We start from the raw sequence: 72,089 nt of genomic DNA on the forward strand, positions 1-72,089 counted from the left end.
ATAAGTTCTGCTTCCACTTACACAGAGACTGGGGCCCACAAGCTTTTTGCAACTTTTTTCTGTGGAGCACAAACTTGTACCTCACTTTTACTTATTTATGTCAGACCTGCCTCTGTGCCTCCTCACTGCCTCTATTTCAGCAGATTGTGCAACCCTGGTTATGGATGAGTAAAAACATAGGGATTATTATATTGAAACAAACAAAAAAATTGTGGGATTTGGATCTGGCCCATAAGAATTATTTCAAAATACTCTGTTCCAAGAGGTAGTGTGCCCACAGACAAAGGGCTTGACAGCTTGAGTGTGTTTCACTGTAAGGCTGATCCATTATAGCCCAGGGCAAGATATGATCATGGCCACACCTTATTTGACAGACTTTAATTCTGTAGGGTAGGGAAATTAATATTTTGACCAAACCCTCGTATCATTTTGGATAGTTGTTTACTTCAAATATTTTCTCATGGATCCTGGAATGTAGGGGGAATTCAGTAAATTGATCAAGAATTATTTTCCAGACTGAAGTTCTTTTGCCTTAGTCTTGTTCTAATTCTGGATATCCGTGTATTTCAAGTTACAGACAGATTATATAAATTTGAGATCCAGATTTAGTAAGTCTCTTGCTTGTATTGATTTTTGCATGAATTTGAAATGTAAATTCAATGTCTTTCTGGTCCAAACACGAGAAGTCATGATTCTACTTAACTGAAGGAGGAACCATATTTGGCAGCATCTAGGAAAGATAATGCATTCCAGGTAATCATTTCATGCTTCATTGGCTCTTTCCAGTAAGATAATGAATAAAGGTGCAAGCTTTCTTTTTCCTGAAGCTGATTAATTATCTCCACAAAATTTACTTTATTCATGTAGTGATCATCTGAGGTTAAACAAATCCCTGAGTATTCAATGTAGTTGTAGTCCATTAAGAACAGATCTACTATGCATCCATCCACCCTTTAAAAAAAAAATATGGTATTTTTGTCAGCAACATTTGGGCTAGAAGCAATTAATCTTGTATTACAAGGCAAGATGAAACTGAGGAGAACCAAAAAAAAATGACTTCACTAACATAGGCTAAGACAAGATCAGTTAGATAGGAACTAATAATCTCTGCACATTTTTACATTAGTGTCCCACTCCTGATACAATGCTGTAGATACCTGAGACCAGATCTACAAGGTCATGTAAGTTTGTAATTGGTATTGATTTAAATGGAAGCAGGAAAATCTACATAAATTTCTGGATGGGAACTTTGGACTTTAAATTATTTTCCTGTGACTGATATAAAAATGGAGTCCAGGTCCAGCCACTCATTGCAACTTGTTGATGTCACTTGGCCTGATGATCACCCCTGTCTTTTTTTTTCAGGATGAGCTCTGTAATGTCTGAATATCTTGGAGAGACAATTAGCACAAAAGATTAGCTTCAGACTAAAACACTCTTCCCAAATAAAAAATATTTTAAAAGCTGCTCCATTTAATACAAACAAATATCTACATGATATGCACTCATAAAAAATAGATTATTCTTCATTGTGGCCAAAGGAGTGCATTGGTATTATGACTAGCTAAATCTTATATATAATATATTCTTTACAGTCATAATGCAGCAGAAAATTTAAAGGAGAAACTGTGGTAAAGGACTTGCAGTCCTAAAAATCCTTAGGCATTCTGAAGTTATATCAGTTATTAATTTGACTGCCAAAATTTTTGCTATGGTTTTTATATCTGGATTGTCCTTATTACATATTACATGCAGCTCTTATAGACCTTTCTTGTGTAAATCATCAGTTAAAATTTCAGCATCTTTTGAAGTCTGAAAGAATCTTGCAGATGGGGTGTGCGAGCTTAAATGGACATAGTTGAGTGAAAATCCAGAGAAGGAACTCCTGAGTCTTAGGGTTTTTTTAAATTCAGTTGATGCAGACATTAAAAGAACACACCCTTTGGCTAGATCTGCAAAGATGCTCAGGCTGAACTTATAAATCTCACAGCAATTCCAGGAATACAAATCTAAAATCCTGTATTAGTTCCTTCATCTGAGGAAATGGTCTCTAGTTGCACCAGGGGAGGTTTAGGCGGGATATTAGGGAAAATTTCTTCACAGAAAGGGCTGAAAAGCATAGGAATGGGCCGCTCAGAGAGGTATGGAATCACCAAACCTGGAAGTGTTCAAAATGCTGTGCATATGGCACTTGAGGATGATGATTGAACTTCTTGCTCTTAAAGGTCTTTTCCAATGTTAATTGTTCTATGATTCTGTGAAGGATGAGCAGAAGGCTGTTTGTATTAGTGACTCTGTGTCTCCACAGAGAGAGTCAGGGAATACACCTGGGTCAGTAAAAATTGCCTGGTGGAAACATTTATGTTCCTCTGTTGGCTGTGATGCTGCTGTGTTAGCACTGATACCTAATGTTAAATTAGGCAAGATGCATCTGTGCTTCTTTCAGAGACATCTGCTATACAGACATCCAGATTCCCCCAATCCAAACTTTGATGACTCTGTACAAACTCTACTGGTTTGTAAAAACCATAAACTAAAACTATCCTAGGTTTGAGTTTTGGCCAATGGAAATGATAACAGGGTGACTCCACCCAGCAGAAGTTCAAACTACACTGTTAAGTGGCTGTGGATCAAAGAGGGATATCCTCATCTGAGTGTCAGAAATTTGGAAGGATGAATCTGGCCTGAATTATGATGTTTGTAATAAGCTAATGGCTAACAATTCTGCCTAGAGAGGTAGTTAAATCCCCTTGAAACCCAACAACAGTGTAAAATTATGACCAACTTCCCACAATAAGATGGTCCTTATTATAAACTTATTAAATTGGTTTTTTTGTATCTTACTTCTATGCTGACATGTCTTACATGGATGATCTGCATATGTGTGGTAGAAAGAGAGTGTCTGAGGACATGACTCTCCATGGAACTCAGCATCCACCTATATATTTCTGTTGAAAGTCACAATCTGTACTGTGGAAATGGTGAATTTCTGGCAAGTGAGGGAGTGGAGGTGGGTGGAACACACACTCTGAACCTCATATACCAGTACAAAAAGATAATGACATAAACATAATTTAAAGTTTTTTAAATTTTGGAATATGTTACCTAGATATTATTATATCAGTACAAACCACCACTGAATTCTTTAATCTCCAGATAAAATCCAAAGATGACATTTAGACCTAATTGAAATTATCAATAATATTATCAGAGATCTAAGATTTTGTATGGTGGGTTTTCCAAATGCTCAGCACCACTCAGATTATGGCCTGTGTATCGAGTTGTCAACAGACGAAGGCATTCTCTCCCAAATACATTCATGATGTTTTTTAAGTGAAATTAGGTTTTAATTTAAAGTATTTTCCTTTGAATTTGAAATAACAGCCATTGATTTTTCTTCTTTTAGGCTTTGATAGAGAAAAATCAGTAGACAAAGGCTGTGTACAATTAACTACAAGTGAAGGGCTAGTTGACCTCAGCTGAGCCATTGATGAGGGTGAGGCTAATGGGGAAAAATTGATCTCTTCATAATTTGTCAAGTGAAGTGTGGTTAGCTAAAAAATCTCATTATCAACACTGTTCTTGGGAATAATAAAAAATATCTGTTAGTCAATTTTATTATGCTCTTCCTAGGTAGAAGGTAGTTGTCAGTCACTATATAGCCCAATGATTCTGACATGTAGGTGTCACACAAAGTGATCAGTGATGTCATTCTCAAGTTTCTAGCAAAGGAATAAGTAAATCCATTTTCTCAAAATAAAGAGATGCAATTCAATAGAGGGCAATAAGGATTGCTCTTCAGGGGAGACCTATGAATTAATTTGGGAACTCACATGTTCTTTGGCCTCTCACAAAGTACAATGGGCTTTTACTTTCTTTTTTGGCCATAAAACATCTATCATAGGACTCATTAAAAAGTCCTATTAATTATGTTTCTGTTAGTTGTGTCCCTCATGCACTTGGGAAAAGTGTGAAGTGTCTTTTAACTGAAGGCACTCTTCGTTTATACGTGTAATACTTTCTTGCCTGGGGAAACAAATGATGTCTCCATAGGGTGCCTAGCCCAGCATGGAAGCACGATCTCTATGTAAACCTGATATGTAGGACACCACTGGAGAGTGTGCCTTGGATATCAAATGCAAAACCTCTGTTGATTGAACCCTCCTGGAGACAGCTACAGAAAAAAATATTCTCTGTAGATCAAATGAAAGCAAACAGTAAGTCTTGGATGGAGGTAACACTTCTGTATGGCAGAACATGATGGCTGGGGCTGAGCTGAAGGCTGTCCATGCTGTTCAGTGGTCCCTGGCCACCACTTTTGTCCTGACCAACTATTGTTATTACTAACAATTATATGGTCAGAGCTTTTAGAACATTCTCCTCATGGTATGGGTTTCGCTGTCATGTTTTGGAAAGTAAGAGAGTTTAATGACATGGGGATGGCCAGCCCTGATTAGATGCCCTGCAGGAACAGTCTTATGCTAGCAACAGGAGTAACACATACAGCCTTTTCAACAGAAAAAAAGATATTGTTGTCCATACTGTTCTGGGTTAGGACTTCACTTATTACATCTGAATTCCCATCCTAACTCAGCTGCTGCCTTTTGGCTTTGGTCACATCCCTTCAACAGCCTTTATCAGTTGACTTCCCTTGCATATTTTTGATAACTGAAACAAATGTATTTCACAGATCTATGAGAAATATATATTTTATATCTATAGCTATCTATTTGTATATATGCACATATGCATGAAGAAATTAGGTATGTGATTAGGTATGATAATTGGAATAGTCTGTAATTTTCAGTGTAATTATTATTTTGTCCAGTCATTTATTACAAGCAATAACTCTTTTCTTTTTTATGTACAGCTGTGCCCATGGATCAGATGCAAACACCATTCGTGCTTAACAGTCTTGTTCTTTGGAAGCATTGTACAAGTTGAGGCTTTTAATACCTTTGAAGAGGCCAAAATAAATTATTTTTTTTAATAATTGAAAATATTTAGTGAAGATTTCTTATGAACATACGTAAGCCTATGGGTACACCTCTGAGCTCTTCAAATCACAGGTAGCTTTAGATATTTGACTTCTTTAACTTGGGTAAGCCTGATCATTTGTGTCACATGGCTTTCTTTCTAAGTTGTATTTGTAAAATTAACTAAAAAGGGACAGGTGTCATTTGTGGAACAGGGTGGTTTGCAATAAATTGTGTTCTGTACGTATTTTATAACTATTCATGTTAGTTTCATTATGCCAATATTATTTTAAATAACATCTGTTAAGCTAAGTCAGTGATTATCTAAAAGAACTTTCACAGATGCCCTTTTTTCACTGCTCAAATGAGTGGGGTGAAGTAATGAGAATTCCTGCAGAAAGGATGGCATTGCTTCTTGTTCTGTTCACAAAGTGTCCACCAATACTCCCTAAGGGGACTGGTAAAGTTGCTTAAACTCTCTCAAAAGGCAGTAAAAGGGATCTCACTTTTAAAACATAGCCTAGGGAAATACAGCAGCACATAAATTCCTTTGGAAATTGCTTGTCAGGTTCATTTGGAATGGTAAAAGCCAGAATGAGCTTCCAGCTAATAATTATTTCTGAGTGGGAGGGTTGTCGGAACTCTGGGGAAAAACAAAAGATTTGAGCGCTAGTAGTGAATTTGTTTCTGGAATGCTTTGCAAAACATTTGTGATTTTTTTTTAACCCCACCCACAACTTTTAAAGTCTGCTGCAGCACTGGGGACATTATCATTGAGTTGCCAGGGTCCTGGATCAGGCCTGTAGACTCCTCACAGTCAACAAGGGAAAAAAGATCTGATTTTTCAGTTAAAAAGTTGTGTGACCTGTTACAACTGGCTGTTTAAGCATTACGTGTATGCAAATGCCATTAAGAAGCAATGCTATGTAATTATCAATATGCAAGACTTAGTGAGCTGGTATTAAAAAAACCCCCAAAATAAACACACTTAACGATTTGGGAGTAATAAATGCGGCTAAATGCTTCTTTAATGGGCACTGATTCCCTTTTGGTGCCCAGTGAACTCAGTAGACAGTCACAGTGATTTCTCTGGGCTTTGATGGGTGGGATTCATCAGCCTAAATGTAGACATGTGCATCTGACCTATAGCTTACCTTCACTTTGTAGTCAGGGATGGTAAGGAAGCTATTTGTTTATGGTTGGGGTAGAAAGCAGCTTGATTTAAGATGCATTTCATCTCATCCTAATTTAGATGTTTGAAAGAGATTTTGTGAATTCTTTCCTAAAACTAATCATTTGTCTCCATTGGCTCTAAATGGAGCCAGAGTGACCAGTTGAGATGGAGATGAATCCCCCTCTCACTGAGTGGAAAGGTCAGCATCTGCTGTTTACACAAGCTGCTTTTTGCATGAGTTGTGCTACAAACCCACCAGCATGAGATTCTTCTCCTTACACAAAGTGCCTCTTAGTGCCCCAACAGCATATATAAGGCAAACTAATGCAAATGAATATTTTTCTCCTGTCAAAATTGTGCCATTCTGTGGTAAATGATTCTTGGAACACACAGAGATACTTGAAAACTGAAGCTCAGCTGAAAAACTAAAGCAATTTTTGAAAGTGTGGAAATAATTAAGCACTGAAAAAAAATTGTGATTTTCCATTTCAAAGTGACATTTCAGTTGGAAAAGTGGCAAACTTTGGTCATTTGAATTTACTTCAAATCGATGAGTAAAGCACCGACATAAAGTCTATTCCTTATTTGAAATATCTTTTAAATTTTTGTAAAACATATTTTATGATCTTGTATTTTGTATTTTTTTTACTCCATGAACAAACAAAAAAAGGGCCCCCGAAATCAGATCTTCTTTTTCCTCAGCACAAAGTAATTGGTGTTACACCCTAACAGGATGCTTTGTCTAAAGTTCATGTATTTGTAAAACCTGTGATGTGTTTGCTTTATCTCCGTATTTCAGCACTTGTGTAGTCTTTGCCTAGGGGCAGGTTTTCATCAAAATTTCTTGAAGTGCTGTAGCAAGGGACCACAGACACAAATGCCTTTTAATGTTACTGTCCTCAGCAGGCTGCTATAGAGCTGGAGCAAACCCACACATGTCAATGAGTTACCTGAAGTCAAAACTTGTGCAGCAGTTTGGGACATTAAGTATGGAGATTTGCAGATACCCACTTGGTTCAAGTGGGGACAGCAAATAGCAGCACATCCACTGCAGCTAACAGAGCCATACTCTGGTAACACTTTCTGCTTCTCACTTAGTGGCAGCACAGTTCAGCCTTTTCCGCTCCTTATGCCAGGGCCTCCCCCTGATCACGCTGTTGGCAGCCAGGGGAAGCTCCTTATTCTGGAGAGAGGATGAGGTCTCCCCTGCTTGCCTTCTGTTCAGCATTGCTCTGTGGTGCATGCAATGACTCTAATGTATTCACGCAAGCAAACTTCCCAGGGAAGCCCATATATCCTTGAAGTCAGGAATTCTTGGTTTATTTTGGGTTTTTTTCCTTCTTATTTTTTCCTCTCTTTTCCTTTCTAGAAATAGATTCATTCTCTGGTAGGCTGAGAACAGCCACTGACCGTGTTCCTGTGCTGTTGAAAAATTGCCGTTAGAAGTGTTTGCTGACATCTAATCAAGGCAGGGATGAGGGATTTCTTAAAAACAGTACTGATGCGTGTCAGCTTGCTTTGCTTGGTCAGTTGTTGTCACCTCAGCTTTAAAGAATTTTAATTACAGTAGCTGTTATGAACACATTCCCTTAGGGAAATATCATTTTCTTATATTTGAATTGATTTGTGTGAGCACACTTTCCTTTCTCCTTAGAGCAACTTGTCTCATGGTTTGAAAGCTGAGCTATCCAAACTCTTCCAAATTTGTGAGCAGATGCTACTGGTGGGACTCCCCTGTGTGCCAGTCATTTTTTTTCCCCAAAAGGGTGTGTGCACACAGGCAGGCTGTGGGCTCGCAGCTGTGCACGAGGAGGCTGAATCCAGCCTCAGGAGCAGGCAGCCAGAAGGGAAAAATCTCTTAGTGAGTTGTCATCATTGCTCTTAGACAATCCCCAGTGACCTCAGGGTGTCTGCTTCATGCTAGAAATTTTGGAGTGGAAGATTTTATGTAAAAGTGCATAAAATGAAATCTCCTGTTTGCCTGAATTCCTACTGAAAACAGGAATTTCATCTCCAAGTTCTCTGTGGCACTTCTGAACTGTTTTTGAAAGTTACTATAATCACCGATATATTTGCAATACATCAGAGCTGTGTCCCTGTGGTAGTTACATCAAGTTGTATTGGTAGAAAGTTAATACGAGGGTGCGTTGATTTAAGCATTTGGATATTTTCCATACACTTCAAGCCATTTGGCAATAGTGTTTACTTGGAACCAGAAAGAATGGAAACTTGCTTGATATGGGAATGTGATTTTTCATTTTAAATGCCTTTCTTCACATTTCTCTCGGATCTCAGTTGCAGATAACTGCCCTCAAAGGATGGCTTTCCAACAGCTTCATATTCTTTATCTGTAGAAGTTGCAGTAGCTCTTTGGTTCTTAAGCCAATGACAATAACAGTCTGATTAATTTCTCTTCTACTTTGTACCTTCTATAATGCTCCTGTTACCATGATCAGTACTTTTATCTCAGGGGACAGATGAATTTCTTGTATTTATGACTGTTTACTCTGCATGGCTTTTTTTTTTTTAGAGAACAGAGAATTGCATTTCCAGTTTATTCACCTTCTCATACCTTCAAAGCTGTAAGCCATGTTCTATCAACCATAAATGCACTTGATTCCTTGGAGTACATGCTCTGAATTTACAACGGTGTGGTACAGAAAAGTCTTTTGAGACATTAATTTCATATTTCAGTTTATTCTACTTGAATTATGAGCCAAGTAATAAATCTACATTATTTATCTGCACTGGTGATTCCCAGCCAATTGTGTAGGTTACACTTTGAGGCAGCTGTCTTCGATGCTGTGTCTATTAAAAGATATTACAAAGTTTTTCCTTTCCCTGATTGTAGAGTTTATGTTGTTTGAGAGGTCTTGTTAAGACTTTCAATTGTATGTATTCCTACAGTGTCTTCAAAATTGTGTAAGCAACTTGTCCTTATCCCATCAGTGTGTACTTTCTCAAGACAGATTAAAATTTCATTAGAAGTTTGACTTTTTGAGACCTGAATCTTCTTCAGAAGGTAGAAGCACCATAAATATGGGATTATGAGTGTCTAAGCACAGATTATAGCAGGTCTTACTATAAAGATTTAGGATTTTGGGCAGTTTTTCCATCAGTCTCCATCAGAAAGATTAGACATGAAGAAATGGCTGGCAAATTAACAGTAGCTAAGGGGAAGAACTCGTGGGGAAATGGAAAAAGACAGTTTAGAGGCCGTTCAAATTAGATCAGTTGTTCTTGATTAAATCTCCCATATAAGACCTAGGAAGTCTCAGTAGTTCTCTGACCTCTGAGGATGGTCATTGTAGGATAGGTAAATTATAGGCCAGTTAGGCGATCATCTATTACCAGGAAGATACTGGTGAAACTAACAGAGCTAGAAACCTAACAGTACGATAAGCACCATGTCAGTATAACTTGAGAAGATCAAATTATATCCAACAAAAATAATTTGCATGTATAATTAGGAAAAAAACAGTGACCAGGAGAGGAGAAACTATGTAACTTGACTCTAATGAAAATTGATCTTGTCTAACAGGACACTCTTAGTAGCAAATGAGGTTTATAAATCTGCCATAAAGTGAGAGCAAAACTACTAGGGATAAAAAATAGATTAAGGGATTAAGGGTCCATTCTCAAAGTGAAAGAAAGACTGCTTGCTCTAGGGATTCTCCTGCCTTGGAGTGTATGAAATAGTTTCATTAATCACCTTGCAAGGTGAAAGGGGGAGAAGAGCTGTAATATCTGCAGACTCTACCAACGAGGAAGGGGATTGCAAGGGGGAGACTGAAAGCAAGATTAAAAAGATTCATGTGTGTCTTGACATGCTAAATAAAAAGTCTCAGGGAAATATAGGACACAACTCCTCAGTGAGGAGAGGTGCAGAGCACTATCCTGTGGAATAATTAATTGCATACACATAAGAAAGAGAGCGCTCTTGGCAAAGCAGAAGTTCAACAGATGCCACTGAAGCCCTAACTAAATGTGAGTGAAGAAACTCATGCTGTGAAAAGTAAGCCACATACTAGAGTATATGGCAGACGTACTCTAAGTTTTACTCCTTCTGCTTTACTCAGCATTCATAAGACCTTGTTCTGTTCCCAGTTTTGAGCAGTGCACAGTAACAGATGGACCAACTGGAGGGAGTCCAGCAGAGTGAGTGCTGGTAATCCACAGATGTAGAAAACATGACCTTTAAGGTGAGATTGGAGGAATTTGTTTTGCTTAGCCTAAAGATGAAAATACTGAGTAGGACGTGGTAACAGTGCTCTTTAGGACTGCCAGCAAAAGGAAAGAAATGATCAGTTCCCTGTGTCCACAGACATGACAGGAAATAATAGCTTAAAATGTAGCATGGGTTATTGAGGTAAGACATTAGATAAAAGCATGTCACTCTAATGATAGAACAAGTCTCTGTCTGGAATGATTTAGATATAGCAGATCCTGACTTTGGACCAGGGCTGGATAAGACAAAATTCTCAGCCAGAGATATGTTCCTTTGTGGTGAAAGCATTACTGCAGCAAATGAGGCATGAAGCACCTCTCTGTCCCAGAAGTCACACACTTGAAATGAGGCACAAAATAAAATGTGAACTAAAAAGTTGAAAGTCACTGGAATCGTTGATGGCAAGGGTCCTTTCAAAGCCCACTTTCTCTGACTTTAGAGTGGGTTTTTACATAACTGGATTAGGAGTGCTTATCAAACCTGATTTTCTTTTATAACAAGGTAACCTGCTTGATCAAGAGAATCCAGTTGATGGAATCCCTTTGGATTTCAGTAAATCTTTCTATATGTCTCTCACAGGATCCTTCTGGACAGCACTCAGCTGTATAAACACATCATGCCATGGGTGAGCTACTGGCTCATGGCTCAGGCATAAAGTGTAACATCAGACTGGTGACCTGTCAGTACTGGGGCTCCACAGGGCTCCATCCTCAGCCCTGTGCTCTGCAGCAGCTTCATTGATTACCTGAATGCAGGACTGGAAGAGACACTGAGCAATTTTGCTGACAATATAAATTTGGGAGGAGCTGTTGACTCCCTTGAGGACAGAGAGGCCCTGCATAAAGACCTTAACAAATTAGAGGGTTGGGCAATCACCAATGAAAAGAAGCTCAACAAGGGAAAGTGGTGGATTCTGCACCTGGATGTACAGACAGACTGGGGAATGTTGGAAAGAGGTGCCACAGAAAAGGACCTGGGAGTCTTGGCTGTAGCAAGTTGAACACGAGCCAGCAGTGCCCTGGCAGCCAGGAGGGCCATCCCTGTCCTGGGGGGCACCAGGCCCAGCACCACCAGCCAGGCAAGGCAGGGGATTGTCCTGCTTTGCTCTGCACTGGGACAGCCTCACTGCCTGTGCTGGGGGCAGCTCTGGGTGCCACAAGATAAGAAAGGTATTAAGCTGTAAGAGAGCATCCAAAGGAGGGCTATAAAGATGGTGAAGGTCCTTAAGGGGGAAGCCATATGAGGAGTGGCTCAGGACACTTGGTTTGTTCAGCCTGGAGGAGACTGAGGGGAGACCTCACTGCAGTTACAACTTCCTTGAGAGGGGAAGGGGAGGGGCAGACATGGATCTCTCCTCTGTGGTGATCAGTGACAGCACTTGAGGCAATGTCCTGAAGTTGTGTCTTAGGCTGATGTTAGGAGAAGGTTTTTCACCCAGAGAGTGGCTGGGCACTGGAACAGGATCCCCAGGACAGTGGTGACAGCACCAAACCTGACAAGATTGAAGTTGTGTTTGGACGATGCTCTTAGGCACATGGTAGGATGCTTGGGGTGTCCTGTGCAGGGCCAGGAGCTGGACTGGATGATCCTTGTGGATACCTTCCACAAGGTATCAGCATATTTTGTGATTCTGTGATACTGTGAAAAGTGCCATACAAAATAAATAAAATAAATAAAACCATTGTGACCATAGAATATACAGACACAGTTTGTTTTCTGGCTGCACATTCTCTTTTACTGAGGAAAAAGGACTGGACTGGAATATTTCTTGCTTCTCCCACCTTTAGATTGTGCTAATTAGGCTCTTTTATGCATTCTAGAAATTTTAATTTTGCTTACCAGATTCAAACCCCAATGATTAGATTTTGACAGTTTTGATATTTTTCTTTTCAGAATATGTGTGCAGATGCAATGTTTTTAAGAATCATATTTTTCAGAGAACATTGAGTGTCACCTTTTACAAAACACTCCTACTTTGCACACAACTAAATCTTGCCTGTTTCAGCCCAAGGATGAGAAATGTAATCCTTAGAATTTTGTAAGAAAGGCTAAGAGAGAATATAAACTAATATAATGTTATTGTTATATATATATAATATGCCATACCTATTATGATGGTATAAACATTCTGTCCTTAATGCAAATTTTATTAATTTTCTTAGCTTTTGTTTAAAGAAAGTTATTTATTCAGACTTCTAAATATACTGATTTCTGTAGGGTTGTGCTGGATGACAACCTAAATTACAGCAAATACTTTAAAGCTGCATATAGCAAAGAAAAAGTAAGCCACAACAAAAGTATCCTGTTTGTCAAAATATTACTTTATGCTAGGCAGCAAAGACAAGCACAGTGACTGATAGATGATTCTCCCTTATAAAATTAGGATGTATTTTAATAGATTAATTTTTTGTAAATACTTTTGCATAAGGGGAGAATGGTACATGCACAAGCGGATTGTAATAAAACTGCTCTTGAAAATGCCTGGAAATACAAAGATAGGTCTGTTAATGAGCAGGAATTCAGCATAAGAAGAAACCAGGTAACAGTGACTCATTAGCAAGTCAAATATTTTCTTTAAGTTTATGACTTTTTCTGTTGCATATGTCTTTCCATATGCCCATTTCTCTGTTCCCCAGACATGGCCTAAGTTATATAAGGTTCATATGAAAAAACCATTCAGTCCTATATTCATATAAATCAAACTAAATAGCTTTTCTAATGCTTTAAATGAACTGCTGGTAATCTGTTTGTAGTCACTCATAAGGGTTTAACATGGATCTGTAAGTGTTCAGCTTGTTCTTACATCTGTTTCTGCAATTTAGGGAGAACATCTTCTTGTGCTGTATGTGAAAGTCATTTTCTATAAACAGAATGAGCTCTCTATTATGGGGCAATCATTTGGAGAAGGAAGGAGAAAAGACATAATGGCTATTAGGTAGTTTCATGGTGTATTCATGAGGAGTCAGTCTCTCATTTCCAAGGTTATAACTCAGAACAGCATTAACACACCTAAGACAACTCAGATTTGATTCACTAAATTGCTCATTTTTTCACAGTTAAAATCAAGTTGTTTTGTCCCACAGCCTCCAAGGGCAGTATGTATACAATTAAGAGTTGGTTTATGAGAAAATATCACTGGTCCTAGACTATTTTATTTTCCCAATGGGTTCTTCAAAATGTGATGTTCCATGGTGTCTCTGAAACCTATAAGCTGTAACTCCACTATATACTCATTTGCTACTTAAAAATTGAATTTTTCAGACCATTCCTACTGTGGTGTAGATGTTACTTTTACTCAGCCAGCAGGCTGAATGAACAAGTAAAATGGGCTTCTACTAATATGAACAGCTTTAATTGAAAAACTGTCACTATTAGAGCAGATTATATTTCTTTATGCAAAAAGATGTCTTTTTCATTTCCTCTTTCTCTAGAAGCACGAAAAAACATCTGTCCAGCAGGCAAGTGATTATGAAATCACTTTTAAAGAACTCTCCTAATAAAAAATGTATTTACACTTGGCAAATATAAAGTCCTGAATCTTTTTTATTCTATACATTTTTTGAATGCTGCACAATGAAGTGAGTAGCACAAGCAATGGTCCGGAGTCCAGCTTCTGACTGCTTCTGTGTGCTCTTTTGCCATTGATGCCAACATACTGCATCGATTTTGAAACAGCAGAATTCATTCTCTCTAAAATTAGATGTTGGTGCAAATCCTGGGGATACAATCTGAGAAAGGAGTGGTAGCTGTTATCAGTGCTGGTGTGGGATCATCTTCTTGTGTGCTCCTTGATCAACTAAACACAGAGACTATGGTCTACAGACCTGAGTTTTGTTATGCTGGTAAAAAATCTGAGCTGATTTAACAGGAACTGAATTTAAGTTCCAGTTGCAGTAACTCACATAAGAAGAATACTTGCAGGCACAAGTCTATAATATCAGCTGTTTTCTTGAAGAATTCTATTTATTTTGTGCTCAGCCCATTTCCCTTTTTTTTTTTTTCATGCCAAGGATATAATGCAGACTCCCATAGCTTAATAGTTTTCCCCTAACAGCCATCTGAGGACACAGATGATTTTGAACATCTCTGGAATTTTAGCACACAAGTTAGATGGATTTGTTACAATGTTCAGCAGTAAAATAGCTAACAATGCCCCATTGAAATAGAGGTAGTTAGGTTTCAGGCTTAACATTTTTTTGGAAAGTAAGGGAAAAGTCATATCCTCAGAGCTGTAATTTCAGGTGTTTATCTTTGCAATGTCCCATATTTCACTCTCATGTTTTCACAGTCATGACGATTACTGGTTTCATAATAATACAAAAGTAAGCTGAAACTCCTCTATAGGAATGTATAGCAGAGCATGGCTAATTTTGTGGATGGGGCTCTGCAGAGCGTCGCTTAGGCTGGGAACAGATGTACTTTTTCAGCCCAGCTCTGCCTGTGAGGAGATTACTGTGCGTCAGTGCTGACTTGCTCTTATTTTCTAGTAGAACTGATTGTGTGAGGGCTTCTTCACCCATTTCAGTAACACAAAGTCATATTAGCTTAACTAATGGGAATAGGTCATGGTTAACCCAGTTTATTTTGTTGTTGTTGGGGTTTGTTTGTTTGTTTGTTTGTTTGTTTGTTTGGGTTTTTTTCATTTTTAAAAACAAAATAGGTCAAGGAATGACAGGAACTGACTTGTGGAAGCTGTGACTTTTGCTATGGAAGAGACACAGAAGATCAAACTGATTTCCAGGGTGTGCATCGGTATAAAACTTTTCAACAATTTTGCATGTGAAAAAGGGAGAGCTCCCTATCTGCTTCCTTAGATGCTCTGTCTGCAGCAGGAACGAGAAGTGAAATTTCACTAAAATGTAGCCCCTGCTTGAAACCTCGGGACAGGCACAGATCATCCACCTTTTTCATCAGAGAAGACATGCTGAGCACAGTGCTGAGGAGAAGTGAACCATTTCATTCATTTGAATGCTTCAGGACAAATGTTGAGATTACAATGATAAAATTAGGGTAGTGAAAGACTTTAAATGAAAATAACAGAAAAATGTTAACAAATGAAGTGATGAAAAAAAGTGATACGGCAAGTGAAGATATGCTCTAACAATAAACAAAACATACAGTTGCTCAAGCCAAAAAACATGCTTTACTAGAGTTAGAATCCTAATAGCAATTGTAGAGTATTCTCAGTATCCTTAAATATAAATACACAGGAAAGTTTGGTCATATTCTTTAGATATTCCTTTGGTAGGTGCAGTGAAATGATATGGTTAGGAAAACAGTCCACATCAAAAATTCTTGAAATAGAGAATGACAGTTGAATACTTTATTTAAAGTGCTATACTTCCTGACACTTGAGAAACAGACCAACACAGCACACAATCTACTTCACAAGCAGTTTTGGATAGTAAAACAAAGCAAAGTAATTCCAGACTAGATTTTTTTCAATCTGCTGAAAAATGGTATTTGTGAGAGACTGAAAAATCATCTAACCAGGTAGAGTTCCCTTTCAGCCTTTAGCTGAAAAGAATAGAGAAAATTAAACCTGGGGAAATGCTTTGCCCTGATATTTTGTAACAGAATATCTCCTTGAGGAAAGGACGATTTTTTTCTCCTACATTTTAAAAAGAATTATGTGACAGTTATAAATATGAAGCTCAAATTCATTCTGCATCCATGGCGCAGCTCAGTCCTGTCGCTGTGCAAACCCAGTGCACTTTAGACATGAGTTCCCTGGGTGTCCCAGGAACTCCTCGTCCAGCTGCACAGATTAGATAATAGACTGATCTGAATGAGTGGAGAGACTCAAGACAAGGTGAACTTAACCCCTACCCTGCTTCATCACAAAGCATCTGATTAGCTGGCACAGGAAGTCTCCAGGTGGGAATTTCAGCCAGTCTTTTCTCAGCAGCTCCAACTATGCTTGGAGCAATCTCTATGTTCAAATGTGCTGATTAACACTGAAAGTGGAGAATTTGACCATTCCTGAAGCTTCTTGAGGTGATTCCTGGTGCAGAATTGATCAAATTGGACATCGATAAGAGATTTCAAACAGCCAGTGAAAACACCTTCAGTGGGTGCAGAAATGGTCAAGTGGTCTCTTGCCTATGGTAAAGACAGGCAGGTAAGAGATGTTTTTATGTAGTAAGACTAGAGGTTGAGTAGGTGTAAGAACTGAGTATCAGAACAGAGGTTTGGAGACTCTCACTCTGAGTAGCTGAAGGTGACATTGCAAGGACCCTCAAAATTGCATCGCCATCCAGGCATTGACTAACCATCCTGTTCAAGATGTTTGGTTCCCCGTGCAACCATTACCTTGTTCCAATAGATACAACAGTTTCAGATTCTTTTAAAGGTTCTGTCTGTGAATTTTCAATAATTCCTCATTTCTAAGTCCATTAAATAGTGTGGGGGGGAAAGAAATAAAAAAGCTAGGCAACAGAGATGAAGCATCTTGATGTGTTTCAAATCCTTTTTTTTTCATTTTGTTAGTTTTCTCCCTTTTCCCAAAAACAAGCAATTGTAGAACCACAAATGAAATGAAATCCCAATCATATGGGAATTTTTAAAATTAGGTTCTAATTCCCCATCTCCTGTTTCTGTTCCTGCGGTTTGTGCTCTCAATTGATTAACACACCTCCCCTGAAACTTTCAGATCTTTCTGTTAAATAGCTGGGCTTAAATAGAGTAAATTCTACATGCAAAGCTGGACATTTTATCATAGGTTTTGTGCTTTTGTGCCCAATGTCATTCTGTTCACTAAAGGGTGAATAACTGTATCCATATGCCACTTTTAGAAGGTCAAGAGGAAGGTCAAGGGCTTCCTCCAGGAAGCCATATATTCACAAACCAGGTATTCATAAACATTGCTGTCTTCTGGAACTTTTGCCTCACCATAACCCATCCTAATCACGGTAATTGCAGCACTTGAGAAAATATCCCACAGATGTGACCCATTCCATTGTGAGTTTGTTCTACACATACAGCATATTACATTTAATAGAGTTGTATAATATAATTTAACCAGCTGTTGATTATATTTGGTTATATTGAGCACTGGAGAAAAATAATCTGTTTCACAGGATGCAGCAGAGGAAATGAGAGAAGGAAGCAGCTAAAATTTGTAGATGCCTTCCAAAAACTGGGCAGGCTCAACCCACCTTCTCTGGGGTCCAACACCTTGGCTTCCCAGTACAAATGCCAGGCAAGGTAACTGCTTGGGATGTGCTGACTGCTGCTTTTTACTGACTACAAATAGAGCTCTGTCTTCCTGCAGGATCTCTTTCGTGAGCTCTTGTTGCCAACATCTCCTATTTAGGGAGACAGGGAACTGACAGCAGGATACTGGGCAAATGTTTGACCTAGTTGAATTACTCCTAGGGGTTCAAGAATTGTTAAGAGAAAAAGCACATTATCAAGTACAGCAAACCTTTTCAGTCCTACAGAGTCAGCACACAGAAAAAAGCCATATGGACTTTTCAGCTCATGGTGATCTTTCAGCTCATGGTGATCTGGAAGGACCTTAGGTAATTATGTTTATAAAATATTCCGGGCTTTTTCTCAGCTTAAATTGCTTAAAAACCATTTGGGCATAGGAGACAAAGACTTCAGTAAGACAGGAAATACAAACAAAAGCCTCTTCAGCCTTTAAAATATGCCTCCAAAATAACAATAAACTGAGGCAGCAAAAGAAACCCAGCTTTTAGGCTACAATTCACTCTGCTCTTACCCAAAAGTAACTAAAGTAAAAATCAAAGTCAGATCACATGTAACTACCTTTTTCTTCCCATGTGCTTTGGTTTTATTTAATTCTTACTCAGAAAGCTGCTGTGAAGAAAGTGAGAGAACAACTTGTGATTTACACCAGGTAATTATAGCTGCTGCCCCACTGTTCTCTGCACAGTATTCCTCATGCCCTGTGTGGATGAGGAGGGATTCCTTTCTTCCTTGCATTCCTATCCCTGACCTGGCTGTATATCAATGACTGATATTATCTGTGCACAGCTTTCTATTTACATTTATATCCTCTAAACCAATGAAAACCTTGAACAATGCCAAGTGCACACAATAATCAGCATGTAAAGCTTGTCGTGTGTCCCAGGATCTTTGGATGAAAAGCTTTCTATATGCATCATTGCTATTAGTTTTTCCTGCATCATTTGTCAAGATAAATACATAGTGTTGTTTAGCACAATGTACTGGAAACTTCTGACTTGCAAATTAATCTGAAATGTAGAACCATATAAAAACATTTTATGCATCTAACACTGATGATTTAATTTTTGCTCTTGAGAAACAGTCGAAAAGGAAAGTTAGCAATACATATACACAAGTTAAAAGAACACATGTAATGAATTAGAAATCATTGCCTTCAGTTAGACATCGATTGTCACTATGGAGCAGTGACTTTGATGGGAATTAAATTAGATTAACACAGCCAACACAAAATGCTTCTATTGCTGATAAAAAGAAAATATCAGGACCTTTCAGAATGCAAAAGCAGATTCAGCCATAAAAAAAATATTGTAGAAATCTAATTCTAGTACTTTTCATGGAGCTGAGCATTTAATGTCTGCACACATGTAAAGATACCCTTGAGGAGAAAAAGCAGGAGGGGGTACTTTATGTTTATGCTTTGGGTTGTCTCTGTGGAAGGAAACTGAAGAAGTTATGAAGTTGATTAAACTTAAGCTGTGGTTGGCAGTTATGCACAGAGCAGGAATGAAGGTTGATGCTTCAAGGTCTTTCTGGTAGCAGAGATGATATTTTAAATAATTTTTATATATTCCACTTTACTTGGAAGTGTCACACCGTAATATGTTACACTCTCTCATGCCGTGTTAAGACATTTTCAGGAGATCCACATGAGATAATATGGAAAGAAATCTGAGACACATTATTGTGAGGAATGGCCCTTTAGGCTCTGTGAGACAAAGTAGATTTGCATTCTGGGAATTTCTGCAAACTCTTTGCTGTGTTCTTTATTCTATCCCTGTGAACAAATAAGCTGGGAAACAGCTTTTTTCCCCTTAAGTCCTGCTGCTTTCAGCTGTCACAGAGATTCTCCACCCTTTTTCCAGCCTTGGCTCCTGACCATAAACAATGAGCCCTTTGGGCAGTGCAAACTGATTGCGGACCCTAACTATAGGTAGGGAAAAAAAGAGCAAAAGCCCTTGTGCAGTGCCAGTCACTGTCCCTGACTCTGGCCAGGTGGTCTCTTGGTGGCCTGCTGTCTGCACTGGATGAGAAGCACCTGCTGTCCCTGTAATGGGGTATTTGTTCTGCATACAGACTAAACATAAAGCAGGAACAACGTCCCTGGGAGACCCCCAGAGCCACACCCAGTGAAAACTAGCTGAAGAGCTGCTGTTTGGGCTTGCTTATCCTTTTTGGGTCAAGCTCTCTGGGGAGATGCACAGGACGTCTGCTGAGCCTGGGCTGGGTGGTGTAAGTGTGGGAACACTTTCCCTCAGTCCCCACGGCTGAACATGCCCATTAGCACAGCAAGCCCACACAAAGACTGGACCTGACCTCAGGGGCCCTTGTTTAATTTCTCCTTTTTCCTTCCTCTCTCTCAGGGGTTTATTTTCTCATAAATGCTCTGACTGCTGGGGTCAGTAGATAGTCTTACAATTACACAGACTTTGTTCCTCATTTTAAACAATTGCCAGCCCTTTAGGAGCCAGATTTGTCAATATAAATCATTGGAGTTAAAAGTTCATGAAATGGTGGGGAGATCTTTTGTGTGTGTGTTTCTAAGGGAAGGATTTTGCCTCTAAAGGGGAACAAGTAGGAGGATGTGAAAACTGGAGAGGAGACACCTGGCAAGTCTCCTGCCAAGCTTGCAGCAAACCTGCCAAGTCCTGTTCCCTAAGACAGGGAGCAGCTCAATTGTTAACCTCAGCAAGGTACCCCAGATGTAAACATTCATTTCACTGGTTCTATTCTTGTGCTCCCATGACTTTATTATTATCAGGATGTAATAGTTGTTTGGATCTCAATAAATCCATAGAATGAGTAGTAAATTTTGCAGGGGACTATTTTGAATTAACTTTAATTATTTGAAACCAGTTTATATTGTAACATAGAGGTCTAGGCCACTCCCTGCATAAAATGACTCATTAAAATAGGTGCCTCAAGCCAGGAAAATGGTCCTCGAGTCAGCCTTCAGTGAGCATACAGCTTGGGTAGATAGTTTTGAGCAGATCCCTCATTTTTATATGACTAAAGTTAAGATATATATTTCACACAGTAGTAATTTCCTATAATTATCCATTCAACCTCTTTCATTGCTGACATGGAAAGAGTATAAAATGGTAGGATGTTTATCCCTTCCTTCTATCTTTTTTTTTTCCCCCATGTAGTGCTAATGAGGAATATGATCCAATGGTGGTGGTAACTTTTGAATACAGTGGTTGCTGGAGTAAGATAAGCAAACTCACTTTTCATAGCCAGCCAGATACATCAGCTAGGAGGAATAGAAGCAATTTATATTCCTTAGATAAAAAATATTCTGTTAAAAACACTTCTGAAAGATATTTATATGAAACTTCTCGCTGACAGAATCCTAGTCAAAAGTCTATTCATCTTTCCCTAAGAGAGGTATCTAAGATAGGGCAGATGAATCACCTTCTGGAGGTGCCTGTCTCTGAAGACTTCTATTCAGACATTTTTCTTTGTCTGTGTTGGGTGAGGTAAAGCTCTGGCAACTGCTGATTTTAACCCCAGTAATGAAAGTGGCTGGTGACAAACTAGAAAGAAGAGAGAAAGTAAAAGTTGCTTTGTTGCAGGTGACATGAAAATGCCAGAATAAACTTAGAAATAATTAAAAATTAAATCCTACCACCTGGGAAATTATTCAAGGAGAGGTCATAGGTTTTCAGCTTCCTGAAGAGATAAAGCTCACTATTCTGGGAAATCTAACATTAGTAAGAGTTTTAAATGCCAGAAAAAAAGATGTCCTTGAAGAACTCCATAAAAAATACTAAAAAAGAAAAAAAAAAAAAAAAAAAAAAAAAAGAGAAAAAAAAGAAAAAGAAACACTTCAGATTAGATTCTCATTTACACTAAAATTTTTTTTTAGATTTACAGTATGGACTAACTTTGCAGTAGGTGAAATTCCACCTATGTCCCACTAATTACTAAAATGATGTCAATTATTTATTTTGAGACTGGGCTTTCCTACTTCCCAAAAAAGAGACTGAAAATATGAATTGAATCTATGAATGAGCAAGTATTTATGAAGACTCACAAGAACTCAAATATATTCAGAAATTACAGCCGTCTTTTGTTACTAAATACAAACAAAGCATTTTGTTTGTATTTAGTACAATGTAGTATAGTCTGTTCAACCTAAGCTGTCATCATGTAAGTGTTCCTCATATGGAAACAAATGATTGTAGGTTCCAAATATTTTTATAATTATCTTCAAAAAATATAATATTCAACAATATCCAAGATAATGTTTCAATTCTGTGAATTTCTACCCAAGAAGCCTCAGAGACCACAAAGAAATAATGGGACACAGGATGAGAAATGAACACAGTTCAGCACTGATTTATTGCGTCCTATTTTTAACCTGGCTTCCTAAGAAATCAATGCCTATGCCTTCGTGCTGTGTATGTGTGCAGGTATTAAATTGGGCTTACTGGACAATTTCAACTACACCTGTGTGGAAAGGAATCTCAACCACAGTAAGGCTGAGAGTAATCTCATGTAACTTGGGATGGCTGAAAGTGTGGATATGTCCCTTTGAACCAAATATCCCAGGCTCCCTTCACAGGCAGTGGAAGTGAATCATCATTGTGTATGGTGATCTATGTAATCTATTTTAGACATTTATTGGAGGAAGGGACAAATTTTGCTGTAGAAAGAGGGATGCTGTAAACATGACAAAAAACAAGCACTGAGGCTTCCTCCTAGCATCTGTTTTCTGTGAGGGTTCTCCAAGGTTTAATAAGAGCTGGGCTCATACTACATTATTTAAACTGGTGACATTTTGTGGTTAAATTGGGTTACAAAACCACTTTAATCTTAGAGATAAGCAATTTCAATAATTAAACAACTCCCTTGTGATGTGGAAGAGGTGGTGTGATCCAGGTGAAATGCCAGAGGGGTTGATGTAGTGGTTCCAACTCTGCTGTGCAACATCCTGGAGCAGGGTTGCAGGTCCTTTATGGTCTGTTCAGATCCCTGTCTCCTCCTGGAGCTGCAAAAATAGTCCCAAATCCCCACTCCAGGGATGCAGAGCCACTCATAGTCTCTCTGGTTCCCAAGTCCTCCTCCAATATTCTTTATGAGGGTGGAGAATATCTTTCTGTTAATATCTACTGAGGTTTTCTGATTTGCTGTCAGAAAATGGATATTTCACTGTTGTTAGTGCTCATAACCTGCTGATTCTGAACATGGTCGCCATTCTTGACTATCAAAAGGTTGTTGCAAGGTTTGGCTGTTTCCTTGAATCCAGTAAAATTATTGAAATTCCCTTCTGTTCTGAGGTACAGGAGGTTGTTCAGCCCTTTATGTTATTTCATACACTTCTGTCTAAACAAAAGTTTGGTTAAAGTTTGTCCATTCCTATGAAAACATAAATTTGGTTAAAGTCCTATCTTCACAGTTCTGCTGACTGGATTTTACTCTTGCTATCTGCTACATGATGTCATGCTGATTTTTTTCTCTCACTCCTGCACTCACCTGACCACCTTGCTCTCTTCCAGCCCTGCTTGTTTTTCATCAGGCTTCATTACCCCAGGTGGTCAGGGAACTATTTGCCCAAGTAGGACAGCTTTAAAAGTAAGGCCTAACTGTTTTTTGTAGGATACTGGAGGAAAGAGAAAGAGCTATTTTCTTTATAAACATTTCTTGCAGCCATTTATACAAAAAAAGCTGCCAACATGACTCTACAGGAAGATACAGAGGTAATCTTGTTAATGCTTTAAAATGGTCTTCAATCATACCTGAAACATCTTTTCTCAAAGACACTTGAATAAAGCTCATGACATTTTGACTCAAAAGCCTACATTATGATGTAGTAATAAAGGTGCACAGGAGCTCAGTTAAAATCTGTCTCACTGAAATCTATCAATGCAGTAGCTCTTAGGAAGATAGGAGAGGAGTTATTTTCATTGGAACTACCCCAGAATACAACCTCTTCCTAAAGAGCTATTTACCATAATTTATTAATTATCTAGACTATGACGTGAGATGTGATAGATTGGTAGAACGGAAGAAACCTTAGGTGTTTCTATAGCAAAACTAACTGGCATTCTGAAAAATATGTTTTGCTCAGGCTGTGTGAAGAAGTTCTTTGGCCTGGGTGAATGACAGCTGGGAGAAGGATTTGCATTCCCTGATCATGCTTCAATTCTAGGCCTGTGCAGAATTGTATTAAGCCAATGATTACAATCAAAGCTAATGGCTTTTGGACTTTACATGATTATCTGTAAGAGTCAAGGAGGAATTTTTCCCCTGCTGCCAAGTTTTTAGTCCTTTTTCATTTTGGTTTTTTTCCCCCCTCATAAGTAACAGAAATAAGCAGCAGCTGGGTATTGGATAGGCCGCTGATTTGGTACAGGGAATTCTCACAGGTGTCTGAGTGGTTTTTTTTCTCACACACTCAGAGTCATATTTGTTTTGAGATGTGAGTTGAGAAGGAAATTTGTCCTAGATTATTCTGAAAGGGCCTTTTTGCTTTTCACTTTCTTCTTCACCTGCAGATATATCTTTTTAGTTGACACACAATCAGTTTTCTTCTTTCATGTGGACCTTGTCCACCTTGATTCCCACACTTTCATACCTCTCAGGTTGTTGAGGACTAAAACATTCATTACAATTAATTATGTAGACTATTGAGATAAAATATAAATTTCTCAGGGAGAACTGAAAACAGGTTAGGTGGCCTAATTGTTCCCTTTGGCTTTGTTTTCTGTGGAACCGTAGACTCTACAGAATGTCTGCATATTGGGAGGGGATAAATTCAATCCATGCTCAGATTTAGTGGGGAACAATGGCTAATCAGATCTACTGATCTGCAGGAAAGCAATCCAAGTACTTCAGAATCTTGCTATTAAACCAGGCAGGGACTGAATTATACCAAATGTTGTAAATGAAGACATTTCTTTTGACTCAGTGAATTTTGGATGAGCTCCCAGGTCTCAAAACCCCACAGTGCTATTGCATTATCCTGATCTTTGAAATAGGTAAAATTTTTTAATTATGCCATTTTTGTTCCACATTGCAATTTCTGCTGGAGAACTAGTCTGGAAGAGAAAAATGATTAGAAAAGCTTCTTAATGATGTTACCTCTAGACCTTGTTTATTTCTACTGAATCAAAATCCTACAATAGTATGCTCTCAATAGTGTAGCAGGTTCTTGTGCTTGGTGTTCCATTTCATTGAATATATGCTAAAATCACTATTTTTTTTCTAATGAAAATATTTTAACTACACATACTCAAAACATTACTGGAATAGTTTTCCAAATGAATAAATTGTATCTTCTTCCTCATTGAACTTCAAATTTGAATTTGTATGTTTCTGCAATTTCCTGCCCTTTGTTTCAATGACCCTCTTTCAACCTATCTTATTCACCATAATTATTTGCCTTATCTGCCAGTGAGAACTCATCTTCTTATTCTCAACTGTAATTACTTCATTGAGCATTAAAGTGAAAAGGCCATTTTCCTCTTGTTGTTCATCTTTTTCAGATGTCAAGTTATTTACAAAGCCTTTGCATTAGTAATGTTGTGATGAGAATTTTGGTAAATTATATGTGAGAGAATTAGGCCCATTATAATCTTGAATTCTCATTTGTCCTGAAACATTTTTTTCTCTTCTCAGTTTTCTAGGCTTTGCAGGAAAGTTTTATTACCGTTTCAGTGTTCTGCCTATGACATTCTGCTTAATGATACCAGGAGATGTGACCCAGCCAATGGTACATTTTTCTGACAAGCTACTAGGATTTCAAGTGTTTTGATCTCTTTCTTTTTTAAAGACATGAAACTAAATTAATATGAATGTGGCTGTAACTTCTATCACTCTTAACAGGACTTAAATCTTTGATTCCCCCCAATAATAAACAAAAAATGGTTTCTTTGAAGATACTCTTCAGAGAACTGTCTGAAATTTGCTCAGTTGTATCAATTTTATAAATTTACATTTACTCAGTGAAAAAAGCTTGAATTTTGGTCTCATATCTGTTAATTTTGGATGCCTATTTCTGTCAGTCGGAAAGCTAAAAGGTTATGGAAAAATCTGTTTTCTGTTATTTTAGACACTGTGATTTTAGTCACTAGATTTATCCCACTTAATTTTAAGCATGTTGTAGACGTCTGCCTTATCTCTCTGACTGCTAAGGAGGAGCAGCTGACACGTCAGGTATGAACCTGATCTCAGGTGAGAGAAATTGCTCTCTGGAGAAATTGCTTTATGCTGACCATAAAGAGAGCCTACAGCTGGAAGTATCCCTTCTTCCCAGCTCTGCTGTGTGCTTGCATCTAGGTGGGATGAGTTTGTGTACAATGTAGGAAAAATCCTTATGTACCCTTTTATTTACTCTTTATCTAGGATTATGAGAAAGATCTTAGGAATTTCCTCTGGAAAACCTAATTGACTTGTAGGAATAGTTATGTCCAGAGCACTGAAAAAGGTCCAAAAAGACAAGTTACATTAAAAAAATTACTTTTACTTTTTTTTAGCAAATATATATATGTGTATATATATATATATATATATATATATATATATATATATGAAATTCATCTACAGGCAACTAAATGAAAATTATGTGCCTCTGGTAATTTCAGTTGTCACTGTAATTGTCCAGTGCCACAAGAGATTTTTAACAGAGTCTTTACCCATAGGTTGAACCTTAAATTATGGATCTTAGAGTGTTAAAAGACACTTGGTATAGAATAAAAGACACGTGCAAGAATTAAGTATACACACTAAATTTTGTTAAATCAAATGTGGTAATATTGTGTTTTGGTGCTTAAGATACTTCCTATCTGTTTTTGACATTTCTTTGATGACCAAAGAAGTTCTTGCCATCATCAGATTTTCTAACCTGGCAGTGGAAGGCTTCCAGCTACACCTCAAGAAAAATATAATTAAATGGCATGAGGGCAATTGTTTTTTTCTAAAATAAAACCATAAAATCACAGAATACTTTTGACAGTAAAAAATTTAAATAATTGCGTCCAAAGATCTTGGTAGTTCAGAAGCAGAGCTGTAGCTCTGCTTTGTAGTGAGCCTAGGAACTGTCCTGCAGCAGTCCTTATTTCCATTCCTCACTTCTACAGGGCTAGGAAAGCCCAGTCTCTTAAAAATGCACAGTACCTCAGAAAAGGGGCATTTTCTTTCTCCAATCATACTGTAGTGTTCATTTGTTAGGTTATGTAACTGCAGAGCTGCATTTTAGAGCTTTAGTCAACAGCATAGAATCACTTAGATTAAGTAAAGAGAATGATTTTGAAAGCTCTTTGTAATTCCCTAAAGACAAAAGAGCATGGACATTAAGGATGAGACCTACCCAATGGAAAGTCTTTGCCAAACTTCAGCAGGTTTACCAGTACTCTTTGGTCTGAGTTTTCATACCGCATCTTGTGATGCAAGGTCAGACTAAATGTGTACCTCAACAAACACACACACAAATTATAATGTGGCACCTGCCCCATGGTGGGCTGATCTTCAGAGAAATGTGCTAAGCTGCTGCCACTTTTTAGCATTTTCACAATTTTCATTCCATCTGTCCCCCTGCTGGTTTTTTTCACTGCAGTATCAACTCAGCAACATTTCCTGGAGCAATGTTTTTCTGACGTTCCAATGTTCCATCACAGTCACAAGCACGCATCGAGATGTGTCGAACTAGCAAAAAATCATCAGGCAGCACAGCTGCTGGATTTTCCTGATACGTCTGGAATGTTGCAGAGTAACAAGAGACTTGGAAAGTTGCTTCCATAAATCAGCTTTTGCAACTAAGGCACATGGTTTTTGGTATTCTTTTTTTCCTTGATTCTTTACTTTGCAGCTCGCTGTGCTGTGCAATCACTTGCTCCAAGGAAATCAATTAGTGCAATCAGCTTGGACTTTCTTTGTTCTGATGATGGATGGGTTGTTTTGAAACTGAGAATTAAACACATGGAAAGAGTGGCCTGTTTTATATGAGAACTATGGGGAATCAAATCTCGGAATGTTTTTCCATTTTAATTTAAACCTAAAATTTTGAAACAAACTGTAATCATAATTCTTTTATCTTTTGAACCAAAAAATATCCAAATATGGTGATTTGGACAAGTGACTGATAAAATAGATACCTTTTTCTTTTGGCAAAAGTTCACAGTATTTTCAAATTCATAAAGAAAGACTATACAATGTTTCCTGATTGAAACAATAGAGGCTCCTAAGAATGTCCTTACAATTGCATAAATGCATAGCCATGCTAAACAGAGTACTAAGTTCTATACTCAGTAATGCACTTCAGAGTTTGAAAATCCAGTCTTAAACTTGAAAAATTATTAGGATTTTGCTCTTTTTCAATGGCAACTTTTTGTGTTAAATGAACATAATTTGATCTTGAAGGCACTGTATTCAAGTGAAAAGGTTTAACCTCTACATAGTACTGATTTCAAACCATGTAATAAATGTTTAAGAGGAAATAGTAAGCTTTTATTCCAGAAATAGAAAATTGGCTCGTCTGTGGTATTGGCTTGGAATTGACACTTGAGATTTTTAATCTACAGCTCACAGCTTGTTTAATTTATACATTAGTGTAATGTTTGAGTGCCTTGCCACCACCAAGGGTTGGTAACTGAGTATAGGTAACATACCTATACTCAGAAAGGGAAAAAAAGAACATTCTCACACTTACAAACTGATTGCTTTCATCATGTTTAATTACTTGTCTTAGCACTTGCATAAGGAATTGTATTTGGTGTTTAACTGGTTGGGTAGCTTACACCAACAGTGAGAAAGGACTGCAAAAAAGGGAAGGTGCAGCAGCTGCTTGAAATGGAAATATTTAATTCTCTTGTGATAATAAAATAAAGCTCAGCATGTTATTAATTTTTTGAAAAAAGCAGAGTATCCTCTTCTGGAATACTTGTGCCATCTGCTTGGGAGTCCCTGTGCTGCTTTCAGGCTGTATTTTGGAGATGAGACTGAAAAGTTTAAGTGGTCAGGTGTTTGAAGGGAGAGTTATTGTACAAGAATAATTTGTACCTTTTGAACATACAAGCTTTTATTACATACATCCATGTCTGTTTAGGTCATGGAGTAATGTGACATTTCCTCAATATCCTGAAATACCTGTGGCTGAAGTCCATTTTATGTATGTGGATTGTTTGTACATGGACATACATACACAGACATAGTCAAAAGCCTTACTGTTATTGCAAATAATAAAATCAATTTCAATGTTACAATGGTATAATATCCTAAGCAAAATTAATCTTTTCTATTTTTCTTTAAATAGTTCAAAAGACTGAAGAATTCTCTTCCTCATTTCCCCCATGGAGACAGAGTGAAAATCCTCTTGAGCCATCAGTGAGAGAAAAGAGCTTTCTCAGGAATTTGAAATCCTTTTCTGGCCTCCCTTTGGCTGAATCTGGGCTACAAAACATAATGGGGCATTAAGACATGAGAACTGCCAGTCAGGACGTCCTTGCCATATATTCCCTGGAGTGCAAAGGAATACTGGGTGCAATGTTTTATTTTAAATCAGGTTATCTAGAGTGTCACTGAAACTTTTGAGTACAGAAGTATTAACCTCATCTAGATGTGGCCTCAGCTGCAGCTATTAATTCTGTTAAGTCAGAAATAACTGAAACTTGTTACAATATGATATTTTCAGAAATGTTGAAATTAGCTTGATGATTGGCAGAAAGACTTCATAACAGAAAACAAAATGTAACTGAAACTGATCTGGAGAACATATTATGCCTCTATCTATGTAAAATGTTCCTTTATGTCAATATTACAGCATTTTGGTGGAGACTTCTGTGGAATCTTCCACTGCTGCTGCGTATGATTTACTTTTCTTTTACATGCATGAAAATAGTGTTGCTCAAGGGCAGGAAATTTGGCATAATTTTATAAACAAGCATTATAAACACAGAAAAAAGAGATAGGTCATTTAATACCAAATTTAGCTGCTCATTTAGGGAGATAAAAAAGAGTAAGTGCTTATCCATTAAAATCCTACTCTGTTGTCTCAATCATTTGGGAGAAAGAAGTACAAGAAAACCATTGACTTTGTTGTTTCCTTTGGGAGAAGCACAGATGTGGAAGAACAATTTTTAACACCTAAGTGAGGCAGCTTATGAGCTGTGTCTAAGTTCTTTCAAAGCCTTCCAAAATATGGAGTACATTTCAACCCAATTCACATAATAACTCAGGCTATGATTCAACATAGCTTTTAAAAATGTAAGTAGTTCCTCATCTGTTTAAATTATATTTGTGCTATTCACTGTATTCCTCTGGGGTCTTATTTCAGGTTTCACTTGTCTCATAATTCTTATATATATATATATTTATAAAAACTATGAGTTTTATTTCAGCTCATTACAACTTTCTGTGTGGAAGCTTTGTTTTTGAAAGATGTGATGGCAAAAGGCAATGACAGCATAAGATTTTTCTCACCTTTCTCTACCACCTGGATTTGTCTGTGGTTTGGAAGGGCTGCCATTCATTCAGGAGACTGATGTGGCCTGATACAGTCTCAGGGCTTGTTGGATTTTGCCCTGTTTACTGAGGTTGTGGAATGTTAGCAAACAATGCCATTTTTTCCATGGTGCTTTTGAGAGCTGTGTGTTCCCACTAGGAAAAGAAGCTCTGAAAGTTCATCAGGGTGTCAAAAAAGCCAACTTTGCTCTTGTTCTTGCATGTGGTCTTAACTTCAGAGTCTCTGGTAGTCTCAAAGATGTTAATTTTTTATGTACAGGTTTTTAGCCAGCTTTCTATTCTGCTGTAGGAATTGTGACAGATCTAAATCATTGTAGAGAGAGATTGAAATCTGAAATATTCCTAAAGTGTTTATACCATTCCCCCCTGCCCTTCAGCCAGGGTTGACTGCAACAAAATGCAGTAAAAAGTGATTTTGCAAAAAAATTAGAATCTCTGCATACTTTTTGGATAAAAAGAAAAAGGTAGGTAGACCCAGTCTTTTCCAGGCACACGCTGGGCACCCACTGCCTTGTTTTAGAGCTGTGCCCTTCCCAAAAGTCTGAGAGTCACACAGAATCACAGAATCACAGAAATTCTAGGTTGGAAGAGACCTTTAAGATCATCGAGTCCAACCCATGTTCTAACACCTCAACTAGATCATGGCACCAAGTGCCACATCCAGTCTTTTTTTAAACTCTTCGAGGGATGGTGACTACCACCTCCCTTGGTAGATGATTCCAGTATTTGACCACTCTTTCTGTAAAATACTTCCTCCTTAATTCTAGCCTGTATCTCCCTTGGCGCAGCTTGAGACTGTGTCCTCTTGTTCTGTCTGTTGTTGCCCGGAGAAAGAGGCCGACCCCCAGCTCACCACAGCCACCCTTCAGGAAGTTGAAGAGAGTGATAAGGTCACCCCTGAGTCTCCTTTTCTCCAGGCTGAGCACCCCCAGCTCCCTCAGTCGCTCTTTGTATGGCTTGTGTTCCAAGCCCCTCACCAGCCTCGTTGCTCTCCTTTGGACACGCTCAAGCATCTCAACGTCCCTCCTAAAGTGAGGGGCCCAGAACTGGACGCAATACTCCAGGTGAGGCCTCACCAGTGCCGAGTACAGGGGAAGAATGACCTCCCTGCTCCTGCTGGCCACACCGTTCCTGATACTGGCCAGGAGCCATTGGCCTTCTTGGCCACCTGGGCACACTGCTGGCTCATGTTCAGCCGACTGTCAACCAGCACCCCCAGGTCCCTTTCCACCTGAACACTGTCCAGCCACACCATTCCTAGCTTATATCGTTGCAGGGGGTTATTGTGGCCAAAGTGCAGGACTTGGCACTTGGACTTATTGAACTTCATCCCATTAGATTCTGCCCATCCATCCAACCGTTCCAAGTCCCTCTGCAAAGCCCTCTGTCCCTCTAACAGATCAACACACGTTCCCAGCTTAGTGTCATCTGCAAATTTGCTAATAAAGGACTCTAAACCCTCATCCATGTCATCAATAAAAATATTAAACAGAACTGGCCCCAGCACAGACCCCTGAGGGACACCACTGGTGACTGGCCCCTGGCCCCAGCTGGATGCAGCACCATTCACCACCACTCTCTGGGCCCGGCCATGCAGCCAGTTCTGAACCCAGCAAAGAGTGCTCCTGTCCAAGCCACGGCCTGCGAGTTTGTCTAGGAGTATGCTATGGGAGACAGTGTCAAAGGCCTTGCTGAAATCCAAGTAAACAACATCTACAGCCTTCCCTGCATCCACTAGGCGGGTTACCTGGTCATAAAAGGTGACCAGGTTGGTCAAACATGACCTACCCCTCCTAAATCCATGCTGGCTGGGTCTGATACCCTGGCCATCTTGTAAATTTTGCACGATGGCGCTTAATATAAATTGTTCCATTATTTTGCCAGGTACTGAGGTGAGGCTGACTGGTCTATAATTACCAGGATCTTCCTTTGCACCTTTTTTGTGAATGGGTATCACATTGGCCAGCTTCCAGTCATCCAGAACCTCACCAGTGAGCCATGACTGTTGGTAAATGATGGAGAGTGGCTTTGCAAGCTCGTTTGCCAGCTCTCTCATTACCCTGGGGTGGATCCCGTCTGGTCCCATAGATTTATGAATATCCAAGCATTTCAATAGTTCTATGACTGCCTCCTCTTGGATAATGGGGGAACCATTCTGCTCCCTGTCACCATCAACCAGCCCAGGCGGGCAGGTGTCTTGAGGGCAAGTCATCTTCCCACTAAAAACTGAGGCAAAATAGGCATTAAGCACTTCTGCATTTTCCTCATCTTCAGATATTAAGTTCCCTCCTTTGTCCAATAATGAAGAAAGGCTGGTCTTACCTTTCCTTCTACCATTAATGTATTTGTAAAAACATTTTTTATTATCCTTTACAGAAGTTGCCATTCTAAGTTCAAACTGAGCTTTGGCCTCCCTAATTTTTTGTCTTCATGCTCTAGCAGTCTTCTTGAATACTTCCTTAGAGACCTGACCCTTCTTCCAACGCTGTGCTCCTGTCCTATCAACTACCTGACCCAGTACCCTGAAGTCCATTTTAATTGCCCTGGCACTCCTCTTCTCAATCTCATCACTGCCAGCCTGGAGTATCAGCAGTGGGTAATAATCAGAGGGCTGAATCAGCCCAGGAAGTCTCTCAGTGATATTTTGTACCCGGGCCCCAGGGAGGCAACAGACTTCCCTGTGGGACGGGTCTGGTCGACATATGGGGCCCTCAGTTCCCTTCAAGAGGGAATCACCTACTAGGATTACCCTTCTTTTCTTCTTGATGCTAGAGGTAGTGATCTGTCTTGCAGATGAATCATAATTGGGCGGTTCACTGGGCAGGCAATTCTCTCCTAAATCATCTAGTTGGGTCTCTCTATCCAGGATCTCATACCTATTCTGAAGTGGTACTTGACTGGATGATGAAGAGGGGGAGGACTTTTTGCTATTACCTCCCCAAATGAGGACCCGTTTCCACTCCTCTTCATCTACCAGGTGCCCTTCTGTTACCTGAGAGCGAGAGGCATATAAGTCCTCAGTCTCTTGGTCAGAAGCCTCCCTTAAAGATGGTAGGGCTGAACTCCACCAGTCTATTTCCCTTTCACTTTCCCTGATACTCCTTAACCTTTCGACTTCCTCCCTAAGCTCAGAGTCAAGCACAATGCAAAGAACACAATCAAACCCATGGCCGCCATCACCATTTCAGTAAGAAAGCAGACAAGGATTCAGATTTCAAACTCATCCCTCCATAAAACCAAGCTATTAGCACTTTATCCAGCATGGTAAGAAAACCTCCAAGAACCTGGTAGGTCACTGCAGTATACATTTGCTGCAGAGAGGGTTGAGAATGAACATTTCACAGGGCTGGCGTTATGGAAATCATCAGAGGCTGCTGGAATGTGTGTGGAGGCAGAACCATCTGAATTTCATACAAACCCAAGCAATCAGGCAGCACTGAACTATTTTTGTGGAAATAAAATATTATCCATTTATGAATTCCAGATGGGAAGGGACAGCTGTCGAGCTTATGACATCATTCCCCTTGACACTGGAGGATGGAAAGGAAAAACTGGGAGTCACATGTAAAGTATGTCAACAGTGATGACAGAACTGGGCAAAAGAATGTGGGGATGTTGGGAAAAGCTATTGGCATAATGGCTAAGACAAATAAGGTCAAGTGCACAGTAAAATGAAGAGTCTAAGAAGTTAGTTTGCAGAATATTATCTGTCATACTTTGTGTTCTAAACAGAGAAACCAAACATCAAGGTTATTAGGACATTTTATGTAACAAGGAAATTATTTATGATTTTTGTTATTTTCAAAAATGCAAAAATCACTATTCTCCTGTTTCTATAAATTTTGAGAACCTCATCAAGACTTTTTTAGATTATTTTCATTTCTCAATATCTAGTTAATTTCTTGATTTTTTTGTGGTTAATTTGTGTTTGCAGGGTTTTTTTGTTGCTTGTGTATGTGTGGTTTCTTTTCTTTTTTATAACATGTTAAAGAATAGAAAGTCTTAGGACTGAAGAAAGTGATACATTTTTGAAGGCACAAGGGGATTGTGGAAACTTGTTTGCTCTTAATAGTAAGAGGTAAAAGACAGTCAAAGGATTTGGACCTGAGATAAACTGTTACATTAAAAATGCAGTAGAATTTTATGTGTCATCCTTACCCAATGGTAAAATATTCTGAAGATCCTGAACATGGTGAAACGTAGGAAAGATTAATATTTCTTGCAATTCAATTATGAGAACATGAATAATGTTCTAATTGCTGAGGATTTTCTCTGAATAGCAAGAAATCTTGGATAACTTGTTGTTTTAATTGTATTTCAATATCTAGTTCCCAAAGACAAGACTGGTGCAAGCGATGATTCAACGGAAACTGCATTTCTATGGAATAAGAAATGAAAGAAAGATAGGGAGAAGAGAAAACTTGGAGAAGATTGCTTTGCTGAATGCATTTTGACTTTGTCACTAAACTTCTGTGAGTGGCAGACCTTTAGAGATAAAACAGTGTATGAAGGTACCATCTGCAGGAACCGGGAGGTTGGCGGGTGTCTCTTATTGAGCTACAGGCATCAAAAGTGAGGCTGACAGTCCTAGAAGCTGAATTTTAAGGAATACTTTTCTCCTGCAGGCACAGACAAATGGTCTCTTGCAAATGCTATGTTGCAGGAAGGCACCTCAGAATGTCAGGCAAATCCTTGAGTTTCTTTCTTTTCTCCTGTCTCACATCTTCCTATCAGCCTTTGGTTAACCCTCTCCACAGCTCACATGCTACAGTTTTTTACCCTGGAATTGGCTGGGATTTTTTATGCTATTATAATGCTATTAGAGAAGCTGTCAGAAAGGTGCTGTGACAATTCTGTGTTTCATTTTCAGTTCAGGGCCACTCCAAAGCACAAACAGGAATTTTTATCTTTTTAACAAATATTTCAAGGAATAAACACTGGGTCTATTATATACAAAACCTGAATATAGGGCACACTTTTTAAGGTACTTTCTTATAGATTAGTAAATTCTTGCTAAACATACATAGGTTTTGTAAACAGCCAACAATATTATTTAAAAACAAAAAGTGCTTGCTTATGCCCACACTAATTTGTAAAGTTTACCAGAACTCTTCTGTCAAACACATAAGATTTCCTTCAGCTGGGGTACTTGCAGGTTTCAGACCATATAATTTCTTATAGAGGCACTAGTTTTATCCAGTCATCAACCCCATCTCACAAACTTGGTAAATTTGTTGGTAAGCCTCCTTGATCAACTTGCCATAGACCTCTTTGTTCTGTCCATGACCCTGAACCACAGTGTAGCTCTGCACAGAAATTCTCACCCACTTTTTTTCTGCCTTAAGCCTGCCTGCCACATGCCACCATGTGCTGGGTCTCATCTCAGGGTGATGATGCATGGTTCCAGGCACAACTATGCTGAACTGTTTGTAATACACTGTCAAGATGGTTGTACTGTTGGTATTGTTGGTGCCCCAGCTTAGCTCACCATATAGATGCTGCCTTCTGGAAGTAAATTGTGCCAAGCTCTCATCAAGCCATAGCACAAGTGATATGCTGACAAGCCATGGTAGTGTCAAAAGTTGCTGATAACAAGTCCTTTTAAGCAGTAGCATGATATGTAAATAAATTGGCTGGTAAATTGGTGTTATTGCCACATGAGGCATCTAGAACAGTACCAGAACATACAGGAGGGAAGATAATTACCATAATCAGAAGAGGAATGATTCCTTCCTCCTTTAGGAATGATTTAATATTGATGGTGCTGTGCACTAATTATCCTCTGTCGCCAGGATGCTGTGGTCCTGCTGTAATAACTTCTCCATGTGCCCCCAGCTGACTCAAGGTCAACTGACCCTGCCTGTTTGTCTGGTTTGACACTGGTATGGAGAGCACTGCTGAGAGTGGCCTGTTTTGCATTTCACAATTTGTTTGCAGGACAATGAGGAATTCAGAAATTTCGTGTTAAAACCCCCTTCACGAACTATCCAAGGATGCACACCAATTTCTTTGTCATATCCTGGCCCTGTGCTGGTAAAGAAATATCATATGTAAATATAAAACATTGTATGTAAATACAAACCAACAAATGTAAATACAAAACATCATATGTAAATGTGAAACATCATATATAAATGCTAAACATCACACTTTTCCTTACATTTGCAGGTTCATGCTTCAGCTACTACTTCTGCCCAAGGACAGGAGAACAGATTTTAGCACCCCTGAATTCAGATTAAAGGTGGAGCTGGGCTGTTCACCTGCTTCCACAGTCAACTCACAACCTACTGCACTACTTGTCATATCCCAGAGGCAAATCTCCTCTCCAGCCTGTATTCTCCTCATAACATCTCCCATATATATGACACTTTCCTCTAAGAATCTGTTTTTCCTGGGATGTAAATGTTATGACAGATTGATATTTTTACCTGTCAGGACTACTTCAAAGGATAAGAAGGACTGATACAGTTCTTCCTGTCATACATTGAACCCCTAAAACAGATACAAACTACTAGGAGCAATAATACTTTTCTGTTGCTGTTTGTGAAAACTATTTAGTAACAGCACCTGCAAGCATAATATGTTGAATATTGAGGCAGGTTATCCAGGGTATGGGTAAGCCCTGAAATCTAGGGGTGTATGTAAGAGCACCCCAGGGACTACTTGCTGCATGAGGAGACCAATAACCTTAAGAGACAGTCTGAACAGGAAGGGCAGCTACTCTAAGAAGACCCAGACCTCATTATTTGTGAATCACAGTTAAGAAAACAGTTTCATAGAGTACTGCTTGTTTCCTGGGACCATCTGGAATCCCTCAGAACCTGCTGAGATTAAACATATCCCCTTTAGACAGTGATGTGTGTCAGGTTTCCTGCAGTAATTGATAGAGAACACAAATACAGTTCTGGTTTAGCTGTTAAAAGCATCCTGGCTTAAACATTCCTGTGAGGGTGGGACTGTTCAGCCATGTGGGTACAGTGGGAAAAAGGCATTAAGTGTGTTCTTGTCTGTCTGAAACCATGGACATGGTGACCTCTTTAGTGTTATTTATCCTGCCATTGTCCCCTGTCATGATATGCCTAGATGCTGGTGTTAAAACAGTTTTCCTTTAATTTTCTTTCCTTCTCCCCCATCTTTTGAGAGAGAAGGTGTTACCACCTAATTTCTAACACCTAATTTCTGAGGCAGGAGTTTTACTTCCTCCTTGCCTTCCTCAGATTGCTCTTGATGACTTCTTATAGGCCTCCTTCAGAATTTTTAACCTCAGTCTTGCACCGTTTTCTAGTCTTCCTATAATTTGTCAGGCAGCAATATACATCTGTGGGTGTAGGTTTTAGAAATATTGCAGATATGCTAGTTGCATTTCTGTCCACAGAGATAAATACACAGGCATCCTCTGGGGACCAGGTCTTTGGTAGGGTGGTGCCATTGTGTTGCAAATGTGAAATGCTCTCAAAGTGCAAATGTGGAAGATCTTTGTTCTGTTTGACTGTTGAAAATTCTGAGGGTCTCTGTGAATAAAGAGAAATTTGGCTTGTGCTGCAGGGGTGATTCACAATAGAGAAGCTTCTAGGTGACAACTTGGCTGTATGAGGGAGCACTCAGGAGGCACTATGAGGCCTGGGTGCCTCGGAGGTATTGTTCCCTGGCTGGAGAGAGCACTCCCTCTCAAGCAACATTGACAGGCATTCCAAGGAAAATACAGTACGGGCAACAGAAAATAAAACCAAGAAATGTAGATTATTTCAACTGGTATCCCCATAGAAAGCTTTTTATCTGTGACTGCTTTGTGGCTACCATGAAGGTTGGCAGTAAGTGTTCCCTTGACAGCTACAGCCCTGGAAAGCAGTATCAGCTCTGGGTTTGCAGGAGCCTGACAAGGAGCCACATGATATGAAAATAAAAAATGTCAACAGCTGTTTAAAGTGAATGTATATACCCCTGTTTTACTTCTTGATTTTCCTGCTCTTGATTGCAGATTGCTGTTTAATCCTAGAAGACTTTTCATCTTGTTCCTGGACTGATGCAGACATTGGTTTCTTTGTTCCTGACATTATATCTGACTCACACCAGGTCCCCTGCTTTTTTCTACCCTCAGGACCATAACACTTGCTGTGAGTGAACAAACAGTATATATTGAGAACAAAGACCTTCTGATAGTTTAGAAAACATTTTTGTATTGCAAAAGTCACATGAGTTTTGGAGTTCAAATCTTCCAGGGCCCAGTGGCCCTACAGAGGCACCCAAGCCTTGCAGCTACCCCTGCCCCCGCAAGTCTGCTTAAAATGTGTCTATCAATTAAAATTTCCTATATAACTTCAATAAAAAAATTCCTAACAACCTGCTGAGTACATCTAATAACTACTGCACTTTATATCTAGTTCTTTATAATTGAGTTGCACTGCACTCTGTAGATATATATTGGTAGGGTATTATTTGCAAAATACATGATTTCCTGCCAGCACATAGTTTCCTCTTTTAGACTAATCAAAGTCAAATATATCAGAATAGATACCAGGGTTTCACAAAAGAAGACCTGGTGAGATATGTACAGGCAGTTAAATACAAAGGGACAAAGAAAAATACAAATGTTCTTATATTAACTTTTTGAAAAACTTAATAATTTGAAATAGCTTTTTTCTGCTATAGATTTAGTAAAGTTAGATTGTGGAAAGCAATGAAAATAAAGTCATAGCTCCCTAAGCATTCTTATTTTACTTTGGGTTCATATCTCACACTAATATAACTTTCACAGAATCCATGTCTCTTTGGGCACAACTTGCTCACTAAAAAAATGAATTCTCCTTGAGTACAAGATTTGCATAGCATTTTCATGGTCAATTGCTTTTGGTATTATTAGAACAAAGATGTCTTAGCAGTGCAGGGTATTAATAGTCACTGAAAAATGCACTGCTTTTCCTTGTCATCATGCTTTTCCTACCCATTTTGTCTAGAGCTAAAGAGGAAAGAAGCAACTGAGTTATGTTCTAGTTCATTCCCTCAGTTCCTCCTCTTTTGAGAAAGATGGGGAATAAATACATAATGAAAGGGAGTGGTGAAAGGTGGTGCTAAACTGGTGACAGGAAGCATTTGTAACACAGGGCCCACAGTACGGTAGAAAATTCATCCTTAGCAGTACTGGGTGGACTCAGCTGGGAATACAGGTTAGGAGAAGGTGAAGGAAGGATGCTTGCTCTTTAAGGTCTGGCCAGGAAAGTAGTTTATTTTTGTGGTTACAGTCTTTCTGGTAATGTGCTCCAAAGTGCTTTGATCCTGATGAAACCCCTATAGAAAGGCTCTGGGATCACCACCCTGCCTGCATCATCACACATTACTTTTCTGATGAATACCATATGGCATATTAGAAAAACAGAAAAGCTTTTTTCAATGTGTATTAGGTAGCATGGGCTGAGATGAGTTGGCTGGAGATAGAATAAAAACATTTCTTGCCAGAAATATGTGATATAAAGGGGAGGAGTGGAAAACCGAGGAAGGCTTAATAACAAAGAGGGCAGTCACTAGACAACCATTGATTCTTCATTTGTTTTGCACTACATCAAGACTCTTATACTAGTGTATTAAAAGAAGAGACAGAAGTTTTTCTACAGTCTGAGTCAGAGTTGCTATAAATGCAGGGCTCTGAGATTCTGTATTTCAGCTGAAATACTCCAGCACTGGCAGACAGCATACAGTTAATAGGGTAACAGTATATTTTATATTTATATTTATATTCATGTTTTAGCACTTGCAGTCTCTTGTATCTGACAATTTCTATTACTACCCACAGATATTTACCTTAAACCTAAACCCTTACATCTTTCATTTGTTTCCCTGTGAAACATGTCAACCAGGGTCAAGGTGCCTTGTCCTCACAAAGACTTTGGATCAGTGTGGAATTCATGTTCCCCAAAGAACATGCTTAAGCAGGCAGGCAGCAGCATGAGGCTGCCTTCTGAACCCCAAAAGAGATTGTCACCCCAAGACAATGAAGTATCAGACTGCACCTGAGGCTGGAGGCAGCGAGCACAGGTCGGTGAACTAGAGGTGAGGCATCTCCTGTGTCAGGTTCAGATCCCCAGGAAGCCAAGGACTGCAAGCTGCTGTTCTAAGAGCTTCCACTGGTTTCATGTGATTGACCACATGGCAGTCCTTTGGTTATCATCCTTTTATCATGGGGCTGTTCTGGGTACTGTGATTAGTTAATTACTTAATTTAAAATCTAAAGCATTCAGCACTCAGAGCGAATAATTATTGACTTTCCCAGTTCTGGCCACACACTAGGCCACATAACTTTGAATTTTGCATTTTTATGTTTCTAAACTAATACTTTTTTCTCTGTGAGATGCATTTTCTCTGGCTAAGTCAGATCCCAGTATCCCTTGCTGAATAGCTTGCTTAGTCATATTTGCAACTAAGCAGTTTTTCAGTTTGTGTGAGTGCCTTTCACCTAGTTATTAGTTATAGCACATTTATATCACATTGAAGGCAACTAGACTTCTTGCTTTTCAGACCTTCATAGTATTACCCTGTCTGCACACAAGGATATAGGCTGCCCAATCCATTAAAATGTGATGGGATTAAGAAGCATGACTTTTTTAGACTCTTTTGAAAATTCAGGCCATAACTAAGTCATAAACTGTGTATAACTGGGAGCATTGCTTTCAGATGTAGCAGCCTGAATTTTTTTGTCTGCACTGTTATAAAAGTGGGCTTATCTTTCAAAGACATTGAGCTCTACCTGGCACCACACAGAAGTTAATTAAAATCTTGACCTATAACAACAAAAACAATTACAACAATAATCATCATCATTGTCATCATCATGATTTTTGTGCTTTTATTTCATCCTGGATTGCTCTAACAATCATATAAACACACAAAAAAGATAGATCTCTCCCCAAACATAATGTCAGTAGCCTCTACAGATGTCAGTTTGCCCGTGTAAATCTGAAAACATGTTACTTATGTATAAAGTTTAAAAAATGTAATTTTGAGCATTGAAATAATAAACAATTTCTGTAGTGCTACTGAGAAAATGTGCAAAAGCAATACCCAGGTCTCCTCAAGAAAGAAACCTGAACCAAAAGAGATTTGTACGCAGAGTATTGATAGACCCCTTGTTATTAATAATGTAAACTTCTTCGATATGAATATACTGCACATAGCTCATTTTCCTTGTCCATTACTCAGGCCAGTTATCACAAATGCATAAAATGTAAACATGATGTATTATATTTTGGTTTGGATGAACAGTGAGGGTTTTTTAATCCTATTCAATTTCTCTAATGCAATACCTCTATTGAGGTTGATTTGGCCAGCCTCCTCTGATCCTGCAAGATCGAAAATGAGTGGATTTCTGGACTTACAACACAGGTGTTTATAATATGCTGATACTGTGCTGTATTTGAGCCACAGATAGAACCAAATGATGGATTGCATCACAAAAAATTCCTGAGACCAAATTATTGGGCTGGATTGGCGTGATCCATAGAAGTTAGACCTGGAACTAGGTTTCAAGAAACCTCAATGTATAAAGTACTTTCAGTGCTGGTTTCAACTTCATATCAGTTTCTTAAAATCAGCTTTTGGGATAAGCCAGAATATGCACCCAAAGCCAGAATGTGCGCCCAAAGGTTTTGGGCAGGACCCTCTCCACACTACAGGATGTCGGGTTGCATGTTTTTCTACCTGCCAAAAATAATACCCTTACTCCCTGAATTTGAGGTCTGCCAAAGGGAGTAATCAGGGCTATATGGCTACATCAAGTGCACTAGTGCTCAGTTAGGAGTAGGGAAGACAAAGTTTCATTTACTTTCTTAGTTCAGAAAAGATTCCTGCCCTCTTGTGCACCCCTAAACATTGTGCAGCTTTGCACTATCCTGAAAGTCTTGCTTTGCAGACTCACTTAAGCCCTCTACTAACTTTGGGAATGTTTTTTTCATCCTATAATTAAAATACCAGATTTTGCCTTTTGCTTGCATCTCATCTCCAACTGAATGAGAGGCAGATTTATGGATTTAGAAAGCCAAGTGTTCCAGGTGATGGCTTTTCCTGAAGATATGGAGAATTGCACATGCATACCAGTGAGTGTACTTAGAGCATGCAAGTCATGTAAGGAGAACACTGGTGTAGGAAGCTTTCTGTGACGTACATTTAATGTTATGCTCCAAAGGGCAGTGGAATACTTTGGGTTTGGACACCAAGTAAATGTCTTAAATTTGGTTCTCAATATTAATCTGTGACATCTCCTTGCCCAGAAAAGCTACAAAGATGTTACAGACTATGATATTGTGAAGAGATGTTGTATGTCACGTTATACTTTTCAGTTATATGGGAAACTCTCAGACATTGCTACTAATGCTAAATGTCCTACCAAATTTGCCTTATGCCACCAGAGGTTCTACTTAAATCATTGTTTATATTTAGAGAAAAAGATATTGATATGAGATAGCCAATAAGAACTTATCTGTTAGGAAAAAAAGTAAAGTTATTAAGGCCTGTATAATTATTAAAATAATCACAAACTGCATGTTAATGAATAAGCATCATATGTACATACTTTTCTGTATCTCTACCTCTGAGTATTCATTAGAAGATTAACTGCTGTAAGCAGAAGAGTAGATTTATTTGGTTTAATTGTTTAATACAGAATATCAAATCCTCTCTGAGCACTCTGCTGGAATTGAGACTATGGAGTCCATTGACTTGAACTGGGACAGAAATTCAACTATTGTTCTTAGCATTTCTCTCTCACCTTTTTTTTAATGGATATAAATTGGTCACTTCTGATACGAGTTGGCACAGAGGGTCTTTCTTGGTTAAAATGTAAATTTTAGTCAGTGGAATAATAATAGAAATGAGACCTTTGTCTCTTGAAATTAAAGTGCTGGTAAAGCTGAAGCTGCCAGCTTTGTATATTACAGCCTGAGGAGATAATATATTGAATCATTCATTTCCTTTTCCTATTCTTTTTGCTCTCTTCAAAAGCATATTCTGTTTCAAGTAATTTCAGTCCAATAATGAATATAACACTGACAGACTCACCGTCATACAAGATCTGCTTTGGGATATACTTTATCGTGTTTTGTTTCTAAGCTGTCAAAGTACTTAGAAAAATGGAAAAAGTAATTTACCATGTGGTGAGCTTATGCTGCTTCTTGATGGTTTTAAACCACTGGGCTTTTGTGTGATGAGAAGCCCACCTGTGTGTGACTAAATGACTCTAATTTTGGCTTCTATCCCTTATTACCTGAAGAAAGCAGCTTTCTAATGCTAAGCCTGCACAAGAAGAATTAGTTAGATTTATTGTTCAAATTATTTTTGCTGTGATAGAGGGCTGTCTTGGTTCCAATGCTCTATTTTCATTAATACGTAGTGAATAAGTAGTGAAGTAGAAAGCATCTTTGTTAAATTTTTCAGATGGCATTCTACTGTTGGTATGCTACAGGACAGGCTTGCAAATGAAAATGTTACTGCCAAACCTGGACACAGCAGAGAAAAATGGATCTTGTTGAAAAAATACAAACTGCTGCACACAGGAAGAAATTAGTTGCACAAAGGCTAGTGTGTTCTGACTGGAAAGAAGTGCTGTTTTAGGAGCAGATCTGTGTAACATGGAAAGGGATGGAGGGCTTAAGGTGCACGTTAATATTACTTTAATATTATTGCATGTTCTGAAAATATGTGCAAGATCAAATACAGCTCAGAAACCTGATTCTTTGACCTACTGGAGCCCATTAAACTTTAGACAAGAGACTTTGTCCAGTTTGAACACTGCAGCTCAAAACAAGAGTTGAGTCAACTGAGCACCTTACAGGAGAGATTGGAAGCCTGTGGACATGACCCAGGAAGAATCAGGGGATGAATATATTGAGGTTTGTCTTAAAATGCTTTGTTGTGTTTGAGTGTCAAGGGTTTGGTTGGGGTGGGGACAAGGGGTGTCATCTGTGAGGAGCTTCTGTCCCCTGCTGAGGCACTCCCACAGGAGTGTTCCAAAGTGAGGGGAGGGCTTGAGGCATGCAGGGGGCTTTCCTGAGCTCCAGAAGCTCCAGGTGAACCTCCAAGAACTCCCAGGAGCTGGCAGCTCTTGAGAGAGCAGCTGTCAAGATGTGTGCAGGGCCAGGGGTGAGAGTGGTCACCCCCCACTGCCGAGAAGGACAAACCTGGGGAGCATGCAGAGAGATCCCAGGGCAGAGGGTGGAACCAGGAGATCTGTAAAGTCTCTTCCAGCTGAAACTGTTCTGTGATTCTCTGATCTTAAAACAAAAACTGTGAGCTAATGGGCACTGTGAAGAAAGATTCATTGGTGAAGTCAGTATAATTGGGAGTTTTCTTAAGATATGTGGATAAGAACCAGTTTATTGTATATTCTACAGCTGTACAAGATGTAATCCACTTTAGTGGATTGTGCTTGGCCAAGCAAAAGAAAGAACAATACTGGAAGCTGTCATTAATTTGCACATGTGTTAGAGATTTCTAGTGCTATCTCTCTGTATTGAGAAAAACAGATGTGCTGCATTGACTTGATTGCTAAATGGACTTAATGTTGCTCTTAGAAGCTGAGTGCCACTGATGAGGAGAGCAGAGAAAACAATGACTTTCAAAGTAAATTATTATATAATAATCCACATATCTTAACTTTAATAAATCTCTAATAGATGCTGAACTCCAGGAGATGCTGATAAGGGTGTGAGGGTCCACACGTGTTTTGTAGTATTAGATCTGCACAGAGTAGATGACTATGTTTTTCCAGAGTGAGGAAAATGTACAGTGGAACATAGTTCACTTATCACAAGTAAGAGCATGAATTGGGAATGATACCTGCACTGATTTGGAAGAAAGTTTGACAGGCTCTGAATTAAAATTTTCCTTAGGTTTAACAAAGGTGAATGATATTTTTTGACTTGTGAGCATTTTTGTTCATTTCAGAGCATGATTGCATACAAAGATGTGTCCCATTTTCATTCATACTTGTCACATGATCTGTTCCTATAAAAACACTTCCAATTTGCATGCCCAGCTGATGTGAAATAGCAGCCATGAGCAGATTTAGAAAGCAATCTCTGAAAATTCAGCTAACTAGGTTTGCCCTAGAGTGTTATTGAGAGTAATATGAGAACACCATGAAAAGTTACAGCCTTATAAAATATAGTGGACTTTACCTTATTCCATATTTATGAGCTGCAGTGTTGATACAGCACCATTACGAAGTTGAAATGGTACAAACATTCTTAGGGTTTGACCCTGTCTACAGTGGCTTAATATTCTACTAGTGATATTTATCATGTACCTGTGCATGTCCAAGATTGGGTCTTTAATTTTTATTTTATGTTGTTAGCCAGTGGTCAAAAGGAAAAATGCATGTGAAAGGGAGAAATTTAGCAGGTACAGCGTTAGTCCAAAGGTGTACTGCACTAGAAAGTTTGAGGAAAATTGTTTCAGCTATTTTTGAGTTAGCCAAGTGTTTTTCAGCTGTTAAGAAAATTGTTTCAGCTATTTCATGCTTGGGTAACTCGGTCTTGTTTAAAAACATCAGACCTGGTGCTCATGTAGCCTTAAAGTAGAAATGGGTATTCTGCATTGTGAGAAGAAATATTAGAAATATTTGAGGGAATAATCATAAAACATTCAAGGAGAAGGTATTTTCCCCTCATATCTTCCTCTAGAAGAAGAGTGCAGCAACATCTGCTCCCCCCAAGCTTCCCTGTCTGAAGGTTGCCTATAGCTCCTGAGGAAACTACCAATACTTCTTGCTAGTAAATGCAGACCTAAGGAACATGGATTTCTAAGGTCTGGATGAATTTGTTTTGTTAGACCTGATTTAATATCCTATTAAGGTTAAATGTTGCTGGACCTGGCCTATCCATGATATTGAGAGCTGCACCAGATAGTGCAATGTGTGTGTGACTATCTTTTGGACATTAAGTCAGTTCTTAAAAGTCTCATTCAGGTCTCAAATATTCAATACAGACTGAAGAACCAGAGTTCCTTATAATTCAGGGAAGAAAGCTATCTTTTATTGATATTGTTTTTAAAAGTATATTTTTTTATATTATATATTTTTATAGACATCTACTATCTTGTAAAAAAATTATGTTGTGGGCTAAAATTTGTGGGCCAAAGCATGCTGTGCAGAGCCAGAGGTTACTCTGCTCAGAATGTATGCAGGAGGTTTGATAGCATTCCTCTGCTTTCCTGGGCCATGCATGAAAATGAATCTTAGGTATTCTAGTGAAGGAATTATTCACTGAAATCCTCATCTTAGAAGGGAAGTTAGAGACAAACAATGCATTGGTGCAAGAAGAAGGTCAGTTTTAATCGTCACTATTCAAGAAATAGGTTGAGGTTTATCATAGGAGTGTTTCCACACAGTGAAGAGAGGTACAAAAGAGGCCAAAGCTATTTGGGTTTTTTTCTCTATTTTTCAACCAGCCTCTAGGTATTTTAAGTTCATGGAATTACTTGGGCCTGATATCATTTGTCTACTTAGAATTCATTAGTGAAGACTTCACTTGAACCCATATATGTACAACTTTTAAATTTTTGGAAATTTCAGAAGAATCACCACCTTTGGAAATAACCATGATTATTTGCTGGCTTTAAACATATTTCATCTGACTTCTTTGGATGACTTCCAGATCTTCAAGTGACAGTTTCATATTAGTACATAGGGTGTTCCAATCTGCCCTTCCAGGACCAATCATGATATTGTGAACATATAAGGAAAAAAAAGCCTATTCTTCAAAACTATATTGTGAATTAAAAATTTGGTAAATAGATTGTCTTCATAAAATTGAATTTTTTATAACTGTAGATGCACAAAAATAATAGTTTGTATTTTGTACATGTGGTGACTGAGGTTGTAATGATATATATTTCTAAATGTGTTCAGGCAAAGACATGTTGTAGTGATTGTAGGGGGTGAAACTTAAATCTTTCAGTTTTGTGCATATAAACCCATATTTAGGGCCATCTGTACTATTCATACTGAAATTAATAAGGCAATTGTTTGTACCATGTATAACTTCAGGGAAAATTTGTCTATGAGTAAGTGGCTATGGCACTGAGTCTTTGTCTTTCTGTATTGCATGGCCCACACTGTGGATCTTGTAATTATTTTTCCAACATCCCACATTTCCCAAAAGGATATGGAAAAAACCCAGGGTTTTGGAAAATTTTTGTAGGTATTCATACCATCTTTGTGGCACTACATATCTGTCTCAGGCATCTAAGTGACCAGTGTCAGTGTTTTTTCTCATGGGAGAGGGATTTGCTCCCTTGCACGTGGGTTTGTTGCATAGGCAGCCAAAGTATGTGCGCGTATGTTGAGTTTCAGTTGACTATTTTGGGGGGAAAGAGGGGATATCCATACATAAAATAAGTGGTGTGAAACCCTGTTGTACCTAAGGAAAATATTTTGAGGACTATGGCTTGGGGTTAGAGGGCCTGTAGCCTCCTGTCCTGAGCAAGTACAGGTCTGTGACCACCACAAGGAGGACGTGCCCGTAGTTTCATGGATTAGAAGAAACTTGAATCCTCACACTTGAGCCAGGGAACTGACCCTTAACTTGCTCGGAAGAGATGAAACATTTCATGTGGGTGCCCACGGGAGGACAGATCTGACTCCCTTTTACAGAGACCAGATCAAGAGTGACATAGTTATTTGAACTGATCTGAACAGGTCGTTCCCATTCTGCTGCACAGGAAGACATCTGCATTTTGCTTCTGAATGCCTCAGAGACAAGCTGAGCTTCTTTACTCATTCTGGAGAATATGAGTGTCCTTGAGCATCCTTGTAATTTAAATGGGAGCAATCATGAGAGGAGGTACTAATCAGTGGGAATATAAGGTATCAGACTGGCCTTAATCAGTATGGTGAGAGCTGGGAAAAGAAAAATAAAAACAAAAACATTAAGCCTAAGATTTAACAATGCATAGCCTGTTACAGCATTTTAAAATCAACCATGTGCACTCTTTAGTCAAAAACATAACAAAAAGCACTCTCTGTGATTATTTTTTCTTCTCTGCCTACAGTGTAGTCCATATACAGCCAATCTGTGTGGTTACAAACAGCTGAGAAAATTTAGTGCAATTTCAGCTTCAATGCTCAGATTGTTTTTCTATAGGCCAAGTAGTTTAAAACAGCTTTACCTCTGGTTCCAGGTGTTGCTGAAGCAGCAAAGTCTCTGTGAACCCCCACAAATCAGCAAGGAAAACTGCTGAAGCAAGAAAAATCTTTAATCGTGCAACCAAAAATACTAACAAAAAAATCAAACAAGCTGATTTTTTTTCCCAGTTAAATGTTTCTATATTCCCATCAATGAACACGTGAGAGTTTTTGATATTTTTTCCATGGTACCTGGCTTTTAGAGTGGTTATCTTGGATCTGTGTTGCAATGAATCTTTACCTGCTTATTAGAAGTAACATTATGGGAAATCTTGGATGGAGTGTAAAATTCCATATGAAATACATTTTATATTTCAATTAAATACTTCAATTTTGTGTGACCACTCAATGGGACAGTAAACCAAGACACTTTTCTGGCACAAGAGTGTCAGATAATAATTTGTCATTGGTTGTAATTGTCATCAGTGAAGAGAACTGAGACAGGTAAGAAACCTGAAAGATGGTGGCAATTCTCTAAAGGGTCCATCCAGGGTGGAGATGGGAAGCAAAGGTGAGATAGAGAGGAGGAGATGTCACAAGTGCTGTTCCTTCATTGCTCAGTTCAGAAAGAATGAGTAAAGACCAGTTTCTCTGACTTTTGTTCAGCAGTTTATATGAACAATGAATTCACTTCTCTCATCTCCAAGAATATATTACAGAGAAATCTATGCAATGCTGCCTTTTTTTATCATGTCCCATAGTCTTTCCACCAAATGCTTTGTACTGTCATGAGGCAAAAGGAATGTCATGTCTGCTCTCTTTTTTTATCCAGGGCAATAAGGATCTTACAAAGCAGGCACCAGGAACGATGGAAAATTTCATGTTGGCTAGCATTGCTGGTCCAGTTCTACAAGACAGCACTTCATTTTATGATAAATGAATGTCATGCTGGGGGTGGTCACCTACACCAGGGACTCTAAGGCAGAGCTAGAGACAAAGAACTGGCTAGAAATCCATTTCTTGGTCTTAAAAACTTGCCTCTAACCATTCATCAGGAAAAGAAACAAACACCCTCCCTCTTCCTGCTTCTCCTCCAGCCTTCAGTCCTTCTTCTCAAGCAGAATCACATGACAAAACTCTTCCAACTAACTTCAACTTCCCTGGTTTTCGTGGTATCATTCCTAATTTCCATTTCGGGTACTAAGGTATTGGTTTGAATGATTCTGCCAGCAGAACAGACCTTCAAGAAGATCTAACACTGGTGTGAAAATATTACCCACTAAACCTATGTCAGACAAAACATAGCAATATATTAAAAACCAGGGTGAATAAAAATAATTGTAGTAGGGTCATATAGATGAATTAGTGTACTTTCTGATGGCGTAGAATGTCTTGAAAGCCTACTAAAACAAAATTAATTTGCAGTGTATTTTATTGGATGTATTTTTTGAATAAGAGTGTGTTTCTAAAGGTGGTGAAAGTGCTTTAAAAATGCTTTGATATATTGATTGTTAATTTGTCACCTGCACATTGTTATTTAATGTTTCTGGCTCAGTTAATGTTTTTCCTGAATATGAATATTTAATGGACTTGTATAGTGATCATTATGTTATTTTAAGCTTAACAAATTGTACAGACCCCTCAAGCCTTTCACAGAGGTGTTTTTGCATTCAGCCATAGCAAAAATAAAGTACTGTCTAGCTGCTACTCAATCTTGGTATCGCTGTAAGTGGATTTCTGATAGGCATTTCACAACAAATGGATAACTTTTCAAAGAGTAAGAAAGCTTCTGGGCTGCCATCAGCACAAAAAGGTGTGGAAAGGGAGAAAGGTGTTGGGGTGACACCAAGTCTCAGCTGTTCCAAGAGGATTTTGTCACTGAATCAGCTGATACATTTTCTGTATATAAGAATGATGAAGCTTTTAAAGATAAAGTGAACTGTTGGCATAATGTCAAATTTTTATGAATGGGTCATGGATAACTTTGGGTTGGAAATTAGAGAACACTTTTTTACCATATGAAGCATGGCTTAAGAGTTTTGATGGTATTCAAGCTCAATCCTGCTCATTTTGTTACTTTGGACAGCAAGATACCACACCTGGTGTTCCTGGTTGTCCTTTCATTTCCATCTTATGATTGAAAGATTTGCACCTGAAGGACTTAGATATAATTTCATGTACATGGCAAAAAGTCTTAAAAAAGTTAAGAGAAAGCATCATGTCTACAAAGAGATTAAATTTTGAACTCATTTACCAAAATAAAACACAGAAAGTGAGATTAAACTCTCACAGTTTCAGATGTCACGATATATGATATATCTATTATATATGTAGATATAAGTCTACATATCCACATATAGATATATATCCACATAGCTACTCTCCCAGTGATCCAGAAGAGTCAGTGGTGAGAAACAAACAATTGCAGGGTCTCATTTTTCTAACTTATTTTAGTTTTCCCCTATAGAAAGTCAGCAATCATATCATAGAAATAAAAAAATTGCTCAATTTTCTTTAACTCTCCATTTGGATAACTCTGCAACTTTGTTTTTGTAGAAATTTAAACTATGGTCAGACAGAATTTACTCATAATAATTTTGTCAATATTATCTGGTGTTATATTTTAGTGTTATGGTCTATGGTCCTGGAGGTCTTTTCCAATCTTAATGATTGGAAATCATTAATTTTTAAATGAATAATTGTTTGATAATTAATTGGGAGATAATAAATTATCAAAAAGAAAATAATTAATTTTTAATTATTAATTGATGATAATTAATCGGGAGACCAATTCAATGGTCTTCCTTCCCTCCTACAAGAATATTTACTCCATGGCAGCTACAATCACAGCCTGTCACAGCCATGTCGTGGTTTGCCTTTTCTGATCTTTGGACCTCGCAGAGATCTGGATCCCTTCAAACAACACTTCTAAACCTGCTCTTTTGAAGCTGATTTCCTTTTCTCAGGGTTGCTGTCCTGGCATACTCTATAAGAGTTTGGGATTCCAGGAGGACAGAACTGAAGTGATTTCCTACCGTGGTAGGGTCTGTACCTTGCCATCATGGGGAATCATAGACAATGGTCACTTTGCAAATCATTCAATTAAACCCAGAAAATATCAATGGAAATGAGTTGGAGGGAAGAACAGTAAGGCTGTGCCTGCAGAACAGTGTAGTCTCAGGTTTTCAAGTCTGGCATTTGCACTTAGCATGACTATTTGAAATGATCTTGAGTATCTGTTCAATAAATTAAATTTTTCATAATAAATACCCTAGAATTATTTGTAAGGATCAGCGACCTCATAAACAAGTAGATTTCCTTAATTGAAATCAGAATCTTCTTTTCCTTATGCTTCAGAAACATTGAAGGAAACCATGAAAATCTGAGAGCTGCGTGAAGGAGCACATTCTTTTTCTGGTTTTACAGAACTTTGCCCATTGATATCTTGGTGTGTGACAGCAACACTCATAATAAGCATTAATAGTAATTAGTTTCCATTTTTCTGGACAATGAATCGTTTTGTGATCACTTTTTGTGATCTCTTTTTACTGATGACTTAAAATTATAGCACTTGATAGTGTTGCCATCTCTGAGGAAAAAAATATTATTTAACTCATGTTAAGAAATCAGTTGATTAAATTTTTTTTTAAAAGTGCTGTCAAATATGTTCTAGGCACAGACCCTTTGAAAGGCAAGTGGCTTCTTAAGAGGATATTCTGTTGCTAGGAGACCTTAACCAAAAAGTTTCAGGATAAAGTATTTTCTTATTTTAAATAAGAAATGTTGATTAATGAACATGCTTAACAGGCAAAGAACAAAGTTATCACAGCTATCTCTATTATAATAAAGACCAGTAGAAGCATTCAATGGATATTTTAAGAAGTATAAAGAGAAGGTCTTCAAGGGAAGTCTTGCCAAAGCTAGAGAACCAAGGAGTCCAGAGCACAAAAGTGCCCAAGTATCTGTGGGGAATATTAAATATCACATTTAATGTTTTTAAATTTATCTCTGCCAGCAATGAAAATTAGATTTACCTTGTGAAAGACAGATTCTTTCATCTGCATTTTCTGAACAGCAAGGTTTGAATGAATGAAATGGTCTCTTGAGATTTCTTCTGGGCCTGTCCATCTGGATTTTTCAGATTTCTGAAACTTCTCATGCTACTCATGAGTCAAGAGTAAATATTGGCCTAGATTTTTGGCTTCAATACACTCTGGAAATTCCTAAGCATGTCAACAACAGCTACCTATGTAGAAATTTAGAAATATTTAGAATACACATGAATAATTCCAGTCTCATAAAGTATTAGCTGATGGTAACTGAGAGTCCAGTATTGATCATCGAGTAGCACCTTAACCCACAAAAAGGCTACTGAAGTCTCAGAAGGTTTCTTTTGGAAAAAAAAGCCCAAGTACAGGCATTAAAATCCTGTCCCACTGGCTCAATATTTATCTAGTTGTTTAATCCCACAGGTCTTGGTCTAGTTTACAACTGCAGAAAATTGACTCAATAGTAGGCTAATTAATAAGTTCATAATAGTATCAAAGAGCAAGAAATCTTTAAAATGGCTATTTCTGCAAGGAAATCAAATTGCTTTCTGAGAACTAGTAACATGAAACAAAATGCAGATCTCTTCAAAGAGAGTTACATCACTTTCAGCTGTAAAACTTTGTGACTGTGTTTTCTGTAGATGTCCACAAAGGAAATTTTAGAAAAGAATCTTCTCAGCAGGTAAGCTTTGGTTTCTGGAACAACTGAAAGATCCTGGTTAGGTGGAGCAGAACAGAGGCAGAGGAAGAGAAGACAGGTATTATTAGGAATCCTGTGTATACTATAATACCATATATATTTGGCCACCTTTACAAAAGCAGCAACTCATCTAGGAATGTTCTGAAACACCAGAAAGAAAACGTTTTAATTGTCATGCATTCTCAGTAGCTTTTTTTGGTAAGGTTTCACTGGGAGAAATCTCCCTGGCAGCTCACACCTGGTCATCCTCTGTCCTCTGAATCAGTCGAGATACAAATGTACAAATTAAGATATAAAAGGCAACTGTGGGACCTGAATGTCTCCATGACAAAGGCTGAAATGTGCCTGTGTAGAGAGGCAGTGCTTGGAAGCATTTTGCTGAAAGCTGAGGACTGATTCCCTGTAAAACACAGACCTGTGCCTTATTGCTTGTTTGCACTTAGGGTGTGTTATAAATGATCAGTCAGAAATCTGAATTAAAAAATGCGAAAAATTTTATTTTTGTTACCAAAATACGGTCCTCAAAAACCCACAGGCAAAGAGACAGCGTCGAGCCCGGGATCGGCGCTGGGTGAACCTGGATCCCACCTCTATTGCATCGGACCTCTCTCTGTTCACTAATGCAGTTTCCAGCGAGGTTATTTTGTACAGTTATTTATGCCTGAGGCAGAGGTGCCCCGATTTCTTTTATAACCCCGCATACGCATGAGAGTTTCTTTCTCTGTGCAGGGCTGGACAATTGCTGTTTCCTGAGTAGAGGCGGGCGCTGATCATGTCAGGGGAAGTCCCGTGTTCAGATGTATCTTTCTGGGGACTTTCGTTATCTTGATTGATGGCTTCTATCAAGCGATGATCACCCTTGGGTGTCTCCTGATGGCCCCATCGCCCTGGCCAGACCTTTCATGGGTAAACAAAGCATTGTTCTCCTGCTGCCTTCAGGAGTTTCGAAATTCCAGAGTAGCTTTCTGTCCCTGGGCTGTTCATGGTCACAGACTCGTTGGATTATACAATTTTTATAGTATACATTCTCCCCTTAAGCATGAATTACTCTATAACATATATTACAGGGCAGGAAATCCACAGAATGTTGCAATTCTCCTCAGACTTTCAGGGGAGCAAGGGACACGCCCCATTTTCCTGCCACCTCTGGATCAGAAGGGAATATGTGTATATTTCTGCTAAAGTATAGGTATGAGTTGTATGGAAGGCTTGCATTTCAGTGAACACAATAACAATGAAATGTAGAAATCGGTCATGGATAGAAGATTTACTATTTGATAATGTTCGTTTAATGAACAGACACTGTTTACTGTGTTTCAGACTGGTTACAAGATTCTAAGGATGCCTTAAATTTTTGTTTTACTGAAGCTAATATGTTATTTTCAGAGAATTATTAGCATATCCTTATCAGAAATTTGCATGAATTAATCCTTTAAAATGCTTTGAAAATTTCTGGCTACATGAAAGTCTGGCTTGTGATACTACAAAGAGTTAATCTCAAATGCCAGACTATAGAGAGTAAAGCAGAATTTATGTATCTCTGAGTATATAAAATGCCTACAGACTGTTATATTTTTATTTCAAAAATTTTGGGCATTTTTTTTGTTTTGGAAACCAGTGATCAAGTTATACTCTTCATCAAGCAAAAACTGAATGAAAGTGCAGGATTTTGTCTCTCCTCTATGAAAAAAAAAAGGGTTCAAGAAGCATAATTCTTGCTCTGACAGAGGCCTTGGTGCTTTACACAAGAACTGGATCATGTTGATCCACAGCAGATTTTTCAAAGAGAACGACAGACATCCAAATGCTTATTAGCCTCGCATAAAAGAAGCTTAACAACTTCAACCGATTGTTTCCCACAAGGTGTAAAACACCCAAGCAAGTTGGGAATGAGAGCTAAATCAGATTGCTGACTGATAAGGGTCCTTCCCAAGGCTAATTACAAAGGCTTACCGCAGGCAAGCAGCGGATTAAGGATTTTAAACCTCTCTATGACTACCGCTAAGGAATCTGGCGTGCTAATTCTGCAATCTGTGGCTCTTTGGGTTGCTATCAAAAATCGTGATGAAGAAAGCACTTAGATATGAAAGGTAAATGAGGGTTTGGTTCCTCTGGAAGCGGAGGCTGAGGCTGGAGAAGAAAATCCCATTGGTTGAGGTGTAGTGAAGAATACAAAGAACATGAGAGGAGGAGGAGGAGGAGGAGAGACAGCTCGAGAGGATGGGAAGAACTGTTTCCCTTCATGAATGCTTTGCTGTGCAACATGTTTAGCTCCTGTGTGGGGGATTAATGGGTCCTTACATAAACTACCTTTAAAAATGATATGGGCTGAGTGTTTGAAAGCTAATAATTTACTTTATAGCTGTGTGTTGCCTGATGCACAGTGGCTGCACAGCTCTGAGCACTGTCAGGCAGCTGTTTCTGTAGTGAAGCCAAATGCATGCTATAAAACTTGCTTTTCACAAAGCGTTCGAAGGAAATGGAGTTTTCAATGGACTTACGTGATACATCTTCATTTGGGCTTCATTATTTAAGAGATATTTTGCATGACTTGTAGCTTCTATGTGATAGCGTTTTCAAATCCAGTTACACTGATTAGACATAATCTACACTGGAAGGGATATAAAAATGACTGATTGTGGCTGGCTTCTCTTTTAAAAGAACTAAGTATTTTGATAGCTAATGAAAGAAAAAAAAGGCAGTTATTGGCCCTGTACTTTTCTACATGACCTCTGTCTGAAAACCATCACCTTCCTTCTAATAGTTTGATTTGTGTTTCAAATAAATTATTCAATAATTTCAAGCAGAGAAAGCTCTCTGTCTCTTTTGGAGTGTGACTTCTTTTTTTTACACCCAACTGAGTTGCAGCTAAATGCTTCACTGTACTCTGAACCAACTTTGCAATTTATTTCTGAATTTCTATTGCTTTCACCACACGTAATGGCTTTCAGAGGCAACAGAGGTGGTCCTGCAACTCACACAGTCTTTGGCTTCATCTTTTAAGGTAGCAACAGATAAAAAGAAGGAGAGTAAAAAGTTATTCAGAGGTTAGAGAAGGGCAGCGTAGATTAAAAAATAAAATGCTCACAAAGCAAATCCTACAGCCCCAGTTAATTGAATAGTGAAAATATCTCTACTTCCATTTGTAAGTCCCAAAATACAGTCTTTTGTGATGCCTTTATTTTTTGCTTCTACAGACTTCTGCTAAGCTTGCAAGTCTGGCAAGCTGCTAGAAAGCTCTGGAAATAAGTGATTTCTGTTTGCCCTGTGGATTTTTCCAAGATACTCCAAACTTGCAGTTTTATTCTGCATATAAACCTTAAGTGCAACCGGGTTGAAAATAGTGTCTCAGACCTTTCAGATTTTCCTGTGTCAAGAAACACAATAAAGAAGATACCTGTCTGTGCCCATACCCCAATTTGTCTCCTGCCTGTCACTTTTAAAGTAGCAATGGTGGAATAGTGCCTCCCTCTTGAGAAATTCTCTGGGCTCTTTCCCTGAGGGAAATAGCACAGTATTGTGATGCAGATTTCCTGCCAAATCTCACAAATCCCTCACTGTGGGGATTTCTCTTTTCAGTCGTCTATCCTCCTGCCTGTAGAGCACTCACATTCAATACAGAAGGCTTATCACTTCCTTTTTAGAACTATAAGAACCAACATCACAGCCTGCAAAAACCCACCTGATGAGCTAGATCTCATTTATTCAATTTTTGAATCTCACTGAGGACTGCTTTAGAGAGGAAGAGCCTCTGTTAAGTTATTTGCAATTTCCTTTAAAATATGCCTGCCTCAACTGAGTTTCAAGAGACTCCTGCTTTCATGCACCACCAGATAGACCATAATTATATTTGTTGCTAAATGGATAGCTGTGATGGCCGATATTTAATTAGTACCACCTGTCTAACAGGAAACGTGCAAGACTGCGGCCTTAAATTATGTCAGTGCCTCTCAGACATAAAGAAGGGAAATCCAGGCAGAGCTGTTAGGTAAACAGACAGATTCATGGCCTGACTCTGGATTGAGAGGCAGATTCTCACTGATCGTTCAAATTAACACCCAACCAAAGCACATGGATGTTGACATCCACTGAATACACTCAGGCTTCCCATCTGTGACTTGTGCTTTGTGTAGAGATGCTGTGAAGGTACATGCCCAGATTTGGGTGTTCAGAAGTGCTGCTGAACCCACATTTCAGACAGAAGCCAAGTTGTCATTGCAATACATTGGTCTCTGCAGCTGTTAATGGGATCACACATGTGCAAGATATCTCATCATGCATCAAAATGTTCTTACGGATAATATGCCACAAACAGCAGACCAGAATTGAGAGTTAGACCACTGAGTTGGCCACTGTTGGGTCATTTTATTTTTTTCTTTTAAGTATTTGCATTTTTTTCCCCCCAGAATTTCAGGAAGGAAGATGCATAATTGTGAAAACAGAATGCAAGAGCCTGAGTGTTGTGAGGCACTGCAATAATATGGCAATGAACAATGTAAGCAGTTAAATTCAGCTAAAAATACACTGATGCACAAATTCATTTATGTCTTTTCATACCCAGGGAATAAATTAATACTTTTTGTTAGGATAAGCCCTAATTTTGACTGAGAGAAAAAACTGACTAAAACGAACTGAACATAAAATGGCTGATTGTTAATGAACATAGAAAATTTTACTAATAGGCAACAACAGGATGTACTTCATAAGGTAATTATCCCAGTTACAGTTTGACCTAGTTGCTAAAGATAGACATAAGAAAGTCAATGACTTCTTTGCAGACCCCAAACGACCAGGATCTAGACCTTACAATTCAGCAGGTGAGTAACAGGGATATGGAGGTCCCCTACTATGACAGACAGAGCTCTGATTCAGCAGAGACCTGGGATGTTTCCTGATAAATTACTGCCATTTGCTAATACCTGTGCAACACCCAGGCAGAGTCTACTGTTGGAATGATTCAGTTTCACCTGGTACAGGCTGCAGTTTAAGAAGAAAAGTGATCTGCCAGCAGTAGTAATAACACTGTCATAAATCTGGCAGTCCTAGAGCTTGGTGTTCTATCTTCTGCCTTCTTAAGTTTGCCAAATTATTACTTTTATATCTAGAGGTATTTTAATATAGCAGGTTTTTATAGGTGAGTCTCTGTTTAAGTGGGCCTAGATAATATGAGAGCAGTGTTTTAATTCTGATTAGGGTCTGAATACATTTTAGAAGCATTTCAGGCACTTATGCAGGCATCCCTATTTCAGAAACTATGTAATTTTTGCTCAACATCCTTTCCTCTCCTCTTTTTAAGTTTGTTTTTTTTTTTTTTTGTTTCATTGGGTTTTTGTTTGTTTGTTTGTTTTGTTTGATTGAGTTTTGTGTGTGTGTGGTGGGAGGGGCATTGTTTTTAATTATTGCTTTCCTTTTTTCCCCATGGTTCCTACAACTGTGTTAAAAACATTTTCAGAGAAGTTGTGTCTGAAGTTTGAATATGAGAGCTGAGAGTGGGGTGCTGAGGGAGACACTACTGATTTATTTGTAATGTCTTCAATGTAGCATTATAATCTCACTTTATTTTTACAGGGAAGACTGCATAGAAGCCTCCCTTTGATAGTTTGTACTATCTGTGGTGGTCCAGCCTTTTCTAACAGCGAGGGGAGATAACTGTTTAACTACTTGACCTTTCTGGCAATGGTCTGGTAGAAGATTATAATAATCTTTCAGCCTCCAACAGTGATAAGCTAGTATCCAGACAGTGTTTTGCACTGTAATATTTATGAATGATCTGTGGCTAAAATTTCTCTAGGAGAGAAACCAACATATTTCCCATCTAAAGGATGTACTCAGATGACATGAATATGTAATAATAACTAATTTTCAAACCAAAGAAGCTTGTTTTTACTGTGCTTCTGCCATGAAAGAATGGATTAGATGATCCTTGAAACACCTTTCCCTCCTGATATTCTATGATTCTGTTATTCTGTTAGCTGGTTTTGTTTGGACCAATAGTGAATAAAGTATAATTTCACCAAAGGTAATTGTTCTGTCAGGCTCCCTAGCCATTTCTTAAACTCAATATTTTTCTTGTGTGAAATTTTTTTTCTTAGTGGAAAATATCCAGAAGATGATATTATAAAGAAAAGCAAGTGAACTTTAACATGATAAAAATAGGGAGTAATTTACACAAAAGGAGACTACTGGAGGTAAGGTGCTGAGGCAGGTTGATGTCCTCTGCCCATGATTTCAGCTCCAATCTTTAGAGATTACTTGTATTTACCAAAGTTTTTTCTACCTGTTTCTTAATTTGCTACTTCACAAGTGCTTCTTATAGCCAAAAGTCTATTTTTCCTTTTTAATTTTTTTAAATGTGTTTACATGTGTGTATGTTGTGAGATTACGTGTGTTTATACACTAAAACTTTCTGATAGAGTGAAGAGAATTTTGGATGGAATAAAGAGCTACTTCCACATAAAAATATCTTCATTTATTCCTAAATCCTTCTTAGCAGCAATACTTTTCTCGTGTGTCAACAGGTGCCCCTCTGCTGAAATGTTAATTACGAATTTATTCCATGAAAAGAAAAACCTCAGACTAAGAAAATTATGATGAATTTGAATATGTTCAAGACTCCATCATGAATAAAGCAGCCTTGTGAATAAGATTTTCTCCATGAGTGACATGCTGGAATACTTGGTTTTAATTCGCTTGAGTTAAAATACAATTAAGGCAGTGCACACTGTTATGATCTTTCTCCCTTTTATGAACTTAAACTTTGACTGAATTAATTTTTCTGATTTTTAAATAAACACATTTATAGAGAGATATAGCTACCACTGGATTCAAAAATTTCTGAAATCCACTGTATTGCAGTGAGGTCTGAATGAGTGTACTTGCCATAATCCTGCAAGATCCTGCAGGGGAGGGAACCTCTTGAAGGCTGCCATATAATTTTAGAGGCCATGATCCTTACTGACAGTTTAGCTTAGACAATTTGAACAATTTAGACATTATCTAGAAAGTGGACTGCACTATTCATACTGAATGTCTCTGTGCTTCTTACATTTGTAAGTTAAAAAGTCATGTACAACACCTTATTCTTGGTATTCTCATTCCTTCATATGGAGTTTGGAATCCTTAGAAGGGACTAAATTTTGGAATCCTGGAAATACAGGACTGGAAATGATTTCTTGTTCTTCAAATTCAAGCTCCTGACATTATGTACACAGTATCATATATTTACTTTTATAAGTGTTTCAAATAGTGTATTGATAGTAGCTACATGTTTTATCCCTGGCACTTCACCTGGAAGATTATTTCAGAATATCCTCTCTTTTGTCTCTTACTGCACTGCAGTTCAGGTTATGGCCATTTATTACTGTATAAAACACTCTCCTTGTGTATAAATAGCTCCTTTATCTCCCATATTTGTGCACTGGTTTACATGCAGGCACCCATCACATCCCTTTGTGTTGCAAGGTGAATTCTTCTCTTGTCTGATTAGCTGCTGGTGCCACTCAATGGATAATGAGTGATCCTTCTGTATGCCCATTCCATTTCATATTTTCCTTGAAAATAAATGACCAGAACTGTACACACTATTACAAATTAAGTCTAATTGAAGTTAAGTATAGTAGAATTTATTCTTTTCTATCCAAGCTGGAAGCACATTCACTGAGGTATTGTAGGATGGCATTGAGTTTTTCCATGCCTGCCACCCCTCAATAGCTTACAGACATCCTGTGATCAGCTTGTACACCTGTGTCACTCTCTTCCCAGTCACTTTAACTGGCAAGTTCCTAGTAAATAACAGAAATTCCTATTCATTGTCCCTGATGACCTTACCTTTTTTATTTTAAATTTAATTTAACTTAATTATGCTCACTCGTCTCAGGGTCATGTCGTTCTTTCTGTGAAATACCGTAATCCTCCTCAGTATTGACAGTGCCTTTTAGCTTTTCATCTAAAGGATACTTTTTGTTTTTTAATCCTTGATTTTTTACACAAAGAATCAACAAAATTGATCCAAGGCCAAGCATTTGTTACCTCCTTTTTATTTTTTTTCACTTTCAATACTTTAAATACTTCTCTAGCAGCCAATTCTTTGCTCACCTCACTGTTAGAGTATTAATTCCCATCTTCCTAACCATAGAATCATAGAATATCCTGAGTTGAAAGGGCCCCATAGGGATCATCAAAGTTCAATTCCTGGACATTAATGACTCCATCATTAACGCTTCTTCATATGTAATTTTATTTACTATATTTATCACATTTACATATGACATCAGTATTTTACTGAACTCTTAATGGATTAGAACTAATGTCTCTTCCTTGTCTGGCTGACTTAGCCAAAGCAGCAAGGGTGAACTAGCCTAGCTGGATATTGAACACAGGTTGCACATTATTTTACTTTTTTACAGCTTTAATTATAGTAGCCTTGAAAATGAGTATTGCATGATTTCACGGCTTTGAGATGGTTGGATGCCTTTTTCTCTAAACTTTGTCATCCTAAATGCCATGTTGAATATTCAATAAATGTTTTATTACACTACTTAAGCATCATATGTCAGTGCTCTCAGACCTTTTGTGGGTTCAGCACACAAAGACCCGGTTTCTTCAGCACTTCCTTTGAAATACAAAAGTAAAAACAAGGCCTTGAAAAGAAATATTTAGACTGAAATAATTCTTGAAGTAAAGGACTAACTTAAAACTTTGAAAAATGTTTTTTTAATGCTACAACAGCAGCAGGCAATTTTTCAGAGCATGGTAATGAGGATTGTACCTAAATGTTTATTCTTTGGAAGCAATCTGTGTATGCTTTTTGAGATGAGATGAGCATCGTTCATTACCAAACATTGAACAGGATTAGACCAACAGTGAAAAAAGTACAATTTTACAATAGGTAATTGTTCTGTCAGGCTCCTTAACCATTTATTAAACTCAATGTTTTTCTTGCATGGAAATTGTTTTCGTAGTGGAAAATGTCCATAAAGGTGATATTATAAAGGAAAGCAGTGAACTTCAGCATGATAAAAGTAGCTTAAAATTCTGTCTTTAATATGTTTAATTTCAGACAGCTTTCCAAATTAAAGGAGTGTTATTATTCCCTACTGTCCTGGAATATACAGTGTCTCTTTGACAGTGGTACAGCTGAAATTCATTGTTATTGCCTCTCCTTTTTAATTTGCAAATGCAATTTTAAAACCTCTGAAAAATGATACCACAAATTTCAATACCTGAAAAAACAACAGGATTTTCAATGGCAAATACTTTGCAATAAATCAGACTGAATAGACAGGGGAAAACAATACTGTCATCGGCATTAACTCATCTTTCTCTTTTCTCTTTCTTTTATTTAATTTTTTTACTTTTTCAAAATGTCCTCAATTACAATATAAACTGAATAAGTATGTAAAAGGTTGGTTCAGAAGCTGGGTTATCAATTTATTACAGAAAGAAATAATAAAAGCTAATAGATGACAGGTATATGACCTTCACATCGGATTAGTGACCAGTGTAGTATATTAGCAAAATATTGTCCATTTTACTCAGCAACACAATAGGATATTTTTCTTATTATAATAAAAGAAAAAAAAAGTAATACAAATATTCATTCTAGCCTGCCTTATCAGGGATTTCCATGTTGTATTTCTAGCCTGGTCTCCTGCTTAGTGGTCTGGTTTACATAATGGTCTAAGTGTAAAATGAACTGACTTTTGAAATGAGAAGGACTAAGGTAATGAAGGAGAAGTAGGGAAGGTAAACAAAATAGACAAAAGGGAAATGGGGAAAATTAGAGAAAGGGAGCAGAAAGTGAGACAGGCTATGTCCAAGTAGGAAAGTAAATAGGAACACATTAAAAAATAAGAAACATAGAAGGAGAATTATTAATGGCAAGAGGTAAGCTTATCAGTTCTTATGCCAATATTTGAAGTTAAGATCCAATATTCAGTTCTGGCTGAACAGATTTCAGCTCAGGGATTGGCGTATGCGCATTAAGATGGCCTTTCCTCATAGTTTCAGCAACTTGCTTCTTGGAAAAATCTTTACTGATAGAAATTGAAGCTGGTGCATCATTTAATATTGGAATTCAGATTCAAGCGCTGGCAAGTCAGATTTGCTAACATAAAGTTTGTTTAGGACTTAATGGAAACCATGGCATGTTTTGCTTATGCTTTTGGCTGTTTGAATAGGACAGCATTTATACATTGATAACACATTTATATTAATGCAGGCTGACTACATCAGTGATTATTTGGAATTACTCTATTCTCCCTGAATAGTACTTTCAACAGTTTAGTGGCCATCTAAAACTAACCAAATACTTATAGGAGTTGGCACTTATTTTTCTGAGAGTGTAATTGGATCGATTGCTTGTAGTCTACATCTGCTAACTAAAAGAAAGAAACAAAACCTCTGTATATATTTTACTTATATTTAGATGGAATTAAAACTGATTAATTTATCTTCTGTGTTAAGTCCTCATCCGTCTGGTGGTCATGGATGTGGAGTCAATAGATATTAGCTCTTCCTTTTCCTGAGGATCAGATCTTTGAGTCACAGCGCTATCTTACATGGATGTGTATGAAACATGGCCAAATGGGATAATAAAAAGTTATTGCTAGCTAATGAAAGAGGAAAAAACCCCATTTGTTTGAAATGTTAAAACTCATCTGTTTGCTTATTTTCACAATTGCTCCTCCCTATCTTGCTTACGAGTTGTCTCACTTTTACAAATGCCAAACACAAGTGGTGGGTCCAACACCTGTGTTACCAACATCTCATCTAAACTCGCTGAGGTTTTCTAATTGTTTGACAGAAAAAAAATCCTTACAGAAGTGCTGGAAAAGGATCTTCATTAATAAGGCACAATGGCATTTTGCTGTCTGTGACAACTGCAGAAGAACCCACTACACAGAACCTTTTAGGCAATTATTTGTGTTAAGCTGTTCAGGACTTGGAGCCAGCAATTCTTCTGTTGGTTCAGGAAAATCAGTACTTCATTCCTCCTGTTCAAAAGCATTCTGTTCAATATCAGATAGTATGTGTATAGCCTTGTTATACAATTCCAGCCCAGTACCAGGACATCTGCTCTTTAATCAGCCCTGATGAGAGTTTATTTATTTTGTTCCAGTGATGGTGAGTTGAGAGCTGCCTTCTGTAATCTGTTAGTGTGTGTAACAATTCTTTCAGTTTGAGAGTTCTACCTAATAACTTATGAACTTGCAGCTATTCAAGTCAATTAATTCTTGTCCTGTTTCTAGTGGACATAGAAATCATCTGATTAATTTCTTTTTTGAACCATCTGTTTACACAGTTTAAAACTTTACATGTCTACCTTCAGCAGTCTCTACTTTGTATTAATTAAGTAAAATAATTTGTGACTGGCTTCAATAATTTTGCTTTCCAGATTTTTCTTTTTATTCTTCTTCTCTCCCTTAGACCTCTGTGAAACTGAGCACAGGATGGACATATCAGTTTATCTGCCTCAATCTGACTGCTTTCTTTCAGCAGGATATGTTGAGAACCCAAGTGAGGTTGGAATGTCTTACTTCCAAAAGCAAAGCTGTGCAAGGACATTAATGGCATTATCACAATGCTCTGCACGCACTAATTAACCCTGCACTAGCACAGCAAAACTGCTGCTCTTTATTTCACAGTTTGCATGAGTATCTCCACAGGACACTGCTTGAAATGGTACAGAAGCAGTCGTTTGGAAGGCACTGTGCACACTTCAGGAGGGATGGGTAGGCAAGAAGTATCCCAAAAAGTGTAGCTACTTCCCAAAAAGTGTAGCTACTTATTTTTTAACTTGAAGTATAAATAAAACTTTATGTATTTAGAATAACGAATAGTCACTCATTACTCATTAAACGCACTGTCCTCCCCTACCACTTTCTTAATGAATGCGCTGCCAGAGGGTAGATTACATAGCAGTTTGAAAAATCCCTATTTGCCTAATGAGTTTCACTTATTTCACAGTAGTCCTAAAATTGGGCTGATACTGGTTTTAGTAATGGTATTTGTTGCTTATCCTGGCTAAAGTTTCAAAAGAATTTACATGCTTTTTGAGAGTCAATAAAAAATAGATACCTAAATCTTGTCAGAATACTTTAGAATTTTACTAAGATTTTAATTTATTCAGGGGCCAGTAACACCAAGGTCATAGTTTCCATTTCTGTAAATGAAGTAGTTCCAATTAAAAAAAAAAAAAAATCATCCCTGAACTTTATTCTATTGCTCATAGACCCAGTTTTAGAAATAACTTTTTCTCTTGAATAATGAACTCTGAAGTAGGGTTCACAAACTTGCTGATACTCCTCCACAAAAGTCCATTTGCATATTGAATATTTCTTTTGTTTCTATTTTTAAATACTGGGTTTCTGCAGAATATTTTGCTTTAATTTTGGCCAATTACCAGTTACTTATGTAGTAAAGGATGTCAATCTTCTGGATGTCCCTATTCTGCAGGAAAGCATCCCTGAGTCTAGGCAGAGCTTGGTGTTTCCTAATGAGGGAAAAGTTATCCATTTGTGTATTCACACTCCTGCATTTCATCCTGCAGTATGAACAAACCTCATAACAGCAAACTGAACCAGGAACTCCCTGAATCGTCTGTGATTTTCAATTTTAGGGATTAAAAAACAAATAAGAAAGAGAGGAAAATGGATATTTTAAAGGTAATTGTTGAACGCATGTCCTTTACAGTAACAGCATTTTTTTTCATGCGGTGTTTGACAAAGGATCTGCCAGTGCTTAGCAAAGGCTGCAAAAGTCATTTCAAGCTGCCTGAAGCAGCCTGTGCTTCTGGTGAGGTGAGAGCAGAGTTCAGAGTCATCTGTTACATGAATGAGAAGATGCACATGGTTCAGGGGGAAAGCAGATGAAGAGGGTTTTCTTTCCACTCCAGTAACTCACAGCAGGTAGTACAGATTTATTTCCCCTTCTCATGTTACTTTCATTTTACTGGACTGTTCCAAGGCATTGCAGATACTACAAATAGGGATGTACTATCTAACTCTGGGAGTAGGAAAACGACCAATGGTTGTTACTTCATTCAGACCAGTAATTTCCATTACAGTATTCACATCCAGTTAAAGGAAAGTGTAGAGACACTACATCGCTGCATAGCAAGTAATTTGAAGGTAGCCTCTGGTGATTGTAAAGTTTGTTGGTGGACCTCAAGAAAACCTAAAAGGCTCCATTATAAATCCTTATGGTTGAATATATAAAACTTCTGCCAGGGATCTAAAACTTACCCATTACAATTTTTTCTTCCATTCTTTCAATTCCATCCCTGTTTCTTGTCCCAACATATGGGGACAAGAGTACCTGGTCATACTAGTAAAATCCCTTCACTGCTCACTTTCAGGCACCCCCTTAAAACTAAGACTGGTCAAAAGATGAGTTCTCCCTTTTTGCTTCCGCTTCCAGTCCCCTTTACCCTCTGTCATTTCTTACTCTGCCTCCACCATACTCTACTATCATTTTCTCTCTTACATCCTCTAGAAAGAGGGTTGGAGTGAGCTGAGAAAACAGAATGAGAGTCTAGAGAAATTATTTTGAAGTAAGGAAAGGAGAAAAAAAGGGGAAGAAACTTGAAAGTAGAAGAGCAAGAGGCTGAGAAAACAGAATGAGAGTCTAGAGAAATTATTTTGAAGTAAGGAAAGGAGAAAAAAAGGGGAAGAAACTTAAAAGTAGAAGAGCAAGAGGCACAGGAAGTTTGTGGTAAATGTTTGCTGAATCAGACAAAAATTTCTCAGGCTATGTACTATTGACAAACTCATTAACTTTTCGTTGGCTTTTATTCACTATTTTTGTGCTATGGTAACAAATATTTTCCTGCTCTTTGGCTGGATGCTCATGGTTTTTTAAGCATGGGTATAAAATAGAATAAACTTCAAACATCATCCTGTGCACTGGCAGGTTTTGAGTTGCCTCCTGCTTTAGCAGCTACAACAGTAAGAAAATCTATCTGAAGCTACTTCTGTTCCAGCAGGTGTGTGTGAGGCTGTTCCCTTACTGGATGGCCAGCTGTCTTGCTTTGGTAGAGTTTGTGCCATTACATCCTCTTAGCCTCCAAACCAGGGTTTGGTGATATCCACCTTATCTGTTAGAAATGATTCCTGATCTCAGCATGCTGCCAGTTTGCATCTGAGAGTCTGCTAGAGCTTGGCTGGTTGTCCAGGAACCACAACATCCCAGGGACTGCTCTAGCAATTTAACAGTCTGAGAAACTCCAGGAGTGCTCCATGCCACTCACTGATCAATTTACTAGTATAGATTTAGTTCAAGACTATTTTTTCTCTAGAGCAAATGAGAAACTCTTTGCTATGAGAGGTCTGGAATTTAAAACTCTACAGATGCCACATCATACCATACTTCTGTGTTAATTTTTTCAAAAGTGAATGCTTTATGACTGTTTGTCTAGAACTTGGCTTTTTCCAGTTTTCACAAATAGTCATGAATCTTGGACATACCTGGAGTTCTCTGCTCCTTTTTCATTTCTCAGATGCCGGGATTCCCTGACAATTAAAAAATTTGAGAAATTGTTGAACATTTGTATGTACAGTATGTACAGCCTGTAACTGGAGCATTTACACTTATTGATTCTATAGAGCTAGAACAATGATTTTGAGCAAAAAGCTGCTTAGAAGAGGTCTGGATGTGTGGGTGTGGGTACTGGATGTGATCAGGCTGAGTTAGGCTGCTCCAGTGTTTTAGATTATGCATGCTAACATGTAGGGAGATACAGTATGGGTAAATGAAGGTAGTATAGAAAGTAATCTTACCCCCTAAAGAGTTGCAGCTGAGCCAATTACTAAGGGTTAGGATCAGGCCTGATGTTAACAGGTCGCAGCTGCAGCCAGTCAGCAGAGTGTTATAAAAGAGTGGATTGGGTGGCTGAGGGAACTGGAGTCAGTGGCTGCTGTGGGGGCAAGGAAGAGTCAGTGCCTGGAGGAGCTGCCTGCAAGAAACATCAAGGAGGTATGAAACTCTAGCAATATGGAACCCTTGCAATGTTATGTAATAGAACATTTGCAATATAATGACAATGCTAACATGTCTAAACTGCTTCCCAGGTCCCATTCAATGCATGAAATTTTACTGCAAAAGTCTCTACAAGGCATTTGCATTCTGTCTGGAGCAGTTGCATTTCAAATAAAGCATTTTTGTCTCTACACCTGTTCACTAGATTTTTTGGTGATCCTAACAGCAACACATAGAAAGAAAACCATCAGTTTGTAGCACTTGTTGGTGGTCATACTCAGACAAACTCACACAGATTTAAAACTTGGTTAAGAATGAGCCTAGTAAGTAGTAGAGAAAGAAAACCACCCTTGGGAGTATTGTGGATTTTGCTTCATCATTTGCAAAAATAGATACCTGGGAGTTATCTGTCTCCTACATAGACCTTATTTTGGGACAGTAGAACTCAAGCTTTGAAATGATAGGCAACGATAGGATTTTTTGTGGTGGGATGGATGGGGTTTGGAATATATAATTCAGTTCCATGTCAGTCTGTTCTGCAGTTAATAACAGAGTGGCCATCCTAATTTCTTGAACTTCAGGTTTTTATATTGTCTTACCTTGAAGATTTAGCTGGTAGCTGTGACACCTTTCCATATGCAGATACAATTTCATTATAAGTCATCTACCTATGGCTGGGTCAGCATTACAGTAGCCTCAGCTCTCGTTACTGTGTGACAGCAGATGTGAGATGCTGACATTAGAAAGACAGAACTATTTTAATCAAAAATATTTTTTTTCCTCTTTGTTACCCTCCTTTCTCACTGCCAACTCTATTATTTCTACTCTGGTTTTTTTGTGCTTAAGTTTCCACCCTGTGAGTTTTTAATCTTTCCTGTGTTACCTTATTTTTCATTTGGCATAGGTATCCTCTGCTTATCTCTTTCACATTGTTTTTATATATCTGGAGAAATTACAATACTGTAATTAATTAAAATAATTGCATTTTAAGTACATGAGAAACAAACCATACGATCCTTCTCACTCTTGCCAGAAGTATTGGAACAACTTGCAGTCACGCATTAGCTACCAGCCTCCTGTAAAAATTCTGCACAGAAATATATACAGTGGCCTTTTAGACATTATTTCCTGTATGTCTGTGTAGTTTTGAGCAAATTTATATAAGGCTACACAGATAATTTGGTATGCATGACCTCTTTGCTGGCTTGTTTCTTCAACTCCACACACAATGCATTTCTCTGCTACAGAATTATTTTTATATTAGTTTTAGCCTCTTTTTGTTGAGGACTCCTGTCCAGCCATATGTCACACTATTGAGACTGCAGCAAGCTGGTGAGAGTGGATTCAGACTCAGATATTTGTGGATGCCAAAGCATTTAAAAATATTAACAGATGCGTAGCCTAATTTGTATGAAGGCTGTGGAAAAAGAATGAAGGAGAGAAATTACTTATTTCTAGGACTCAGAAGAAAGCTGGTACAAAGAGTGTGAAAACTGTTGGGTATCAGGAAAGCTCGGTGGGACTGAGATTTCAGTGCTGTGCCCACACAAAAAGAACAGAAACTGGAGGAAAAAACTTACTGGGATTTTTTTATGATCTTGGTTTTTTGGTTTTCTGTTTCTCCTTCCATTACCTGTTTCTCTCCCTTTACATCTTTCACTCCTTTTTACTCTCCTCAGTCAAAAACACCTCAGTAAGAATCCAGCTGATGTCAGCACATCACACTCTGCTCCCAGTTATGCTTTTACCTGCTCATACAAATGGAGAAGAATGTCTGATGCCTTAAAGTCTTAGAAGTTCACCTTTACATAGAGAAAACAAAAAAGAGAGTACTTAGTGACTCTCTTTTGGGATGACTAGCAGTATCCAGCTGCTGTTGGGCTCTGATGCTTCTGGAAGCAGGCTGTGTGCCAGGGCGAAACCTGAGACTTGATCTTGTAGCTCATAGAATTGTCTTATGCACAGTAATTAGTATTGATGGGGTACTTAAACAACACATGTCAACATAGGAACGGAAAAAGACAAAGGTTTATTCTAATTTATTGGTGACAACAATTTATACGAATAGCAAAGAAAGCAGAAGGAGGAAGACTCTTAGAGATTGGATCATGACTGATGAAAAAAAACTACCTGGGGAGAGTGAAAGGCAACCTGGGTGACCAATAGCATTAAACACTAAATCCTTGATTCTCAGGAGTATGAGGAGGGAGAGTGATGAAGTTTCCAAGGAAGAAGTCTTCAACTGACTCTTCAGAATGGTCTGCTGGAAAACAAGTGCAATAAAAGGTCATCTAGAAATATTTTAATGAAATAATTATCCCATCACAGCATCACTGGAGAGTAGGGATAATGACTTAGAAAAACTATGAAATCTTCCAAAGCATGAACATTTAGCAGTCATCACACACAAGAAAAATCTACTTTGTTATTGAGAGCAAATGGAAAAGCAATGTAAGTAGGGACAAAATTAGAAAGGTTAGGACACAAGCAGGAAAAAATAACCGATGAAGAAAATAGCCAAGAAAAAAAACTTTATTTGTTGTAGATAAAATTATCATGTAAAATAACTCAGTGGGGAAAGTTTAACTTTCTACAGTAAAGCAACTATTACTTTGAGCGCTGTAAATGGGAATATTGTGTCCAAGCTGTAATCATCTCCTCAGGGCTGATAAGCTTCTGATAGGACACCACTCTTCAGGTAAGATGTGGATCTATTAAAGAATATCCAGAAGAAAGAAATGGAAATTTTAAAATAAGCCTGCAAGCTTGGAAAAATGGGTTTGCCTTATCTTGAGAAGATTGATAGGGGCTAAAGAGATGATCTGAAAACAGCCTTCCCACACATAGATGGTAGCTGCAAAGGTGAAATTAAAGAAACTTTTCTATGTGCCCAAAGTTGTTAGAATGAGAACTAATGATTGTAAATTGCAACAACAGTCCTTAGGAAAACATATCTTATCTGAAAAGGAAAATATTATTCAGGAAGCTGGACTCTCTGTACCACAGGAAGATTTAGTATGATCCATGCCTGTTTTCAGACTTGTGGTAACCAGGTTTTTCTTGAGCACTGAAGGACTGAGGAGTAAAGAGGCAGAAAATAGCAGGTGTTTGGGCAAAGCTACTCTCTAGTGTGACTTTCATAGTCATGGAAGTTCATTCACAGAAATGTTTGAATACGTTGGGAACAGATGAATTTTGTACTAACTGCTGTAAAGATGTCAAAATAAAGAATCTTTTCTGGTATTTAAAGGTATTGGTCAGTGCTCTGGCATTCTGGTACATAGTTATATCAATATCTGCAGTGTCTGTGCTTCTTCCTTTAGAATGAGGCTGTTCCACTGGATAGTTTGTCTCAATGGCCATAATGACAGTGCTAAAGAAAGCACAGTGAAAATTGTGACTTGCAGACCTGTTGGCTTAGTCTGGCTCATGTCCACGCTGAGAAAAATCTCATCAGAAAAAGAAGTGTGGCTGTGCTCTATCTGTCTTAGGAATCATTCCTGGTCTCTGCTCTTCCCCAGAGCATGGCCAGGAACTGAGAGTATTCAGTTGTCATGGGCAAAACCATGGCCAAGTGTGGGATACCTGTCAAGTGCCACAGAAGGAGAGGGTTAGAACCACACTTGGACTCAAATTCTGAATGTCCCTTGATTACTTATATTAAAGTAGCCTTAAGAATTACTTGAGAAAGCAGTTTAAAGTGGTATAATTATCAGGTGTTGGGGGTTATCTGCTTCATTCAAATACTAAAATTTGAAGCTGTGAGTGCTACTTGAAATATACTCTCCCAAAAAATGCAGGGGAACAATCTGGGACATTGCACAGAGAAGGGCTAATCCTGACAGGCAGTAGAACATGATGACTCTGCTTTTTTTGGAATAAAATGAGATTTTGCTGATTACTAAAATGCTTTTTCTTATAGACCAAGGAGCCAGAAGGTTGTATGACACATTCAGATGCAATTTTAAAATACAGTATATTTATAATGCTTCTCCTTCTAAAGGAACTGGTGAGGGAAGGAAGAGAACTATGTTTACAAAGTTACAAAAACTATAGAACTTAATTTTAAAGCCAGTCTTACAGTTTTCATTGCTTGACTCATGATTTTAGAGAGCTTATGGTTGGAAATGCTTCAAGATTTGTGAAACCTTTTTGGCTAAATATTGTTGTATCTTTAATTTATAAAGCCAAATCCTTACCCAACAA

Source organism: Ammospiza nelsoni, chromosome 3 (assembly GCF_027579445.1).
Source record: "Ammospiza nelsoni isolate bAmmNel1 chromosome 3, bAmmNel1.pri, whole genome shotgun sequence".
NCBI classification, from domain to species: domain Eukaryota; kingdom Metazoa; phylum Chordata; class Aves; order Passeriformes; family Passerellidae; genus Ammospiza; species Ammospiza nelsoni.